General features: G+C 48.0%; 1 protein-coding gene across 1 annotated transcript; it reads left to right on the top strand.

The window, feature by feature from the left end:
* Positions 1-11,789: 11,789 nt before the first annotated feature.
* On the top strand, positions 11,790-34,951 carry LOC144124040 (uncharacterized). Its single transcript, XM_077656717.1, has 4 exons — positions 11,790-11,801; positions 12,531-12,641; positions 24,112-24,188; positions 34,577-34,951. The coding sequence occupies exons 1-4, from the start codon at positions 11,790-11,792 to the stop codon at positions 34,701-34,703; spliced, it is 327 nt and encodes a 108-aa protein (XP_077512843.1). The 3' UTR covers positions 34,704-34,951.
* The last annotated feature ends 37,138 nt before the right edge of the window (positions 34,952-72,089 follow it).

Here is a 72,089-nt window from a genome sequence, read left to right on the forward strand (position 1 = left end):
AGCTTCTTCCTTCTCTTCCTTTCGTTGGAGCAGATGGTCGGCCTTCGCTCTTGATAAAAGAGTTGAGACGACGGAACCCTTCTGGCTCGCTGGATGTTAAGAGTGGAAATTCAAGTAGCGGCAAGTATGTGTCTGCTAAAACACACTAAGCTTCATGCCTTCTTGACTTGTTACCTGCACATCAAGGAACGGTAGGGTTGTCCTTTTCTAGTTTTACCATGAACTGGATCGCTGCATCATTTGAGTGGCGATTTGCAAGGAAGTTATCCAATAAGAATGTTTTAAAATGACGAAGCATTTGCTGGCATAGCGCATAAATACTTTAAATTTTTCCTGAACAGACTGCAGAGCCTTCTGTTCAATAACTCTATCGTTAAGTTGGCAGAAGTTACCGCAATGGTTTGGTCGAAGGCAACTTCCCCAAGAATTTCACCCCAGAAAGCTGAGCACCAGGCAGGCGGAAATGTAGCCATTAGAAAACCGCCAGCTACTCGGAGGAGCTGGGTATCTAACCCAGCTCCTACCGATTCCGAGGCTGATGCCGTACCACGGGACCACCACTTCGGTAAAAACGGCAACAGGTGGGCTATACAGTGCGAGAGGGATTTAAGTTGTCTGACGGCTGAACGAGTCACCGACTCGTCTACGCAACAGATTAGTCGACTCTTTTCTCAAGCATTTCACCCCAGAAAAGCCGAGCACCAGGCCGGGGGAATTTTGTACCCATTCAAAAACCGGTGGGTACCCGACAGCGCTGGTGTTTCAAGGCTGTATGCCAGGCCGATGCTTGACCAGAGGGCCACCAATCCTGTTCACAGTAGGTCCAGAAGTGGTCACCATCTTGCCGTTCCCTGAAGTGCTGATAATAAGACGAGAGGACCTGGAGGTTTGTGTGCACTAGAAGCCAACACATGCTGGCCGCTACCTAAACCTCCGGATAGGGAGGAAAGAAACGAAGAAGTTACCTTATTTGTCCGTCTGCAGAAGAATGGCTGCATTTAAATCTTTATCGAGCGCGGATCCCGCCAGAACAGTTGCTATGAATTATTCATGTGCGATTGAAAGTTGCGCTGAGGCTTACAATTAAGTCACGTTAGCATTAAACCAACGTGTTGAAGTCGAAAAAACAGCAGACTCTGGTGCTGCACCTGAGCCTTTCGGCTACATGGATGCTGCGTGCCGTGCCAAATACGGCCCGGTTTAGGCATGTGGAGAGCTATTCTAGGCATTTAAGTCAAATATCCTTAAAAACGCTGCTAGCCCTTCGAATCACTATATTTGCGTGACTTCTTACAAATATGTCGTCTGTCGTATTAACCGCAGAAAACTACTCGGCAGTAACGTAGAGAAATTGCAGTCTGCCTGGTTTCCTTCCAAGTACGACACTTGGTTGGGAGTGGGATAGGACTCCCCTCTAGCAGCATAATCTGCGCTCCTGCATATCTTGCCGATCACTCAACGAGTCCCCTCCAAAATGATACGAAGCGCTCCTGGCCATTCAAACTCGCGCTCGGACTATCAGAAATTAAGAAGCCTATTAGTGTTCTTGCGTGACTACACCAATTACAACAACCCTGTCTAGCCACCACAAACGACCATTGTGCAGTCCACGTTCGTCGAGCTGCACCTGTAGATTTTTTCTTCCTTTTTATGTGCTTCTGGGAAGAAAACTTTTTCACTCGCAGCAGGTCATGTTACAGAAATTCCACAACGGCGCACAACTCTGGATGAGCAAGTACGCCACGTATAAGTGTTTCTTTTAACTCGTTTACTGATTTAAACTGTTAATTGCAGCGAGAACGTTGCGAACACGATACAAGAAATAGTGAGAGATGTAGTCTTGACCTCAGCGCCAGATGCGTTGGCGCCGTACCTCAGATGGCATGCTCTTCTGACTGTCAGAGCAGCCGTATAGAACCGTAGGCATGAAAAATTCATGTCGCTTTTTGAGCAAGGTGTCCTGAAACTGCACATTGCTTTATACCATCAAGGCTGCAGTGTAGTGCGTAAAGATATGCTCTTTGACTTCTTTGCTTTCAGATGTACCTTATTCGGTTTTCGTGTGGGCGCATATGGACATAAAAAGCAGATTGTAAGTTGTATTTCCTCCCATTGGACCATCTATAAAACACTATCTGGATATATATGCTCGTAAGCAGCGCAAAGTCAGCGTTATTGACTATTTATAGGCAATTAGCAAATTATTTAACTACCTTCACCACCCTTACTTTGTCGCTCTTCCAGATCTCAAGATATTTATTTTGATATTTTGACTGCTGAGAATTATTGCGGCCAGTTACATGCATAAACAAAAACTCCTTACGCGCCCTTTGCTTTGTCCTGCGCCCTGCGCTCTTCTTTTAAGTGCAGCTTACGTGCTAGTGTCTTATTGCGAGAATCATTCATGATTGTTGTTGGCAGCCGTTGTATCGGGAATGAGGCCTCTGAAAGGACTTTTAAAGTGTTCTAGTTGAGTGTGTGGATGACAAAGCAGGGTGTTTCGGCGAAGTATTGGCAAGCACTGAACAGGGCAACATGCTGTACGAAGACTCCGCTAGTGTACAGCCGTGAGTTATCTTGCACAGGTCAGGATTTATTAAAATTGCTTGGTTTGCTAAATAAGAACGACAAATTAGAATACTTTTTATGTTATTCATTAGCGCTAAATTTTTCACTAGAATGTTTGCAAAGCATGTTAAGAAACTCCTCTTTTCGTTTTTTTCTTCCAATTAACTTTTGCGTGTTTCTTTCTCGACTGTCAGTAAATCCTGCCATATTTAAAATTTCCACATGCATGTGCATACCCGCGCTGCAATGCATATTTCTGAATCGCACTTAAAATGTGCCTCGGTCAATGACACTCGGCTATTCAAAGCGGCAATAAATCACCAGTTGAGGCGGTGGCTCCAGGTTGATCCCGGTTACCGTTTTGTTAGAATTATGATGGCGCAGCAGGAGCGCTATAACGCTATTCCCGTACAACGGTAAAGGACACTAATTTTTTTGCAATTGAACGCGTTCGCGCCTAGGCAACAGCATAATGATTCGAACAAAACTGCGATTCCGCGTTCCTCGCAGAACCATCGTTGTGGCGGGTGGCCTGTTTGCTCATTGCGGCTTAGCGGGCCTGAGTACTGGGCATTCTTTAAGCGTGGCGAAATGGAGAGGGTTATAAGAAATGGAAAGATGTAGCTGTAGTGCGGCGTAGCCCTCCGCCTCCCCTCATTCTGCGTTTGCAGAGAGACCACTAGAAGAGCGCTGGTCGTTGCCTCTTGCTGCTGTGCCAGCATCCGCGGCAGAAATCACGGCCGCCAATATTGTAGCACGTACGATACGAGATAAATAAGTCTATAGTTGCACGCACATGCTTTACCGTAGCTACGGAAGTGCGTCAGCCGCCACGGGAGAATTTACATCTGCCAGTAATAAGCACGTACACTACAAGGAAACGAAAAATCTCTAGTAGCACGCGAATGCCTTCCCGCAGCTGCGGAACTGCGCCATCTGCCTTGGAAGAATTCGAGTCTACCAGTGATGCAGCATGTACAGTTAGAGGGGCCTAAAAGTCTATAGTTGCACGCCACGCGTGGCCATAACTGCGGAACTGCGTCAGCTGCCTCATGCAGTATTTGCGTCCGCGATTATAATGGACGAACAATACGAGGGACCCAAAAGTCTATAGTTGCGTGCGAATGCTTTGTCGTAGTTACGGAACTGCGTCAGATGCCTCTGTGGGATTCACATCCACCTTTATGATGCACGTACAATACGTGGGACCCAAAAGCCTATAGTTGCGCGCGCATGCTTTGCCGTAGTTGCGGAACTGCGTCAGCTGCCTCTGCTGTATTCACGCCTAACTTAACGATGCACGTGCAATAATAGGGACCCAAAATCCTGTAGTAACGCGCGCATGCTTTGTCGTAGTTGCGGAACTGCGTCAGCTGCCTCTGCTGTATTCACGTCCACCTTTACGATGCACGTGGAATACTAGGGACCCAAAAGCCTGTAGTTGCGCGCGCATGCTTTGTCGTAGTTGCGGAACTTCGTCAGCAGCCTCTGCGGGGTTCACAGTCACCATAATGATGCATGTACAATACGAGGGACCAAAAAGTCTATAGTTGCGTGCGCATGCTTTGTCGTAGTTACGGAACTGCGTCAGCTGCCTCTGCTGTATTCACGTAAACCTTTATGATGCACGTACAATACGGGGGACACAAGCGTCTCTAGTTTAGTGCTCTTGCGTTGCCGTAGTTGCGTCAGCTGCCGCTGCAGGATTCACGTACACCGTTATGATGCACATACAATACGGGGGGCCCAAGCGTCTCTAGTTGCGCGCGCATGCGTTGCCGTAGTTGCGGAACTGCGTCAGCTGCCGCTGCAGGATTCACATACAACATTAAGACGGACGTACAATACGAGGGACCCAGAAGCCTATAGTTGCGCGAGCATGCTTTGTCGTAGTTGCGGAACTGCGCCAGCTGCCGCTGCTCTATTCACGTCCACTATTATGATGCACGTAATTACGAGTGACCCAAGCGTCTCTAGTTGCGTGCGCATGCGTTGCCGTAGTTGCGGAACTGCGTCAGCTGCCGCTGCAGGATTCACGTCCACAAGTAATTTAGGAGGTAGAGTAGGAGGAAACCGAATCAAGGCTCAAGCACGCCACACACTCGTCGAGAAAGCGGAGTTCTAGCGTAGAGATTTGGCGTCGCAAAAAAGCGCGGAAGGAATGGTCTAGACTGGACGGTGACACTTCGCCTGCAATAGTCTTCCATGCTATACCTTAGGAAGGAACGTCCCTACCAGCTTTAGGGTTCTAGCGAATGCCTTTCAATGGGGCAAGGAACTAGCGAGAAAATTAGCTTGCCTCCGAGTAAAACATGCGGAAAAACTTTAAGTTTTTTGATTTCATTGAGTCATGTAGGTACGTAGTCATAGAATATACTATAACACTTGCCTAGTTGCAAATACGTGTAACTGGTCCTAAATATCTTTGGAAGAAATATCCATTCACGTTTTTTTCTTGCCTTCGAAGAAGAGAATTTCACCTTCAATTAACACTATAGGTATTCGTGTTCAGTTATCTAAAAAATCCAGTTTGGTTCTCACCAAACGTTTGTATTCAAAATTGCATCATAGGCGAAAATTTGATATCCGCATACCTCTGTATTATGGGTGCCGGCAGATGAACTCGAGCCATTATTTTTGAAAGTGCGGGGCGAATTCTTTGTCGGGAAAAGCGCAATTTCTGTACTGAGTGGTAAGCCATCATTTTCGATTTTTCGCCAGACCGTTCAACATCCCGATATACGGATTCAAGATACTGCGCGAGCTTTTCAAGGCCTTCGACTTTCGCAGTAAGTATGCACTCTTTTCAGTTTTTCAAGTTTCCATGTAACAGGTGATACCTTGGATAGTTATTTATATGTTGTGCTCATTAAAGGCACAATCTCCCAAAAAATAAAGGCCCTTCGGTGTTCCTTTATGATGGAGACAGTTCACTGAGTCTAGCTTGCGGCCCAACTCTCAGATCATACGGGACGACAGCCATAGAGTGTGCGGAGAAAACATCTATTTCGTTCTTCGAATGGTTGGCGCTAAAGTGGTGTCCACACAATCGTGTGTACGTACATTTTTCTTATATAAAGTCGGCCACACTAAAGGTACAGGGTTGCCCATCATTAGGGTGAACGCGTGAGCGCGCGGCACGCCAGAGCTTCCGGGGTGGCCGGGCATCGAACCGAAGTGGCGCAGATGCACAGGGACGTGGGGGCGGTACTCCGCGCGGTCTGGTGGAGCGCTCGGAGCGCCGAGGCCTGCGGCCTTGAGCTCGCGTGTTCACCCTTAGAGTGGAGTACTTTGTGCGTGCCGAATGTTCTTGCTTAGATGCTACGATCACAAACAAAACAACGTCGCTTTCTCGAGAAGCAAGGGGAAAATTCTGGCTTATGAAAATGCCTCTCGTCAACCTGCTCAGTGCGTGCTCATCGGCTGGCACTACGAATTTAGGGCCTTTTACGATGTGGCGGTTTTGCAACGCTGCGCTGAGAAAAAGTAACTCAATTCCGATATAGAGTACTCGAACAGCAGATGTTTTAATGCGCAGTAGTTTATCCTGGGCTGCCTATCTACAGGTGCATACTATACAGTTGTTTTGTTTTTAGAAACGTCTAATACGGCCTGCCCTGCCCAATGCATTTTTTCAATGTCGCGATGATTGTGTATGGTCATACTTGCGGTATGCTTACCTTTTTAGCGATCGCGCATTTTAGTGGTTCTGCGTGTATCCACACTCAGCAACACGCATCTCTATCTAAATAATATTGCGCGTCTTCTCTTTTTCCCTGAAATTAAAAGTACGTCACTAATCACCAATCACCGGTGCTTATCTTTGTAAAGCATGCGCATGACCCGCATGACTGGTACCGCAAGCAGCCAACGCACTGTTGAGGTCAGTGCTTCGCCCCGGTGGAAGAAAGGTTGTTAAGTAAGGGGTCCTGAAGTATGTCCTAAAGAGAAATCACAGCGAAGAAGAAAACAGAAGAAGCAAACCTTTCGTTTGAGCAGAAAGGATAATCCTTCAAAAGACAGAATAATGTGGATATAGATGCAATAAGGAGCTTGTTATTTTTTCGGTGTTTTTTGAAAGAAGAATACACGGGTTCGCTTAATGGACACACGGTCCCACAGGAGAGTGTACTGGGTTCGGATAACCTAGTAAAAAAATTGGTTTTCGCCGAGACTTGAACAATGCGGTCTACAAAGCAGGTGCGGACTGCGTAGCGTAAAGATACGATACTCGTCGTTTGTTAGCAGAGAATGAAGAAAACCTCCGGCCGTTTTGTGGCTGTCATTTGTCGTTGTATGGAATGTCTGGAAGGAGACAGGAAAAACGACACCGGCTCTTTGCACTTGTGCCAAATGTTGGGGCGCAGTGTGCATACTCTGTAATTACTCATGCAAGGAGAAGGCTCTGTAGGCTGGTAGCAAACATTAAGCTGGGAGAGCTATCGGAAATTGTAATTACCAATGTACTGGATAAACAGCTTTGGTACATGTAGTACGCGAAAGGAGAAACAAAAAACTGCGCTTTTGGATTGCAGGTGCGGTAATTTTCACCCCACATGCTCCAAAAAGCTGCGCTCAGCATGGTCCAAACACGCGCCACGGCTCAGTGTCACATTCAGTGCAGCTGAAGCTCATTACTGCCGTCACCATCGACAACAGTGAGACTTGAAATTCATGACCGAAGACTGGGAACACAAGCACTCACGATGGTTTCCTTTGAACTCTCTCTTTGAAAAGCAATTAATCTGTAAATATTCAAGTGATCAGTCCATTTATGCTGAAACGCGTATATTTAGAAATATTGAATGTATCGAACACACAGATTATCCCCTTGAAATTCCTGTGAAAAGTATAGAAAGAGTCAGGTTGTATATAGAACTCTGATAGTGCTATCAATATAAACGAGTGTCCCTGTATTTCAGATCTGAGGGAGCATATAAATATGTAAGAAATATGACAAGGTAATATTTTAAAGTTACGAAAAGAGTTCAGCTCTGACTGAGGCCCACGGAGCGAGTCAAGGAAAGGGAAATCATAGGTGAAACGTTAAAGGACAAGAAGAGGTCAGAGTGGGTCAGGGAACAAACGCAGGTTAGTGGCATCCTAGCCGAAATCAAAGGGAAGAAATGGGCTTGGGCAGGCATGTAATGCGAAGGCAAGATGACCGAAGGTCCTTAAGGATAACGGAGTGCATTCCAAGACAAGGCAAGCGCAGCGGGGGTGGCAGAAAGTTTGGTCGGTGTATGAGATCAAGAAGTTTGCGGGGATACGGTGGCCGCAACTGGCAAAGGACAGGGTTAATAGGAGAGACATGGGAGAGGCCTTTGCCCGGCAGATGGCGCAGTGAGGCTGATGATGATGATTCATCGGCTGGAAAGGAGCGTTTACAAACGCTCGTACACTGGAATGACGAAACAGTTTAGTTTACTGAACCACTGCTTGCTGTTCCAAACTAATCACTGGTGCAGGTCAGTGGTGGGCCAACAAAGCCACGACAACAATTCTTCGCTACCGCAAGCTGGAGGAGTGCGTCAAGAACATCGAGAGCAACTACTCGGTGAGATGAGCAGTGATCGGAGATCTGGAGCTAAACCCGCACTTCTACGCAGTGATTAAGCGGTGCCACACGATACGCTCAGTTTCGTTATTTCATCAAGAGTTAGTCTGGTAAAAACCTTGCAGGAATTTTGGAAGGTGAGAGCAGCTGTTTTGATTACCTTAAAAAGAATTAATCACTTATGTTTAATAAGTTGTGAGCAGAAGGGTTTGTGCAAGCGGAAATGGCGGCCGCCACCACGCGTGACACTATGAAAACCTTAGACGTCATCCAAACGTGCCCACCGGACTGTGTGCAAACTGCCCACCATGACAGGCAGCAGCTGGATTAATGAATGGCCGCGAGAGGCTCCTGGTGAAGAGCAACTTGGGTGTCACAAGCTCTGCCGTTGGCTGTGTTTGAAAGGGCCGCTTGCCGGGGCAGTGGCGCCTCGCTTAATCGCTGCACCATTCAGCCAGGCATGGTGTGAGTACTGCTAAATGTCTAAGATTTTAAAGTAGAGATTGATCATTTCCGCATATATGGGCTAGAGCTGCAACATAATCAGCAGCAAAAGAAAATGACAACGCATTGAAACGAACTACCGAGGATCGCATAAGAGTCTTTATTTGTGCGTTTGTTATTTGAGAAATACTGCAGGCCGTGAGGCTCATGTACGAGCGGATTAGAAAAACAAAAGAAAATAAATTGCAACATCAAATGCAAGCACAACAGACCACGAACAGCTTGAAATCACTGTTAATACGAGATGTACTATAGTAAACATGGTCATTTATTATGGTAAACGTTACGCACACGCGGAACGAACACGCGAACTACACCACCGCAGAATAGTGCTCCACTGTTAATTAACAACTCTTCAAAATCGGTAGAGCGGCAAAACATTTTTGATATAAGTCGAGTTGATATGAGGTAGCCAATGAGGTGATCTGCTTTGTTCTTCGTATCTTGTAGCGAATGTCCAATAGTGGCTATTTTTGTTCGTATATCCGATTCGGATAAATTGTCAAGGTGCACTGAATTGACTTTGCTTCAATATTAGGAGTGGGGTATATTAAAAAATGTCGAATAGCGAATCGGATATTCTTTTCTCGATTATTTGAGGGATTAAAATAATTATTTTGTAAATTATTTGAAATGAATCGAATGCGTTCTCAAATTATCTAGTAGTCTTCGAAAAATGGCAGGTGGTTCGAATAAGGCCCACTGTATATTTCTTCGACGAATGTTCCAAAAAGGGCCGACACGGACTCCGCGCACCATCCTTCCGCGATAAGTAGGACGGAGATTAAAAGTTAAGCGCCACGAACCGGTCCATTTGCGTGATGGTGTTCATAATGCTTGTACATGGCCGCTTAGAATGGAATACGCAAGAGGATTCGGGAAAATTCAGGGAAAAACATATCTTGCGGTCTGGTTCTAGTGCCACCGTTTACTCACCGGTCTTCTAGTGGATGCAACGGGTTCTGCTTCAAGCACCGCTGATAAACTTTTTATTGAGAATGCCACAAAAAATCAAGCTCTATGTAAATGGTTTCCGAATGAAATTAACTGGGACTTCATTGGCTCGTAGACAATTGACATTTTGTTGACTGGAATTTAAATGAGACTTAATTGACTTGTAAGCAATTTTATGCCTGTTGAGTCACATTGCTTGAGGACGTGTTACATCTTAGCGAATCAGCTAAATTAAGTTTGAGTTTGGGTGACATCTTAAAACTCAACAAGCACACAAGAAATGATCAATTGGAACTCAATGTGCATTTTTTTCAGAAGTGGAAGCCAGATTGCATAAAGCTAGGGCCCTTGTTTGTCAGTTTAAATATTTTTATAAATTTGAATTGTAGAAATCAAGCTTATTTTATTCCAATAAAATTCCAGCAGAAATTTGCTAATTTAGTAATATCCTAGATTCTGTTTTTCGTGTTTTTTTCGGGTTATTTTCTTATTCTACTTTTTAACATATTTGCTACATACCCAACATTTCTGGATAAAAGCGTTTTTCAGAGAAAAAATGATGAACGCAATTTGATATAATAGAAGATTGCAATATAACAATCAATACATAACAAAATCACCCGACGACAGTCTTGCATTTTTTTTCTATTAACGTTTTTGCTGTCGTCAAGAACGTTCCCCATTGGTTTTCTATGGCAGTCCTAACATTTTGATGCGATCGATGGAAACACTTCAAAAGAAAGATATTGCTAGATATAGAGTGGAGCATGACCTTCAATACTTTCATAAGAGTGTCTTACAATTTTGTAATTTTCAAAATATATTTCCGAAAATGCTGGACATGCAATGCTCACTGTGATGAGAAAGAATGAATGGAGGTTTAAACGCATCCATATTTCGCTAAGAACAACGCTAGAGAAGTACAAGAGATGCACTGGTGTCCGTGCTGCGCCTTCAGGGCTGTTCCTTTGTTCCTTGACAAAAAATATTGATTAAGGCTTATTTTCGGTCAAAGATCGGGTTCAACTCGGTCTTAAGGGAGTTTTCCCGGAGTGCAGGGATAAGATAGATATGGGATTTAATCAAACGCGAAGGACGCTGCATATAACATGCCTCATTAGGAATAAAACAATTAATAGATATGAAGTATAGCTCCGGATATTTTATCTGTGGTCGTCTTGATTACGGCAAAAAAACAAAAAAACACGAGGGGATCAGGAACAAAAACCACGGCGCCTACGCTGCTTCGTGTTTGCTGTCTCTTGTATGTTGTGTGCTTCACAATAAAAACGCTTATTTTATTGCTGTCGCTGTTTCATACAGGGCCAATCGATTTAGACTTGACGCGTCCGCCTCGCTGGTTTTAAATGTGAAGTGCACGATTTTATGACGTAGATCGAGAACTCCGTCGAGGGCTACGAGACCATCGCCGAAATCGCTGCTGCCAACCTGCTGCTAGATGTAAGTGACAGCCGCGATTACAAGGCTTTGAAATCGAAGCTTGATGAGAGGGGGGGGGGGGGGCAGTAGCAAGAGGATTGCCTGGAAGTGCTCTTAAAACATACAGGAAATGAACGCAGAAACTTTTACGCGAACACCAAGAAATAATGACGACTCTCAACATAAGTGATTCATAAACACATGCTAGTTATGCGGTTGCGAGACGACGCAGTACGCCACGTGACTTCTTACTGCATCCAGCTACTCTCAACACTGTCAACGCCGCATCCTCCCCCGCTACGCATAAGCTGCACCCTTGCCCAGAGTTGCGCACACTCCTATTGGCATCACCAATAATTATCCTCCTTCCAGCTGTAATTGAAATTAACATACCTACGAGGGTATGCAAGTGGTGAACTTTCATCCCATGTGTGTTCGATTACATATGAGGGGAATACTGCGCATACCATTTCCTGACTACAAAACCGCGAAGACATCAAGTAATATACGCAGTGAGATTCTGGGAACTGAGGACCTAACGACGCGGCTAAACACTACAAAGTGGCGACGGTAAGCATGCGGTGGCCCTAAAGAAGGACTCGTATGTGTACAGATGACTTTTACACCCAAATGTGGCCGCTTGTCGCATTCAAGTTTGCCGCAAGTGGAGAGACACAGAACAAGTGCTTGGATGCACGTGAAAATTCCTTTCGAAAAATCGCCAAATGTTACCACCGCCCATACTGAGTCGCCGATGCCGAGGACGATGGCTGGGGACGTGGGCGCTTGAGTTAGGGATAAAGTGCAAAACAGCTCTCAAAAAGATCTTCCTTTTGGAGCCCGATAGTCACCACTCGATAGGAGCTCGTAATCAGCGCGGCATCGGCGCGTCCCTGCCTTAAAATACAGGACAATTACCTTTTAGAAAACACCTAAGCGTAGTAGGGTGTATATAAATAATTTAGCCGAGCGAAACTAGATGGTGAAAGCTGCAGAGTTTATGGTGTTATCCCTGGGTACATTGACAAACTGTCCCACTTTATCTGGGAGATATTCGCAATCATGAGCAGTTGAAAGCAATACTGCCTTCGCATTAAGAGATTCGTAAAATGGTGTACCGAGCTGTGACCTCGAGCTCTGACTCATTGTCCGCAAAATTTCAGCAATTTCTGACTTAGAAAATTACGTTGTGGATGCGGGAAAGCAAGGCTAGCGCTTTCAGGTGAGCAGACAGACACAGGCATTCAATTTCTAGGACTGGCCATTGTAATATTCTTCACAAGCCTTCACTGCGACTCCTGATCTAATTTTCTGGGATGCGCCAGAGAGATGTACTTCTTTCTACTTATTATGTACAGCCGTAATTTGTAAATTCTCCAAATCAACTTATGTTTTATAAATAACGTTGTCTTTGTTTTATAAATCTGGGAGTTAGCTTTTGCTTTAAAAAGCCGACCGGCCTTTCCAATTCCTTTCTTTGATGAGAGATTTTCATTACGACCCGCAGGTTTTCGTGGCAAGGGTCAATTCTAACAAAGGGAGACAACACAAGGACATCCGACTGCCGTTCCTGAAATCGAAGCCCTCCACCACTCAATTCTTTGTGGCTCTTGCGTCGGTGAGTGAAGGCTGCATTGTGGAACCCTCCAGAGACAGAGTTTCCCTTCACCTCCATTGTTCGCACGCATATGCTTCAGGACGATTATGTAAAAGATATATATATATATAATATAAAATCACCAAAAATTGAAGAAACAACAGGATTTAATTCACGACGTTTCGGCTGAAGGACCAACACTCGAAAAAGGCTGGTCATCCAGCCGAAACGCCGTGAAATAAATCCTGTTATGTTTCTTCAATTTTTGGTGATTTTATATTATATTGACCAAATCAGCTGCCAGAAATCACTTTTGGTATATATATATATATATATATATATATATATATATATATATATATATATATATATATATATATATATATATATATATATATATATATATATATATATATATATATATATATATATATACAGTATTGTGCGTTTTTATCGTGAAGACTTTCAAAAGTTTCCCCGCCTCAATCGCTGGCTCATTTGCGATGAAACTGCACACAGAGCTTGCGTATTATGGTAACTTTTGTATCGTAGGAAGTTTGACAACGGTACTTACTTAGTTGAGCCGTGCATGATGCGAAAACATAATCGTCTACGTAGAGATCGGCAACCAAAACCCGCACACGACGCTTTTTCGCTGAAGGGCGGCAGTGGCGCCATCTGTTTGCGGTAGCGCAAAGCGTCACGACAAGGCCGTCGAGGAGAGCGTTGCAAGGAGCGCGGGCCGTTTGAATATGCCGTTCCTGTCGTTTCGTCTGCTTCTACTGAAGCGCTTACAACATTTTCGACTAATTAAGCGGAAAAATATCAGAACAAACGATTTAACGAGGCTTTACCTTTTAAAGAATATTGTTTGCAATGCTCGCCTCGGCGGCCTTGTCGTCACGGTTTCGACTGCCCAAAACAGATGGCGCCACTGCCGCCCTTCAGCGAAAAAGCGTCGTCTGTGGGTTTTGGTTGCCGATTTCTACGTAGACGATTACGTTTTCGCATCATGCACGGCTCAACTAAGTAAGCACCGTTGTGAAACTTGATACGATACAAAAGTTACCATAATACGCATGCTCTGTGTGCAGTTTCACGGCAAATGAGCCAGCGGTTGAGGCGGGGAAATTTTTTAAAGTGTTCACGATAAAAACGCACAACTGTGCGTTTTATATATATTGTAAGGCTAAAGAAGAAGATGCGTCTGATGATTTGAAAAGACGAAGACAAGGTGACAGTGTTCTCGAGAGTTTTTGCCAGCGCTACGCTTGTGTGTCTTTTGCCGATCTGATCCCAGACTGCTGCCGTTGCCGTTCCCGTCGCCCCAGTACCTCGTAACAAACCCCCCGTTACATTTGGTGGAGGTGCTGGGTGTAAACATCGGCCCTGGAGCTCCGTAGTTGTGCTCTCCCGGCGCGCACGATGCCTGAGGACGTCCAACACCAGGCCGTACAAGTGGGCCAGGCTGTCATCTGTGCCGGCTCTCTTCGTCAACGGGACCCGACCATTTTCAGCGGGACTGACGAGAACGATGTGGAAGATTGGCTCACATCGTACGAGCGGGTGAGCGTATACAACAAATGGGACGATGTGACGAAGCTAAACAACGTCATCTTTTATCTCGCCGGTGTGGCTAACCTCTGGTATCGCAACCATGAGGCAGATATTCAAACCTGGTCCATTTTTAAGACTAAATTTGCAGACGTATTTGGTCGACCGGCTGTCAGGCAACTCCGAGCCGAACAGCGATTGCGTGAACGATCTCAGCAGGCTAGTGAAAGCTTCACTAGCTACATCGAAGATGTCGTCGACTTGTGCAAGCGGGTCAACGCTCGTATGTCGGAAGCCGACAAGATCCAACACATCTTGAAAGGCATCGATGACGACGCTTTTCAGATGCTTCTAGCGCGCGACTTGCGTACCGTTGCTGAAGTCGTCACGCTGTGTCAAAGCTTTGAGCAGTTGCGCAAGCAGCGGATTCTGACACGCCAGCGGCCACAGCAGGTTGAGTCGCTCGCTGGGCTCACGCCTGCTCCTGACCCCTCGCTGCTACAGCAGATTAAAGACTTCATGCGGGAAGAAGTGGCACGTCAACTTTCCTTTCTGCCGAGCGCTCACGACCGACCATCATATCTGACTCCAGCGCTCCGACATACAATTCAAGAGCAAGTTGCTGAGGCTCTTCCACCGGCTCATCCGTCACCACCTGTCACGGTTCCGCTGACATACGCTGACGTTGTCGCCAGACCACAACCTGTGGCGGCTCCGCTCACATATGCCGAAGCCGTCGCGAGACCGCCTCCTGTCGCGGCTCCAGTGACATATGCCGATGTCGTAGCAAGACCGCAGCCGTCAATCTATAGTGCGCCTCCGGCGCATTTGCGAGGGCCAGTGGCTTACCGACGACCTACTCCAAGGGTCAGCGATTCCTGGCGCACAACGGACAATCGGCCGATTTGCTTCTTTTGTGGTCTCCCAGGTCATGTAGCTCGGCATTGCCGCCGTCGTCTCCCGGACGCGGAAATTCCTCCCCAAGCTCCTGGGTACTGGCCCCCACCGAGTCAGTACTCTGTACCAGCTGCGCCGTTGCAAAGTCGTACTTCCTCGCCGGACCGTTCTACCCTCTCCAGCCGCCGGCCCTCTTCTCCACGACGCCGGTCTATTTCGCCTATGCGACGTCGCCCCACCGCTAACCAGGAGGAAAACTAGGCGCCGCAGTTCCTGAGGCGAGAACTGCGTCCACAACGAACTTCGAAAGGCCTCATCCGTCAGCCGCTAACCTCATTGAAATTTCCGTCGACGGCGTTTCTGTCATGGCGCTTGTCGACACTGGTGCTGCCGTTTCCGTCATGGACGCAAAGCTGTGTAGTTCTTTAAGAAAAGTAAGGACGCCAATTGCTGGACTCTCACTGCGCACCGCCAGCGCTCAGAACATCCAGCCGTCAGCAGCGTGTACCGCTTGCGTTGTAATCCAGGGGACCATTTATGCCGTCGAATTCGTCGTACTGCCCTGCTGTTCTCATGCTGTTATCCTGGGCTGGGATTTCCTATCGTGCCATGCTGCTATCATCGATTGTGCTCGAGCTGAAGTCGAGTTCTCTCACCTGCCCGAAGCTGTCTTGGACACTGCCCCTCCTGGTGCCTGTGTTAAGGCCCTAGTTGCCGAAGACATTGACCTGCCTCCCTGCTCTTCAGTCCTCGTCGTACCCCTCTCTTGCGGCCCTCTTCGCGACGACACTGTCCTCTTCACTCCGTCCCCTATCTTTCTGCACCGCAAGTGTCTGCCTCTGTCATACGCTGTACTGACTATATCCGCTGGCCTCTCCGTACTGTTCGTGTCTAACCCATTCTCGTTCCCCAACGCCTTGCGCCTAGGTGAATGTCTCGGCACGGTACAACCATTCGCGTCTCTGCTCATCCGCGAAGAGACGGACGACGCGCCGCACCTCTCCATAGCCGCACTCAGCCCACCTACTGCTGCGCCCGATCCCTCCTCAACCGAAGCATTCCTTCGCTCCATCGACGACAACCTTCCAGCGCCGCAAAGGGCACAGGTTCTCACTTTACTTAATCAGTTTCGCTCATCATTTGACTCACATCAACGTTCCTTGGGCCAAACTTCCACTGTCACCCATGCCATCGACACAGGTGACCACGCACCGCTGCGGCAACGTCCCTATCGTGTGTCTGTCGCCGAGCGCCAAGTTATTGAAGACCAAGTCGACAAGATGCTCCAGAGCGGCGTCATTCAGCCCTCAAGCAGCCCATGGGCGTCGCCTGTGGTGCTCGTCAAAAAGAAGGATGGCTCCATACGCTTCTGTGTAGATTACCGCCGCCTTAATAAGATTACGCGCAAAGATGTCTATCCCCTCCCGCGCATAGACGACGCTCTGGACTCTCTGCAAGGGGCCGAACTCTTTTCATCTCTTGATTTGCGTTCCGGGTACTGGCAAGTTCTTATGAAAGAAGCCGATCGCCCCAAAACCGCCTTTGTGACACCGGATGGCTTGTATGAATTTACGGTGATGCCCTTCGGGCTTTGTAACGCCCCCGCGACTTTTGAGAGGATGATGGACACCATTTTGCGCGGACTTAAGTGGAAGACATGCCTTTGCTACCTCGACGACATTGTGGTCTTTTCCCCGGACTTTGACACCCACCTCTCCCGTTTGAAGCACGTCTTGACCTGCCTCTCTGACGCCGGCCTGCAGCTGAACTTAAAAAAAATGCCGTTTTGCCGCTCGTCAATTAACCATCTTAGGTCATGTTGTCTCTAAGCAGGGCGTCAGTCCCGACCCAGCGAAACTTCGTGCTGTGGTTGACTTTCCCAAACCTACCTCCATCAAAGACCTGCGCAGCTTCCTGGGTTTGTGCTCATATTTCCGCCGGTTTATTCGCAACTTTGCGTCCATTGGTGCGCCTTTGACTCAACTGCTGTCTGGAAGTGCGGATTTATCACTGTGGTCTCCAGCGTGCGACGACGCATACACCACCTTGCGCCGTCTCCTCACGGCGCCGCCCATTCTGCGCCATTTCGACTCGGCCGCTCCTACCGAAGTTCACACGGACGCCAGCGGTGTTGGCCTCGGCGCTGTCCTCGCCCAACGAAAACCTGGCTTTGACGAATACGTCGTTGCTTATGCTAGCCGCACACTCACACCAGCAGAACGCATCTACTCCGTAACTGAAAAAGAGTGTTTGGCGATTGTATGGGCCCTCGCGAAGTTTCGACCGTACATTTATGGGCGCCCTTTTGACGTTGTGACCGACCACCATGCGCTCTGTTGGCTTTGCAACCTGAAAGACCCCTCCGGCCGCCTCGCTAGGTGGGCCCTTCGCTTGCAAGAATATGATATCCGCGTCGTGTATCGCACCGGCCGCAAGCATCAAGACGCCGATGCACTGTCACGCTGCCCCCTTCCAGCCGAGATCGCCAGCCTTTCCACCTCCGACGCTTCTCTGCCCTTGCTTCGCCTCAGCGACATGCCTTCAGCGCAACGCATGGATCCCTGGATCGCTTCCCTTCTCGACTTTCTCGCCAACCCGACGGCTGCTTCACCGTCACGTGCGCTCCGCCGCCAAGCTGCCCATTTTGCGATCCGTGACACCCTACTTTATCGCCGTAACTACAACTCCGAAGGTCGCAAGTGGCTGCTCGTTATTCCACGTCACTTACGCTCGGAGATATGCGCATACTTCCATGCTGCCCCCCACAGCGGTCACGCGGGCGTTTTCAAGACCTACACCCGCATACGGCTGCGCTACTACTGGCGCGGAATGTACACCTTTATCATGAAGTACGTGCGCGCATGCATTCCCTGACAACGTCGCAAGACACCTCCCCATCGTTCTGCTGCTGAGCTGCAGCCCTTACCATGCCCTCCACGCCCGTTCGACCGCGTTGGCATTGATTTATACGGTCCGCTTCCATACACTGCAGACGGCAACCGTTGGGCTATAGTAGCGGTGGATCACCTTACACGATATGCCGAAACTGCTGCCCTTCCGGCTGCCACAGCGACGGACGTCGCCTCCTTCATTTTGCACCGATTCATCCTTCGCCACGGTGCACCTCGTGAACTGCTCAGTGACCGAGGCCGCGTGTTCTTATCTGAGGTGGTGAAGGCGCTTCTCAAAGAGTGCAACACGATTCACCGAACTACCACCGCCGATCATCCGCAGACCAATGGCCTCACTGAGCGATTTAACCGCACACTCGGAGACATGCTCTCCAAGTACGTCGCTTCTGACCACACGAATTGGGATCTCGTCCTTCCGTACGTTACTTATGCGTACAATACCGCTACGCAGTCTACCACCGGATTCTCTCCTTTCTTCCTACTTTACGGCCGCCAACCCTCTGCTACTATCGACACTATCCTCCCTTACCGCCCTGATGAATCCGAATATCGGCCTGTTTCCGACGCCGCGCAACACGCCGAAGCCTGCCGCCAAATTGCCCGGTCACTCACCACTGACACCCAGCATCGCCAGCGCTCCCGCCTCGACCAAGACCAAACCCCACCGAACTACACTTCTGGTGCACTTGTGTGGCTCTGGATCCCTTCAGGAACTCCCGGTCTCTCCTCAAAATTTCTTGCGAAGTACCATGGTCCCTACCGTGTGCTGGAGCGCACCTCTCCGGTTAATTATATCGTGGAACCCCTCACGCCGTCTCCTGATCTCCGCCGCCGAGGACGGGAGACCGTTCATGTCCAGCGCCTCAAGCCCTACTACGACCCCGCCGTCTTGCCATCATCCTAAGTCGCCAGGATGGCTCCTCTTGTCCCCGGGGTGATTGTAAGGCTAAAGAAGAAGATGCGTCTGATGATTTGAAAAGACGAAGACGAGGTGACAGTGTTCTCGAGAGTTTTTGCCAGCGCTACGCTTGTGTGTCTTTTGCCGATCTGATCCCAGACTGCTGCCGTTGCCGTTCCCGTCGCCCCAGTACCTCGTAACAAACCCCCCGTTACAATATATATATATATATATATATATATATATATATATATATATATATATATATATATATATATATATATATATATATATATATATATAAATATATAAACTGTGCGTTTTTATATATATATATATATATATATATATATATATATATATATATATATATATATATAGCTTCATAAAAGTGGCGCTCCTTAGAGTAATTGGCGCTCAGTGGAAGACAACGGATATAGAACTATTTGAGCAGCTGCGCGTCGCGTTTTGACCCCAAACAAGGCCGGCTGTGGTGGCGCTTCCACAGAACATTGCCCTCCTCCAGGTCGATGCACTGTCGGCGAAAATAAAATCTTTCAGTGCTTATGGTAGAAGCAATCATTGAATTAGAAGCATGCAGGTGCCTTGTTTGGATTTCGCATGTCTCTCTAGCAGCCGGATTTTTCACTTTTTTTTTCACGCTCACAAATATCTTTTATTTATATGAGAGAAAAGGGCACCTGGGCGAAACGCTGCTTCCAGAGTAGTGACTAGGCCTGGAGCCCTTTATATGCCAACAGAAAGCATAGAGTACTCATCAAAATATTAAAGCATAGTGTGAAATTAGATAAGCCATGTAACTTCAATGCCCAATAGAGAGGAAACATGTATTTTTATCAATTAAATCAGAGTCGAAATGGCACAAAATGACAAGCAAAGCAGGACATCATTATCAGATATCATGAACGCAATGCAGCTAAGCAGTTCTAAACATTAAAGACCTGAGTACCAAATGAGACTCATGTTCCCTATGATATAATACGGATAGCAAGGTGAATTTTTCTGTTAAAACTGCGATGCATAGAGGATGGTAGAGGAGTATACAACACAATATTTAAGAGAAAAAAAAACTGTCTTTATCCTCCATGCGTTTGAGAGAATTCCTTATTAAGACATTCCTTTTACGGCCGGTATTTTCCCACCGCAATTCATTTGAATTTAGTGCGTTACGAATCAGGAATTTAATCGCACCCCTTCCATAATTAGTAGGAACGTGAGGTACTGTCAATTTCTTTTTTTTGGCGTTCATATCTGGATGGGCCCTTTTGTTTTAAGGGCGAAAGTTAGAGCAGCAATTTACTTATGGGGTAGGTAATGAATTTCATTAAAAGAAAGACGTATGCGTAATAGTCAAACAGTTTCTGTTTCACAATTAACGTTATTTGAATAAATAACGGTGGTTTATGCGCTATGTAATCTGCAAGGAAAATAATACAGATGGCCTTTATCTGTGTGAGGATAATGTGGTTAATACGTGCACGGGCTGCGGTTCCCCAGACGAAGTGGCAGCAGTTAAACCGAGAGTGAAATAATGCGTGGTATATAATTTTTTTAAAATTCCTACAGGCAGTATATCGCGATATCGAGAGATGACACGTAGTTTTCTATTAGTTACGAGTAAGATGTTGAATATGGTCAGACCACTTACGATGTTCGTCAAAGATGACACCAAGACTTCTGTGTTTGGAAACGACTTCATTGCTAATAGTGCCCAGAGTTAGCGACCAAGGTGTCGATACAGCGCGGTTTACTAGAGGGAAATTATTGGTTTAGATTCGGCGATGTTAACTTTCCAGGGCTTCACATTTAACCAGTGTAGCTCTTTTTCTAGAACGGCATCTCCTTTAACAAGTAATTCATTTGCAGATATGCCGGGAGTGAGTGAAAATTTTACTGGATCTTTTAATGGTTTCGCGGTTATGAAGTCTCCGTCGTCTTCTCTGGCGCCGGCGACTTGAGGCTTCTCGTCAGCAAGGGTTGGCCCTTATTCCAAGGCTCCACGGAGTCGTGCTGCATCATTAGCGTGCTGCACTAAGGCCGTTTGGGTCGTGAGCTCGCCGCTGGTGAGCCGACTCTCCCATTGCTCCGCACTCGGGTGTTCGTGTTGGTGGAATGCTTTGTTGCGTTCGCAATCCCACGTGATATGGTAAAGTGTAGGTGTGGCATCGCACCAAGGGCAGGTGGCTCTGTATTGTGTTGGGAACATCTTATTAAGTATGTGTAGGTTAGGAAAGGAGTTGGTCTGTAATCTGCGCCAGCCGGTCGCTTCCTCCTTTGTTAGGGCTTTGTGTGGTCACGGATATCTAATTCTAGCTCCCCTATGCAAATTCAAGTTCGCTGCGTATCCCCCCTCGCAAGTCTGTAGCATTTAACTGTCCGGAGCATTTGATTTGGAAGAAACAAATTAGCGTCACCGGCTTAAATTATAAGTTTCGCCCTATCTTTTATCTGCGCCAGGTGGTTAATATGTAAAATAAAGAAAAAAGACCCCATATCTTAACGTGAGGTACACCACACTTAATATAGTAAAAGGAGGAACACAGCGGTTATTGCTAACACACTCTTATGTTTATCAAAATATATCATAAGTTGCAATGCATATCCTTTGATTCCATACTTATGTAATTAGTTGTGTACAATGTTATGATTAGTGCAGCAAAATGCTTTGCGGAAATCAATAAATAGTACTCAGGTTAGTAGTTTTTCATCTATGTTTTGTAAAATGAGTTCTTTTTTCATCAGTAGCGTCGATTCAGTGCCTAGGACTAGTCGGAAACAAAATTGAGAATCATCTATGAGGGAGTGTTCACCTACTCTACTCTTTGTCTAGCAGGGGCAGGTGATTACAGTACAAAACCTGCCGAAATCCTTCGTAGCTGAATCCATGGTCGAAGGAGCGAATCCCGAAATCCAGGAATGAGAAATTAATCCGGAATCCTCTATTAAATGGCGTATATTATAAACCACATGCAGCTTCAGGACCATAAACCCAACTTTCCACCGAATTACACTGCTGGAAAACGCTTTTATATGCATTATACAATGTGTATTGCTGCTGCTGGCCTGTTACGAATTTTATTTATGATGGCGAATGCGTTGCCTTAGCTAAAAAAATTGTAAAGATCATCGGGATCGCTGAGTACATACTTATGGCCTTGCTTTTCCGTGGCAAGCTTTTGTTGCCTTTTCATGCTCGCATCTAACAACCACCAGCCCCTGAATGTCCCTCAAGCAATAATTTCTCTTCACATGAAAAACCCCATTTTTAAAAAGTTAGTGGAGGGGTTCCCGAAACACCTGCAACACTTGCGCAAGACACACTCTGGCATCACGAGAGAAACGATAACATGTACACAAAATATTCTTTCTCGACCTGATGCTCGATCAAAATAAACATATTCAGGAGGAGTTCCTTAGATTTTATATTTTTTTTTGTCGAGAATCCTTATTCCCGAAGAGCACGACGGGATTCAGTATGCTAGGGCAAGTGAGCACCTGTTCATTTTTCTCTGTTGAAATGTGTTCCTTTAATCGCTCAGTGATTCAGCGCCGAGATTTCGCTATGCAGGACTGATTTCATTTGAAGAGACTTTTATAAACTACCCATTCAGTGCATTTCACGAAAGTCTCACATGCTTTTTTTTACAGCTTGGTTCTTTGTCATTCTTGTCAATGCAAGTGCAGAGGCCGGATGACTGTTCAGGGGCTGAAAAAACTAGCTGCTCGCGAACTTCAGATTGTGGGCAATTTTTGGTACACAGGTGGGGTCTGTTTGTACGTTTTTATTTTTGTACACATGTAAGGTGAGGCGTGCGGTGGTGCCATCAATATACAATATGACCTAGGAATAGAAATTTGCGACCTGGCATGATGCTACTGTCGTGTTTTGGAGCTGACCATACGAAAAACAACAAAAAAATTTCGATTGTCACAACAGATTTTCTCCAGTGTTTTTGGCGATAAATTTCTACTAAAAATAAATTTCTTTAGCAACAACAAACATTTTTCTAGTTAATACTGAAAACGATACAGTAAACTACTAGGGAACTACGGACTTCAGACAAGTACTGCAGAATAAATCACATCACTGCAGAAAAATAGTACAAAACGGTCGTCACAACAAAACATTTTGTCCTAAATGTGACATGATTTTCTTGCTTCTTCGAACTGGTTTTCAGCGTCTGCTGAGCTTGTCAACCTCTACCCGTGCAGTGAAAAAAGTGGCAAAGATTTAGGCAGCGGCTAAAGCCCACGAGAACACATGAAACATGCTTCAAAGGAATTATTTGCAAAACATTTCCTCACTTGTGGTCGATTCTACAAACGGGGCGGTGCTTTAGTTAACGAATAAGGGAACATGTATTAATAATGAACAAGACGACTTTAAAGGAATACTCCGGAACATTTTCGAACATTTTCAGTTTTAAAATGCATCATATTCATTGGTCCTCCCTTTCTCGGTTCCGATTACTAGTCTTCGAAATAATGAAGAAATGAAGTAGATGAATGCACAAACCAGGATACCTGCTACAATATGTTACAAGACCTCTATTGGGAGCGCTGATTAGCCAAACTGGCGGCTTTTAATACAGATTAGATAATTACTTGTCTGAGCGATCAAAAACAAGTTCGAAAGTATTTTCCATGAGCGAGAGCGGAGCAGTTATTGACGGGCGGCCAGCTTGTGACACCACACACGAGAAGTTGCCAAAAGAAATCACTGCGATTCAGGCCACCAAAAAGTAGCTTAATCAAATCCCACCCGAGCTGTTAAATGCAGCACAGATGGTCGGAAGAGTCTGAAGGAGATACCGCGAATGTTTGTGTAAAATAAGTGGAGGCCAAAAAAAAAAACCCCTCAGAGATGCCCTTTGCGCCAAAGATGACTACAAAGCTACTTGCCCGACAGCGGGTCCTCCCAGCCTTATCCTGGTTTGTGGAGACAATCGTGATAACTGGTCACAACATACGCGAGCTGTGTTCGCTTGATGTCAGCCCCGAGATCTACAGATTAGCCTTACGTCTTCGTCGAACGAGCGATGTGGGGCCGGTCATTGATTTCGACGACGCCCGAAATGTGCGAATAGTAACCAGGCCGAAGTTTTATGCGGACACAGCTGATAATAATGCAACAGTTCGCATATGTTTCAGGAGGAATTTCATAAAGCATATCAGGATTAACTTTCTTCCTCATTATTTCGTTTTTCAGGAGCTCTGCGCGCGTACCAACGCAAGCACTGCTCAAACGCTTAACACCGACTACGGCGTGAAGACGGCGGAACAAAGGTTAGCGGACGATTTTCTCGCCTTTTCACGGGGCGGAAGCGAGCAGTGTTTCGGAATAGGACATGTGCACTCATCTTCCGTGAATGATTGCATTGCCAGCCTTAATGTTATGCCATGAAGCCCCAGGAAATCTTCAGGGGCGATCGATTTGATTTATTGTGAGGAAATGCGAACGCATATTGTGTTCGTAATCGCCCATCTTTTCCAATGCTCGTTATATCCCTGTTAAGCTTATATGCTTTTTATATTTATATTCTTATTCCATTTATATTCGCGATTGTTTCTTTCATTCATTTCTGCTGAGTCATTCCTAGTCACATGTCTCCCTGCTCTCCCTGCTCTCCCGGGGGAGGAGACGGTTGGCAGGCGGCAGGTGGAGAGGGTAAAATCCTTCTATACTCCACCTGCCACCTATTGTCTTCATGGCTCTCATGCTAGCGCATTAAGTAACTTTTCATTATCGTTTACGCATTCACAGTAAAGCCAGTAGTCGTGAACTCGGAGGATATATTTGACACAACTACGTAGCCCTTCTGTCGCTACGGGGTATTCCAGTCCTAGCAGCGCAGGCGAGAAATACGAAAGCGTAGTGCGTTCAAAGGTGGCAACGCGCTTTTCTGTGTTGTGTACACCGCGTTTGCGGAAACACGCTGCTATTCTAGAGCAGGCATGGCTGCCTGCGGCTGTCTTCGTGGTGCAGAAGTTGGGCACAATGCTGCACCTGTTTTTGAGTGCGAAAGAATGCTTCATAGATTCTTTAGTCTACGGTAGGAAGAACTTAAAAAAAACTGGCAGTGGCTTAGCTCGGCTATGCCAGGATATACGAAGCGAAAGCTAAGGCACAGCTTGGTTAGCCTTGGCTAATTTTGATAGCAAGTCCAGGTTAGTCTGGTTGTCTGGCTAGTTGTTGTCACGTTGTTCGTCACGCGGTTGGTCACGTGGTGCGGTGAGACCACGGTGGGAATGCGAGCATGGCGAAACTGCGAGTTCGTGGCCAATGTAGCTTTCACTGCAAAAGTGCAGCCGCATGCTTTACCCTGTGTTTAAGTCCAGGCGACGAGTTGGCTATGTAGTTTTGAGTGCTTCTCTTGGTCTAGTTTTGGGCATGTGCGAATGTGTGCATCCGCGAAATTACCTTCACTTGCCAAAATTAACGGGGATACCATGACCACGGGAAAAGCTGGCTCGCGGCGAGGCGGCTACGCCGCAGTCGTTATCACTCGTCAGCTGCGTTTATGACCTGCTTGACGGGAACCTGCGCCACCGCTGTCTTTTTATGGATCATAACGGAGAGCTTTGTCGCTACTGGCAGGATGGCGCATTGCTGTGCGCTACTGCCTCTCTCATTAACCTTCTAATTAGATTGGCGGCTGTACAGATTTGTGTAGAACCCCTCGGCTACTTTATTGCGCTTATTTATTATTTATGTAAAGGTGTCTATTCGAACCGCAGGTCGGTAGGCGTTAGTCGGAGGGCGGCACGACGGACACACTCACAGGCGTCACTCAAGAATCACAGCTGCACTTCGTCTACCCCTTCTCTGCGCTGCTTGAATTCCTGCCAGTCGGTTCCATTACAGTTACTTCCTCGCCAAAAAAGGAGCCATCCTGGCGGCTTACGGGGAGGAAAGCATGGGCGGATCATAATAAGGTTTGAGGCGCTCGACGTGCACAGTTTCGCGCCCCCGGCGACGGTGGTCCGCAGAGGCGGCGATTAACTCAACGATGTAATTCACGGTAGAAGTTTGTTGCACCACGCGGTAAGGTCCGTGATAGCGAGAAAGCAGTTTTGTGACGAGGCCGGGAGTGGAGGAAGGCACCCAGAGCCAAACAAGGGCGCCAGATGGGTATGACGCGGGAGGGTCCGAGGAATCCCGACGGTGCTCCTGATGCCATTGGAGCTGTGTAGTGAAAGAGCGGGCAAGTTGCCGGCACTCTTCGGCATACAGGTGAGCTTCGGAAAGTGATGTGGTCTCGGAAGGCTCAGGGCGATAAGGAAGGATGGTGTCCATGGTAGACGTAGGCTCCTGGCCATATAAGAGAAAAAAACTTCCTTCGTTGTCTGCGTAGCCGTATTATACGCGTACGTGACGATAGGGAGCACTTGGTCCCAATTGGAGTGGGCTGTGTCAACGTACATGGCGAGCATGTCACCGAGTGTGCGATTGAACCGCTCAGTCATGCCGTTTGTCTGGGGGTGGTAGGCGCTGGTGCAGCGATGAACGATTTGGCATTGCTTTAGCAGGGCCTCGACGGCGTCCGAGAGAAAAACACGGCCGCGGTCGCTTAGCAGTTCTTTAGGGGCGCCGTGACGAAGAACAAGACTGTGTAGAATGAAGCGAGCGACATCGTTTGCGGTAGCAGATTTGAGAGCCGACGTTTCGACGTAACGTGTTAGGTGGTCAACGGCCACAATGACCCAGCGATTGTTAGCTTGTGTAGTTCGAAGCGGGCCATAAAGATAAATGCCGACGCGGTCAAAGGGACGGCCAGCGCAAGGTAACGGCTGCAAAGGAGCGGCGGTGGGTTGAGGAGGTTTCTTGCGACTTTGGCAGGCGGTGCACGACCGAATGTACTGACGTATGTAGCGGTACATACCTCGCCAGTAATATCGCAGACGAAGGCGAGCATATGTGTTCAGTACACCGGCGTGGCCGCATTGTGGAGGGGCGTGGAAAGAGGCGCAGATGGCAGCACGGAGGTGTCGAGGGATCACCTACCGCCACTTCCGCCTGTCGGAGAGGTAGCTACGGCGGTATAGGAGGCCATCACGAACGGCGAAGTGGTGGGCTTGGCGGCGAAGGGTCCGGGACGAAGAATGCGGCGAGGAATTGTTCAGGAAGGTGAGCAGCGAGGTGATCCAAGGATCCTTCAGTTGTTCGGAGAGCATATCATGGACGTCGAACGGCGAGAAATCGTAAGCACAGACGAGGGCAGAGGCTGAATCGCAAAAGAGCGGTGAACGAGAAAGGGGCGTCGACGTCCGAGTGCTTCCGGCCAGAGCGATAAATGACGTTAATATCAAACTCCTGTAGACGTAAAGCCCAGCGGGCGAGTCGGCCGGAAAGATCTTTGAGGGAGGATAGCCAGCAGAGGGCACATGATGGTCTGTGACGACATAGAAGGGGCGGCCGTAAATGTAAGGGCAGAACTTGGCAATCGCCCAAATGATGGCAAGACATTCTTTTTCTGCGACAGAATAGTTCGATTCCGCCTCGGTGAGGGCGCGGCTGGCGTAAGCGACAACATATTCCGGATACCCAGGCTTTCGCTGGGAAAGAGCTGCGCCCAAGCCCACACCGCTCGCATCAGTGTGAATTTCTGTCGGACAGGCGGGATCAAAATGGCCAAGGATGGGGGGAGAGACCTGCAGGCGACGTAAAGTGCTGTACGCTGTATCGCAGGCCGGTGACCAAGACGAGAGGCTCGGGCTGCCGGCAAGAAGCTGCGTTAAAGGGGCAATGATACAGGCGAAATTGCGGATGAAGCGGCGAAAATAGGAGCATAATCCTATAAAACTGCGAAGTTCTTTTAAAGTGGTCGGTTTGGGGAAGTCAGCGACGGTGCGAAGTTTGGCAGGGTCAGGAAGAACGCCGTCCTTGGAGATGACATGGCCTAATATTGTCAGCTGCGCAGCACCGAAATAACATTACTTCAAGTTGAGCTGTAGCCCGGCATCAGTAAGGCACGTAAGTACGCGCTGGAGGCGTTGCAGATGGGAAGGAAAATCTTTGGAAAAAACGACCATGTCATCCATGTAACATAGACAAGTTTCCCGTTTGAGGCCGCTGAGAATATTATCCATCATTCTCTCGAATGTAGCTAGAGCATTGCAGAGGCCGAATGGCATCACATTGAATTTATACAAGCCATCTGGGGTGACGAAAGCGGTTTTCGGCCGGTCAGCGGCAGCCATCAGCACTTGCCAGTAGCCGGAGGGTAAGTCGAGAGATTAAAAATATTCCGCTCCCTGCAAGCGATCCAGTGCGTCGTCGATTCGGGGTAGAGGATAAACATCCTTGCGAGTGATCTTGTTTAGACGGCGGTAGTCCACACAGAACATGAATGACCCATGTTTTTTCGTCACTAAGGCAACAGGAGAGGCTCAAGTGCTGTGAGAGGGCTGTATAATGCCGCGCTGGAGCATGTCGTCAACATTGTCAAGGATGACGCGGCGCTCACTCGGCGAGACGCGGTACGGTCGCTGGCGCAAGGGGGTGTGCGTACCAGCGTCAATTGCGTGAGAGATGGCCAACGCGCGCCCCAAGGAGGGCTGGGAAAGGTCGAAAGAGTTCCGAAAGCGGTAGAGAAGTTCCAAGATCTGGTCACGGTAAGCGGACGGAAGGTCGGGAGCGATGGCACGATGAAAGACGTCAGAGGGAAGCGGATTGGGCGCAGTCGCACAACGGCCTAAGGCAGTAACTGGGGACAGGCACGGGTATCGGAGAACTCGGACGCAAGAGCAGGATCCAGTTCTTCAACAAAGGCTAGGCATTCGCCGGGAAAAACAGACGACGGGCAAGAAAATGGGTTGGTGACATAGATGGCGCAGTGGCCGTCGGAAATCGTGAGAACGGCGAATGGAATCAGAAGGCGCTGATGGCGGGTGGCGGCTGCGGTGGGTGTGAAAAGAACAGGGCTGCTGAGGGAAGAGTCAAGGAGGAGCGGGACGAGGGCAGAACAGAAGGGAGGTATGTCGGCGTAGGCGGCTACTAGAAGCTTAGCGGAGCGCTCAGGTACGTCACACTATGACACATTACACACGGGAGAGAGCTCAAGTTCAACACGGGCACAATTAATCACTGCGCGGTGGGTGGAGAGGAAATCGCAGCCGAGGATGACATCGTGAGAGCAGGCGCCGAGCACAACGAACTCGATTGTGTAGGCGGCGTCGTTAATAGAAACGCGGACCGTGCAGGCTGCGATGGGGTGGATGCGCTGAGATGTGGCCGTACGCAGTGAGAAGTCAGAAAGCGGCGTTGTCACCTTACGGAGCTTGCGACGAAGGGCATCACTCATTACTGACACGGGAGCACCCGTGTCGACGAGCGCGAGAACGGGGACTCCTTCAACAGACACCTCAATGACGTTAGCAGGAGGGAGCGGAGAACTTATCGAGTTCGCAAAACACGCAGTTCTTGCCTCCGGAACTGCGGCATTCAGTTTTCTTCTGGGAGGGGTCCGGGCAGCTGAGCATCGGAGAGATGGAATGTCGTCGAGGTGAAGGCGAGCGGCGAGTAGGATACTGGGAGCGAAGCGTAGATGAGCCAGAAGAGAGATTATGCAAGGGCGGCTCGGAATCGTAGCGGAACGTGCGCACGGCATCCCCAGAACGCGGAGATCGCTGACGGCAAAGACGCGCGACGTGGCCCGGGAGGCCGCAAGAGTAGCATTTGGTCGATTGTCGTCGGTACGCCATGGGTTCGTAGGGTGTCGGCGGGGTCGACGATACGGGGCTGGCGGCGGTGGCATGGACGGTGGCGGAGCATAAAAGGCCGGGCTGCTACGGTAGGCGGCAGAGGTGGGCGAGCGCCGTAAACTGGCGACTGCTTCAGCATAGGTGAACGGGGCTGCCACAGGGGGAGGTGAGGGAGCACACTTGGTGGAGGTGCTGGGTAGCAGAACTGCAGCAACCTGCTCTTGAATAGCACGGCGGATAGTGGGCGCGAGGGATGGCGCCAAGTCGGGCGGAGGGCAGACGGGGTCGGGAATGTGATGCAGCAGAGAAAGCTGGCGAGCGGCTTCTTCGCGGACGAAGTCTTTGACCTGCTGCATGAACAGGGACTGCTCAGAAGACGAGCCACCAAGGGCCAAGCCAGCGAGACCCTCTGCAGGCGCACCGAACTGCCGCGTAGTTGCACGTTGCTTTCTGAGTTCGTCGTAACTTTGGCACAGCAGGATGACGGTAGCGACGGAGCTGGGGTTCTTCGCCTGGGGCATCTGAAAGGCGTCATCGGCGATACCTTTAAAGATGTGGTTGACTTTATCAGCTTCGGTCATGGACGGGTTGACACGCTTGCACAAGTAAACGATATCTTTGATGTAACTGTAGTTAATGTCTCGGCAGGGAGCTAAGCTCGAGCTCGAAGGCGTTGCTCGGCGCGTAGTTTCCGGACAGCGGGGCGACCAAAAACGTCGGCGAAGCTCGTTTTAAAGGAGGACCAGGTGGGAAGATCGGCCTCATGGTTGTGAAACCAGAGGTTGGCAACGTCCGTTAGGTAGAAGAGGGCGTTTCTAAGTTTAACGGAATCGTCCCACCGATTGTAAGTGCTGACTCACTCGTAGGAGGCCAGCCAATCGTCGACGTCCCGGTCGTCGGTGCCACTAAATGGAGAAGGGTCACGCTGGCGCTGCACCCCGGAACAGAGGACGGTGGTAGGGATGGGCTGCGATGCTTTGCGCGGACCTTCTGGCATGGCTGCGGGAACGAGAAGCGTTCCGCTTCGAAGTTCCAGGATGAGGACCGGGACGGGAACCGAGGCACCTCCACCAAGTGTAAAGGTGTTTATTCGAACCGCAGGTCGGTAGGTGTTGGTCGGAGGGCGGCACGACGGACACATTCACAGGCATCACTCGAGAATCACAGCTGCCCTTCGTCTACCTCTTCTCTGCACCGCTTGAACTCCTGCCAGTCAGTCCCATTGCAGTTAGTTCATTATTTACATTGCACTTATTTATTAGCTTGATAGCTCTGCTGTTCTATCCTGTCTGTAGAGTTAGACGCCCTCATGTTTTGCCGTTTCTTAATCAGATCTTTCGTCACCTGAGATAGCTTGCCGATATCCTGTCGAACCATCCTACCGCCTACTGCTACTGCGCACTCCGTAATAATAGCTGTCATATTATTGTTCTTTGTATGAACATCATGATCGTCTTCCTCAGTTAAAGCCGAATATCTGTTCTGCAGTAATATCCTGAATTCCCGTACTTTCCCATATACCGATAAGTTGTTAATAGACTTCCTCTTCATCAGCTCCTTCCATTTCCTCTTCAAGTCTAAGCTAATTCGACACCTCATCATTCTGTGGTCGCTACAGCGCACCTTTCTGAGGACGGCCACATCCTGACGATGCCAGGCTGAGCGCATAGTATGAAGTCGATTTCATTTTTAGTCTCATCATTGGGGCGCTTCTAGGTCCACTTCCTGTTCTCTCGTTTGCTGAAGAAGATTGTTCATGATCCGTAAATTATTTCTATCTTCGAATCCTACTAATAACTCTCCCCTGCTATTCCAAGAACCTATCCCATAGTCGCCTACTACGTGGTTGCCAGCCTGCTTCTTGCCCACCTTCACATTAAAGTCGCCCATCAGTCCAGTGTACTGTGATTTTACTTTATTCACTGCCCATTCCACGTCTTCATAGAAGATTTCAATGGTCTGGTCATCATGGCTGGATGTAGGGGCGTAGGCCTGCACTACCTTCAGCGTGTACGTACCTCCTATTGAGCCGAATTACATTAGCTGCTACCCTCTCGGTAATACTATACAACTCCTCTAAGTTGCCAGCTATATTCTGATTAATGAGGAATCCCACACCTAGTTCTCGTCTATACGCTAATCCGCGATAGTACAGTATGTGCCCATCCTTTAGTACTGTATACGCCTCACCTGTCCTAACTTCACTAAGCCCTATGACATTCCATTTAATTCCCGCTAGTTCCTCGAACAGCACTGCTAGGCTAGCCTCACTAGATAATGTTCTTGCGTTAAACGTTGCCATGTTCAGATTCTTATGGCGGCCTGTCCGGAGCCAGAAATTCTTAGCACCCTCCTCTGCGTCACAGGTCTGGCCGCCGCCGTGGCCATTTGCTCCGCAGCCGCTGGGAACTGAGGGCCGAGGTTTAATTGATTTGTTCATAAAAGGTTGCGGCCAAGTACTACACCAGTGTGGCCAAATCCTGTTCTGGAAAGCCTTAGGAGCAATGGAAAGGAAAAAGCAGCTGGTGAGGATCAGGTAACAGCAGATCTGTTGAAGGACAGATGGGAGATCGTGCTAAAAAACTAGCCACTCTGTATACGCAATGCGTTAGCACCTCTACCGTAGAAGCTTGGAAGATTCGAAACATTATCTTAATTCATAAGAAAGGAGACGCCAAGGACTTGAAAATTTACTGACCGATCAGCTTACTATCCACACCTAGTTCTCTTCTATTCGCTGATCCGCGATTGCACAGTATGTCTCCGTCCTTTAGTACTGTATACGCCTCGCCTGTCCTCCTAACTTCACTAACCCCTGTGACATCCCATTTAATTCCCGCTAGTTCCTCGAACAGCACTCCTAGACCAGCCTCACTAGAGAATATTCTAGCGTTAAACGTTGCCAGGTTCAGGGCAATCTTAGACTTTAATAAACCAAATGATCAGGCCAGCTTTCGTAAAGGATATTCCACAATAGACCATATTCACACTATCCATCAGTTGATATAGAAATGCGCAGAATTTAGCCAACCTCTATATATAACCTTCATTGATACGAGAAAATATTCGACTCTGTGAAAACTTCAGCAGTCATACAGGCATTGCGTAATTAGTGTGCAGAAGAGCCTTATGTCAAAATACTGGTAGATATATATAGCAACTGCACAGCTACCATTGCCTTCCATAAAGTCCGCAATAAAATTCTAATAAGGAAGGGCGTCAGGCAAGGAGACAAGATCTCACCAATTCTTTTCACCACCTGTTTACAGGAGCTATTCTGAGGCCTGAATTGGGAACAGTTGGGAATAAGAGTAAATGGAGAATACCTAAATAATCTGCGATTCGCTGACGACATTGACTTGCTGAGTCACTCAGCAGGTGAAGTGAAAATTATGATCAATGAGTTAGATAGGCAGAGCAGAACTCTGGGTCTAAAATTTAACATGCAGAAAACCAAAATAATGTTCAACAGTCTAGCAAGGGAACAGCACTTCACAATTGGCAGCGAGGGGCTGAAAGTGGTAAAGGAATACGTCTACTTAGGGCAGGTAGTGACAGCTGATCCGGATCATGAGAGGGAAATAACTAGAAAGGTAAAGAACGGGGTGGAGGGCATATGGCAGGTTCTCTCAGATCATGAATCGCAGGTTACCAATATCCCTCAAGAGAAATATGTACAACAGCTGTATCTTACCGGTACTCATCTGCGGAGCAGAAACGTGGAGGCTAACAAAAGGGTTCAGCTTAAGTTAAGGACAGCGGAGCGCGGCACGGAAAGAAAAATGATAGGTGTAACGTTAAAAGATCGGAAGCGGGCAGAACGGGTAAGGGAACAAACGCAGGCTAATGACATCCTAGTCGAAATCAATAGGTAAAAATGGGCTTGGGCAGGGCATGTAATGCCAAGGCAAGATAACTGCTGGTTCTTAAAGGTAGCGAAGTGGATTCCAAGAGAAAGTAAGCGTCGCAGGGGGCTGCAGAAGGTTCGTTGAGCGGATGAGATTAAGAAGTTTGAAGGCAAAGAGTGGATGCAGCTGACAAAGGACAGGGTGAATTGGAGAGACATGGATGAGGCCTTTGCCCTGCAGTGGGTGTAGTCAGGCTGATGATGATGATGATGATGATGATGGAGTGAGAGCTTGACAGGCTGTAAGGACAGCCTGATTACTTTTTCTAATGATAGTATCTATGTGTATAGGGAGCACGTACCGACGTGGCCTCCATTTTGTTCTGTCTGAATCATTGCGAATGGCTACAGGTATATATAATCGGCTTATCGCCCCTTGCTCTGGCTTGCAATGCTGGAGCTGCGCGTTGAACCACAAAATGGTGCCCGTGATGCCACGTGAATACTTCCTATAAACCGGATTCATTCCGAAATATGGCGGATATCAGGAGGGCCCATGTGGAAAGCATGTAGCCTGGCAGACGCCCTACTTTTGCGAGTGTCAGCAATAAAAGTTAAAACAAGAGAGGCAGAAGCAACTGCCCCGCGAGCTGCTGGCGTCCCTAAAGGCTGTGCACAGAAGAGAGGAGCGATTGGAGGGGTATTATCCCGCGGCCCTCCTAATAGACGGTGGGGGAGGAGAGTTGAAGTTTTATACCATGCACTACGTGCTTCACAAAGGCATGAACTGGAGGCAGCTGGCCAATCTTGGAAAGTCCGCAACTCCTCAGTGCGGTAGATATAATCGAACTTTGAAGACAAATGTATGGACCCGCTTTTGCGGCCGTGACGGGATGCCATCTCCTGCGCGTTCGACCGCCATATTGTTGAGCGCGATGGCTGCCTGGACTTTCGCGCTGCGACTGTGACGTCACATCAGCAGCTTCATGCGTGAATGTGTGTTTTGCATGCGCTACTTGCTAAAGTGCATTACAATGTAAGGGGCGAGGAATATTGCTGTTTGACACTAAACGCAGCAAAGGTGCCTGCTCATTGTATGCTTTGCTCCCGCGGCGACGCGCAGGCTCAACATCCTCGCCAGTCACATGCAGAAGTTCACGGACCACTTCAAGTGCGGTCCGAAGAGTAGAATGCGGGTCAAGCGGGGCTACAGTAACTGCCTCTTCTGGAAGCCGACGAGCTACTCCTGAGAGGCCACCTCTCGGGTGCTGTGTGCACTCGACGCCGACGGCTTTCTTGCTAACTACAGCTGCCTTGTCGGTGCATGCCACCTACGGGCGGCCCTTCTCATGTGCCCTGAGTGTAGCCAGCGGCTTATGTGACTGCATGTTTGAGTGTTTCTTCCCACATATTTTCTGAACTTAATCCATTGTTTTAAAGCATCTTTTCTCAATCTTCGTGTATAGCGTTTACCTCAACATTTGTGAATATGACGACGATTGTACTTACCACTATATCCTCAGGACACTAGGACACTTGGTTGTGTGTTTAATTTGAGTCTAGAGTTTTTCCTTTACGTGCCGACTTTTTTTTCTGATGTTATTTTTTTCGCTTTTGACGGGGACGGTGCCTGGACCATGGCTCTGTGTAGGATTTATCAGAATTCGCTTTATACTTTTCGACTTGCTCAGCAGCGTGGTTGGCTTAGCGCTTTTATGTTTCTTGGCAAGTTTGTATTTTGAACCCGGCACAATAATAGTTGGAACTTCTGACCATTTTTTCTTCTTGTGCTCGTGTAAGGGTTGCGGGCTTTACGCGTAGCCGATCTATATGGATTTGCTGTTGCGTCTGTGAAAACAAGATTGTAAGCATAAGGACGCCTGTACCTTCTATCACTGGAGTGTGACAGCACCGCATTCCACGCGACAGACGCAGGTGAAGTGAGTAAAATCAGGCGACGAGCAGTCGCAGCACAACGGAAACGGTTCATGGCATGGCTCACACATGTGAAATTGACATTCACCGTAACTTAATACAGTCCATGAAAGCAAAGCGCCGGAGGACCATATTGAGAATCAGATCTCTATTCAAGGATACCCGTTTGCCTTATACTTCACTTTTTTCATTACTGCAGAAAAAGCCTAGTGAGATAATTATACGACTGTGTTCCTTTTTTTATGTTTAAGGCTTTGCGCAGGCGATTCGGTCCTTCATTTTCTGCAGTTTGCTGCTGACCCTCGTATGTTTGTAGCCTAATAATTTTTTGCTTTCAATGTGGCCACCAAGCGAAACTCATTGCGGAGGAAGGGCAAGTCTTTCCTGTAGCTCAATGTAACGTCCACAGTTGTGTGGGAATTTAATAGATTCATACACTTGCGAAATTGTGATATTCTCTGCACAGGTTCACGCAGTAACTTCACTGCTTCGTTAAGCAGTAGTGAAAGATTTATAACTACCGGTGGTGGTGTCCGCCCGTTAGGATACAGAGCACACAGAAGCTGTATTTATTAAGGACACGGCGCACTTCTAGAAAAGACACTGCGGGCAAAAGAAGAAAGAATAAATTCTGGAAGCTTTATTCTACACCACAGTAATTTTTTGATGGTCCGTTGGGTTCTTCGGAAGGGCTGATGCTCTTATAGGCATGGATGATTCGGCGATCATTAAGCAAGATTGCCAGATGCAGAAGGTCAAAGGAAAATTATATTGTCACCGAGAGTCGACAGAATAGGCAGAAGGGCACACGTGCCCCCCCCCCCCCCCCCTTAATACGGCATTGACCTGATGACGCAGGGAGAGGCAAAGAGGTGCAGAATCACGGGTGCCGGAACAGTCTGTGGCGCCAGACTTGGCCGAAGTCCTAGCGGGCATAGTAGGGCTTCATCCTGGCGACATGTACGATTTCAGATGCCGCCTGCCGCCTGGAGGAGCGAACATACTCTTGCGGGAGCACTTCGTAGTTTGCGTCACTAAGTTTCCGCAGTACCTACCAGGGGCCGAAGTGGCGGCACAGAAGTTTCTCGGAGTGACCCCACCCCGCAGGCGGATTGGGGTCCAAACCCAAAATTCATCATCAGGGTAGTAAAGCATCGACCGGTGATGACGTTTGTAGCGTTGAGCATCGCTTTCTTGCTGGTGTAAGGTACCGGCACCACACAGCGGCCTCGTTTGATCGCACGGGGCAGAGTCGAAGAAAGAAGGCATGGGAAGCGAGACAAGCGACTCGTGCGGACGAGAAGCTTCCCAGAGTTCCAGACCTGGGGCCTCTCCAAGCTTCCAGGGATTCGAGACGTGGGTCTCGCCAAGCTGCCTGGGATACCAGACCTGGGCCTAGCTAGAGTTGCGCGGGACACCAGAACTGGGCCGGCCGGCCGCCGACCCCAGCCGCTTCCGGCCTCCCAGAGCTTCCAAGGCCATCGCCCAATCGGGGCTCCCGACGACCCGCCATGGGGCGCTTCCACCTACCTCTGCGGGTTTCGTGACATGGATGCGACGGCTAGCCCGCACCGCGCTGTTGACTCTCGTTTTAGGCATCCTCGGTTGTTCGGCGAGCAAGCCCGCCGACCACTCTCGACACCACCTCTTCTGCTGCGCCATGGTCCGCACACTTAAGTGAACACTTTTCCTATTCCCCTCAGACATTTCTCCCTCGGCTTTTCCTGCGTGTTCATAATATTTATATATCCCCTTTATGAATTATAGCGTCTGTATGTTTTCTTTTCATGCGGCATCGTCATTACGAACCATCCCGCCGAGGCTGACACCCGGTGGAGAAACCAGTCATGCAGTCTTCCTTTACAGCTGGGTACGGGTTCGCTGTCTACTCGCTGGCGGGCGGCTTCGGTGTGCCGAACAAACTGTTAGCACCAGCGACGGAGAAACGTGTCACATCTGGCAGTTGCACTGCGTCGAGCATAGTCGTGGCTTCGCGACCGTGCTCCAAACGGAATGGCGTGGAGCGCGTTGTCTCAGTGTTAGTGTTATAAGAGCAGTGTTATAGGCGAACGTGACGTAAGGCAAGATCTAGTCTCAGTTTTTATGGTCAGCGTCGACCTACATAGGAAGCATGTTTGCAATGTTCTTATTGAGCCGCCCAGTGAGTCCATTTGTTTGAGTTTGGTAGGAAGTAGTTGGCAGCAGCGGCAGCTAGCCGGCACTTCGACTTATCGAGCGCATTTCTGCACTGCAGGTTGGATAGCGAATAGTGGTCATACCCAGCTAGCATCCACGTGACCCACTTGGCTGCGGCAGCTTTCCACTGGCGCTGACTCTACCGGAAGCTATCGGAAGCATCTTCGTCGACTTCCCGGGGACTAGCTTCATAAAAGGACTGCGCGTGACGGACGGACCACTTGGCAGCAGCGGCAGCTAGCCGGCACTTCGACTTATCGAGCGCATTTCTGCACTGCAGGTTGGATAGCGAATAGTGGTCATACCCAGCTAGCATCCACGTGACCCACTTGGCTGCGGCAGCTTTCCACTGGCGCTGACTCTACCGGAAGCTATCGGAAGCATCTTCGTCGACTTCCCGGGGACTAGCTTCATAAAAGGACTGCGCGTGACGGACGGACCACTTGGCAGCAGCGGCAGCTAGCCGGCACTTCGACTTATCGAGCGCATTTCTGCACTGCAGGTTGGTGCGAAGCTATCCTGTGGCTGGTAGCTTTGTTTTTTTGTTTTTGCTGTTGCTGTTGCCAACCTTGTGTTTCTTCTGCAGTGCTATTGAGCTTATTGAGCCTTTTGTTTGTACGGCTTGTGCATCTAACTCATAGCAAGTGGTAATGCCTAACCCATCGCAGTCTTCAGACCGGGACAACCGTTCCGACCTGCGCGAGCTTCGTGCAGAGATTAAAACGCTGAGAGACAGCGTACAATTCATGAGCGACGAGTTTGAGAGCATGAAGAAGCAACTGGCTGAGGCGCGGACAGAAACGGTTGCTCTAAGGAAGGAAAATGAAAGTTTACAATCTAAATGCCAGGAAAGTGACGCCGCACTCAAACGACTTGAAAGCAGAATGGTTCAGTGTGAGCAGTACTCTCGTAGGACCAACGTAGAAATCCGAGGCATCCAAGAGAAACAGGATGAGAATGTTTTTGACATGGTGACTTCGATAGGTGAAATTATAGGCGAGCCTATAAGTCCTGCCGACATCGAGGTGTGTCACCGTGTACCAACTAGAGAAGAGGGCAAAAGCAATGTACTGGTGCAGTTCAAAGGCAAACAAAAAAGAGATGCATTTCTTGAAAGGGCACGTCGAACTGTAATCAAGGATAGCCAGCTCGGAATCCAAAGTGAAACACAAAATGAAATGCGGATCTTCGTAAATGAACACCTCTGTCCTGCACTGAAACGCCTGTTGCACCTAGCTAGCACAAAAAAGACTGAACGCGGATGGCGTTTTGTGTGGGTGCGGAACGGCAAGGTCTATGCGCGAAAAGAAGAGGGGAGCGATGCCATACGGATTGCTTCTGATAGGGACCTATGTAAGATTGACTGAGCGTTTTTTTTTTCTTTTTCCCTAAGGCTTTACTCACCTGTTCATGTATAAAGAATACGCCTTACCCTGCGACATTTCACTTCACTGCGGTCAAACGAAGAATAGCATCTCTGCTATTCATATTAATGCACGGTCTCTGGCTTGTAAAGAAGATCAGGTCACTGTGTTCCTAAATAACTTCCATTTCAAATTTGACGTCATCATGTTCTCGGAAACCTGGTATCAAAATAGCAGCCCTGTACTGATCTTAGATGACTACACCCATTACAACCTCAACAGAACAGGCATGCGTGGAGGGGGTGTTGCACTATATGTTAAACGATGCATATCAACAGAGGTGTTAAGGGAATTTACACGTGCCACAGCTGATTACGAAAGCTTGTGTGTGATATGTGGCCTTGAAATGTTTCTTGTCATCTACCGCCCTCCATCTGGCAATCGCAACGAGTTCATAAATTTTCTAGAAGAAATACTTGAATATGCCTCGGTTCACCATTATCGGTTGCTACTTGGCGGTGACATGAATATTGACATGCTGACTGATAGTCAACATTCTTGTGAATTAGGAAACAAGTTTCTTGCTTCCGGGTTCCACAACGTCATAACGACGCCAACTCGTGTAACGTCGACAAGTCAGACACTTCTCGACCTTTTCGTTATTAATACAGACACACCTGTTCTAGCGGCTGGTACAATCAGTACTGACATCAGTGACCATTGTCCTATATATATAAGTTATTCTACCAATTTAGCCCGACAAAAACAGTGCTCAAACAGGCTAAAGTACAGATGCTTGTCAAGTGAGAACCTTGAAACATTTCGCAGACGAATAATCCATGCGGACTGGTCATCCAGTTTTTACAAGGTCTCCAGCAGTGACGCCTACGCTGACTTTTTGTCAATATTCCGTCAGCTGTATGAGTTGTCGTTTCCATATCAGAATGTTAAACTTAAGAAAAGAATAAGGAAACCTTGGCTAGGACCAGAACACATAAAAATGATAACTGAAAAAAACCTTCTTTTTCAAGCCTTCCTCAGGACAAAAGACCTAGCTAAACTTGAAATATTTAAGAAGTATCGCAACAGACTAAACGCGGAATTGCGAAGAGCAAAGAAATACTACTACAACCACCTTTTCAGTACTGCAAGAAAAGAGCGTCCGGACAAAGTTTGGAAAATATTCAACGAAGCCCTAAATAGAAAAATAGCACGAGAAAACACTTCTGAATTGACAATAGATGGTAAAAAATTATCCGGAATTCCTCTAGCCGAGTATTTCAATGAACACTTCGTCAACGTGGCAGAGCCAGCAGTCGTTAACTCGACTAGCGCTTTGCTTCACTACCAGTGTAAGGAGACGCTATTTCTTTACCCAACGGATGAAACAGAAATCTATCGCACATTTATAAATTTGAAAAACACCAATGCCAGCGATATTGACGGCTTTCAAATAAAGGCAGTGAAATACGTTATCGATATTATTGCGCCGCATCTAGTATACATATTCAATCTGGCTCTTACATCTGGATGTTTCCCGGATAGGATGAAAATCGCTAAAGTTTCAGTTCTTTTTAAGGGGGGCGATAAAAACGATGTTAACAACTATAGACCCGTCTCAGTGCTTCCTGTATTTTCTAAGGGTTTAGAGAAGATTATTCTTTTGCGCATGAACAGCTTTTTCGTTAAACATAACATGCTTTCAGATGCTCAACACGGCTTTCGGAAAGGCAGGTCAACGGAAACTGCACTATTAACTCAGAAGGAATTAATAATCTCTAATATTGATGAAAGCAGACTTACCCTCGGAATTTTCATTGACTACAGCAAAGCATTTGATCGCCTAAACCATGAAATATTACTAGACAAACTGTTCAGTTATGGTGTCCGAGGAGTTGGTTTCGCTTTACTTAAATCTTTTCTTTTGAATCGTCAGCAGCACGTCTCTATCGCTGAAAGTGACTCATCCCACAGATTACTAACTTCCGGCGTGCCACAAGGAAGTATTTTAGGGCCGTTTCTTTTCAACATCTATGTGAACGATATCGTGCAAAAGGAAAGCAATGCAATATACGTGCTCTACGCAGATGACACGAGCATCTTTTTCACTGGTAAAAATGTAGACGAACTATTAATAGAAGCCAAAAAAGAGCTTGCAATAATTTGGGATTGGTCAAGTAAGAACTGTTTAAAAATAAATGGCAATAAATCTAAGGCCATATTATTCATGGCCAGAGGGAAGCAAGCACAGATAGAAGAAAGGTTGGTTCTTGGAGGTGCACCCATAGAAATTGTTAAGAAACATAAAATTCTTGGCGTGACCTTTGCTGCTGACATGTCGTGGAATCATCACGTTCAATCATTATCAAGGACACTATCTACGTCAGTCGGCGCACTAGCACGGTGCCGTCATTTTCTTCCAGATAGAGCAAAACTTCAAATTTATCATGCACTGTTTTCCTCTCACATAAATTACTGTACACTGGTTTGGGCCACAACCACACAAACAAATATTCAAACACTGCTCCTTCTTCAAAAGAAAGCACTTCGTTGCATTGCAAATGTGTCCTATTTACATTCATCTGCACCATTGTTCACACGGTATAACATAATAAGCGTCGGGAAAATTTACGATTTCCGTCTACTGTACTCATACTTATTTTCCGATGAAAAGTTTAAGAGCCTCATTAAATTCCTTTCGCATTTGCAGAAACAGAAAAGTGATTGTCGCACCCGTGGATTTGAGACATGGCTGATACCACGCAGACGTACAAATTATATGCTACAGTCGCTCACGCACAAGTTGCCGTGCTTGCTTAACAAATTACTGTCTGCAAATTTTGACTTAAGCGCATGTAATAGAAAACAGACACGTGAAATTTTTTTCTCATCCCAGTTTTTGTGCAGCTAATCGTATTCAATGTATTTTCATTGCCTTCATGTTTTTCGTACTGTATACTTTCTTGTGCTGTGTTTTAATGTGTTTCGAATGTGTTCCGATGAGTCAATTTCTGTGAAAGTGTAACTGAACATGTGTTCAGAATTTTGTGTTGGCTATATGCTGCTGCCTTGTACGGGCATCAGGCACCCTCAAGCTGCCAATGGCAGCTTTTTTGCCTGATGACCCCCAACGAGTCGTTGGAAATAAAGTTTTGAATTGAATTGAATGGTGACATGCCACTGAGCCTCATAACTTGTTGAGTGATGGCTGATATAAATGCCGCGCCTGTATAAGTTAGAACGACCGCAGGGGCACCGTGGCGAAGGACAATGCTAAAGATGGAAAAGTTAGCAATTTCAGCAGTGGTGCCGCAAGGAAGGGCTTTCGTTTCACAATAACAGGTGAGGTAGTCGGTGGCAACTACAATGTACCTGTTGCCCGATGATGTCGGAAATAGGCTCAGCAAGTCAAAGCCGACATGGTGGAAAGGGATTCGAGGCACAACAATGAGCTTCATTTGTCCGGCCGGCTTGAGATGCGGTGTATTTTGGCGTTGGCACTCGCGGCAAGATTTAACATAGCGCTGGAGCCCTCTAGCAAGCCTGAACCAATAATCCTTCTGACATACCCGCGCCAAAGTACGAGGGATGCTGAGGTGGCCGGAAGACAACTTGTCGTGGCTTGCGTGCAGAACTTCGTCGCGAAGCACCGTTGGAACCACAAGCAGGCACAGAGTGTCCGTGGGGCCGTTGTTTCTCTTGTAGAAGATGCCACCCCGCAAGCAGAATGACGACTCAGATCGGCTCGGCTAGTCGGCAGAAGTCTCGCACAAAATGCTTATATTAGTTATCAGTGGGGCTCGGGAACGCAGCGTGCCGGCAGCTGTCTTGTCAGGGTCAGGGCTAACACCCTCAGCGCTCACGACGTGGCCAAGAAACTTCGGCGGTCGGAACGCTAAGTGGCATTTTCCTGTTTTGAGCGAAAGGCCGGCCAATTGTATGGCCTCCAGTGCAGCACACAAGCGCTTGGGATGCTCGCCATATGTGTCAGAATCGTTTAGACGAGATAGGACTGTCATTTGAGAGCAACTAGGACAGTGTTCATCTTTGAAATGAGACAATAGGGAAGCACAAGCCGAAGGGTAGCACGTTGGACTCGTGCAACCTGTCGGGAGTAACGAACGCTGTCTTCTCGTGGTCCCGTTCATCCACCTCAATTTGCCAGTACCCACTGCGGAGGCCAAGAGAGGTAAAGTAGCGGGCATGACGCAGCCTATCGAAGGAGTAGTTGATTCGCGGTAACGGGTAAACGTCTTTTGTGGTAATTTTGTTTAGTCTTCGATAGCCGACACAAAACCTGAGTGCCTCATCCTTCTTGGCGACCAGCACAACGGGCGAAGCCCATGGGCTTGTAGGCGGCTACATGACATCATCCCGGAGCATTTCGTCAACCCGTAGCCGTATCGTCTCACGTTCTTTCGCCGACATTCGATAGGGGTGCTGACGGATAGGCCATTCATTGTCATTAACTATGATGCGATGTTTCGTTATGGAAGTCTGCCTGACCTGTGGTCGCAAAGCAGTCATGAAAATAGTCAAGAATGGTTAGCAGGAGGCGCGGCTGATCAGTGTTAAAATCACGATTCAAGTCAGCTTTAACTTTCGACAAGGTTCCCCTGGAGGGGTATCCCAGGACATTCACAACCCGCAGTGAGCGGCGGTCTCGCTAAGTTCATCGAAATAGGCGATGGTTATATTTTTCGGCAAGTGGCGGTATTCGGCACTAAAGTTCGTGATTAGAAGCTGTGTTCGCTGGTTGTGCTGGGTAACGAGGCCCCGGGCGATGCAGACTTGTGGCTAAGCAGTAACGACAGGTTTGCTTCTGCGATGCCGTTGGACGCGCGGGGGTTGTCGCACTCCCCCGTAACAAACAAGCTGGCACGCGGTGGTGGATTGATGTGGTCGTCGGACACACGAAAACCGGCCTGCCTGTCTCAATGTCGTCGGCTGTGGTGCACGGGGCGGAGAATATCGTCCTGATTTCGCGGAGGTCAATGAAAGTACCATTTTCACGACGGAAATCGAGGCCAAGGATCAGGTACTTCGAGAACTGAGCCAGCCCAGCGAAGCAGCTAGTGAAGATCATACCGCGAATCTCCTAGTGGTGCAGACGCCGAGCGGCATAACCATATGGCCGCCAGCTGTCCGTATTTGTCTGCAGTTTTATGGCGTCAGCACATTTCTAAACAGAATTAACGGAGGAATCGGCGCCTGTATCTGTGAAGGCAGTCAGCGACGACAGGTATTTCAGCGGAAAATAGCTCACTTTCTGGAACATGTGATGTGGAAGGATCCGGAGTGGAGGGTCGCGGTGTTCATCGAAATGGGGCGTCGAGCAGAGGTTGCTCTGAGCGGCGGAAGGCGGTCGGTGCAGGGGATGGCTGGTCGGGTTGAAAGGTCAAGTCGGCGAGTGGAGGATGTTCAAACTGTGGAGCGACGGCGGCCCTACCCCCCAGAGGTCGCCGTCCTCAGTTTTCCCGGCAGGGACCAGAGGACTGCCGGAGGGAGTTGGGGAAGAGAACCGACGGGGCGGCGGTGATCTGGACTGGCGTTGTGGCGAGGGTGCAGGGTGGAGGCTGGCCATCAGGCACTGCTTGCTTTCGCGGGGTCGTTCAACATAACGTGGCCGGGGTGCACCTGGTGGAAACCCTCGCAGGCCCATCCGACGATACGGGCAGTGGCGCAGTACGCGGCCGGCTTCACGGCAGTGGAAGCACAGGGGCCGGTTCTTTGTTGTGCCCCACGCGCGTGCCTTTCTGACAGGTGGTCGTGGGTTAGAGAGGGCAGGTGAACTCGAGAAGCATTGATGCGGTGCAGGAGGAGCAGAACAGTGAAACGCCGTTGGGGCTGGCGCAGAACTTTGCAACGCTTCGCAGTACGTCATGACATACGGCGCAGGCGGCGGCTGGCCACAGGGCATTGGCTGCACCGCTCAACGAGGTACGTCACGAACGGCATCCAAGATGCTTCCGCCACACGCGTGTTGCTCGACAGAGCGAAGCTTCTGTAGCTCTTCGCGCACAATGCTCCAGACAAGCTCACGGAGGGCCTTACTCTCGGTGCCGGGCAATGTAGACGTTAATAGAGTTATATTCACTCGACGGCCGTAATGGGCAAACGTCCGCTGCAATGAGCGCTCCATGCTTGTCGCCTCCTTAGCAAAGTCAATCACAGTGCTAAGAGGGTCGCGCACAAGTCCTACGAAAAGCTGCTCTGACTCCGCGCATAAGGTGACGTAACTTTCTCGCACCAACCAGTAAGAAGCCCACACGATGAAAGTAATGGTTCATTTATTGGCTGCAGTGCTAGAGCACATGAAGCGTTGACCAAGAAAGAGCCGAACGGCGTGTGACATCGGCACGAGGGGGGAGCTTAATTCGGCTGCATTTCGGCGTCATCATCTTCGGCGGCTCGTGCCGCTCGTGCTGCGCAAGGCCGCTGCTGCTGATTCACCTTCTTTAGAAACAGCAGGATCTGGTCGGTTATAGAGCCGCGTCACGTCTTCTATGAATATGGCGACGCTTTCATTTGGCTGCTGCGTTCGGGACTGGAGGGCAAGTTCTGTTCGCTCCTTCAGTTCTTTCCTGCCGAAGGTGTCGAGCACCTGTTTCCGGAAATCTCGTCAGGTAGCGATAACGGATTCTTTGTTTTTAAACCACGTCTTGGCAGCATCTTCGAGGGCCAAGTAGACATCACGTATCTTGCGGTCCTCGTCCCAATGGTTAAACGCAGTGACCCGGTCGTAGCCGGCCTACCATTCCTCCACGTCTTCAAACATGTCGCAATGATACGACGCTGCAGTGCGAGGCGCATGTTGAAGCAGCGGTGGGGAATTGACGGCATTTTGGATGGTCTGGCTTGCCGCAGGGGACATCATTGCTCGGGGTGGTGTCTCCAGGAGGTGGTAACTGAGGATCTGAGGCTCGCAAGCGGCGGCTTGCCTAGTGGACAGCTGTCGTGTTCACGGCGTATAGCTGGGCGTCGGAGGCTCCCGGGAGCTCTTCGTACATGAGGAAAACACCCAGCACCTCCACCATAATGTCACCGTGAGCCGGCAGAAATGGCAGGACGGCGCACCAGGACTAGCAGAGCAGGCGCACTCAGCCAACCCATGCTCCAGCCGGGGAAGACGACGAAGACCAGCGGGTGGTATCGCAGCGCATGGCGGCACCAGTAAATGGACCATATTGTGGCTATATTTACATGATTATACCTGGGCAAACTGAGTTACAGATGCAAAGCCACTCCGGAAACCTGAGAAAGCTGTAACCTAATGGGGGATTCTCACGCAGAAAACTCTACATGATCTTATTTATCGACCAAAAGTTAAAGCCTACGTACTCGTAGAAGTACGTGCCAAGCATGGAGTCCTCATCCAGACTGCGGTCCAGTGCTTTTTCTTTCATGTTTATACGTTTCGCAAACAAAGAAGTCAGGGCGGTCATGTGCCAAGGTCCGCCGTAGATTTTGATTAACCAATGAAGTTTTAATATAAGGTAGCTACAGCCTCTGTAAGTAGGGCAGAAACTCAAACTCAGGGCTTGAAAGAAACATCAAGAAAACATTCCACTCATCCACTCCAAGAGGGACTCTTGTCAGCGTTGTCGGCGTCGGTGTTGTGAGTGAAAAATCATGAGCATGAATTGGCCCGTGGTGCCCAGAGAGCAACCTTGGAGGCAGGTCGGCCACCTAGGTCACGTGACCTTGCGGCGTCATTAAAACCTGCCCATCTGATAGTGAGCAAACTGCCCACCGTGGCAAGTGGCAGGTAAAATGATGATTGGTCACCCGAGAAGAGAAACCTGTGTCGCACAAGGGCCACCGCCGCTGGGAACACCTGTCATCGCGGGGCAGTGGCGACTCGATTAACCGCTGTACCACTACACCAGGAGGGGTATCAGGAATTCCAGGTATCTGTGGATGCAAATTAGAGAATTAACTTCTGCATATACCGGAATTAACCCATTACGCGGAGCTTAACTGTCCCCTCAAATTGTACTAAGCCTTTTTTCCTTACCGGTTACATTGGCCCTGAAAAATATGCACCCGGAACTGGCGAGCCGCAAGTGTTGCTCTCCGAAGCAAAGAACTGCTTTCTAAAACACAAAACAGACAAAGAACTACTCTCTGAGCTTTGCACGACGAGCGTCAGTGCACTGATTAATCTTTGGTGGGCGAACGATGTGGCTCCAAGATTAAAGTGTTAAGTGCGACCTCAATACCAGCTTGCCGATGTCCCAGAGGAAAGTATATAATTCTTGCATCGTGCCAATGCTCACCTGTGGCGCACAATCTTGGAAGCTATCGAAAGGGCTTGAAATTGAACTGATGACCGCACAGACAACTGCGGAAAGGAAAACAATAGTTGCAATAGTTGCAACGTTGACACAAGAAGAGAAAAGAACGGGTCAGGGAACAGACGTTCGTAATTATATACTGGTTGTAATCAAGAAGAAATGAGCACGGGCAGGGCATGTAATGTGAATGCAAGGTAGCCGATGATGTTTAGAACAAAGAAGCGAATTTTGAGAAAACGCAAGCTTATCAAGGTGCGGAAGACTTAGAGGATAGAATGTCTGCGTTCATGAGATGGCTGCATGTGGCGCACGAGAGCACTAATTGGGAGGGGCTTTTTCCAGCACCGGACATAGTTAACCTGTGCGAGTCAGGTAAAATGAATGGTGAACTAATAGTAAATAATAAAGCAATCTCAATTTTCGCGAATCTGAAAAAAAAAGCCGTTCATATGATGCTCATGTCATTCAGATTAGATTTGTGAAGCTTGTGATGGTTATTTACTCCCTGTTTTGAGTGATATCGATATAACTTGTGCTTTCTGGACGGCGGTTTCCCACCCTGCATCCAAGCAGCTAAAATTACTGCTCTATTCAGATAGCGTGACTAGAAATGTTTATCACTTTACAGGCCACTCTCTAGAAGGATAGGTTCCGGTCATACCCATCCCCACCGCTGGCGTTGCACCGGAACAGTCTAGTAGCCGAAACTATGCCGGCCCGTATACAGTGACCCCCTCCGCTACCTGTTACAGGCCGGTGCAGTTTAGGCTACTAGGCTTACTGCGGCGGCTGCGTTTCGATGGAGGCGAAACGCTAAGGCGCCTGTGTGCTGTGCGATGTCAGTGCACGTTAAAGATCCCCAGGTGGTCGAAATTATTCCTGAGCCCTCCACATCGATCTACACATGGGGTTTGAGAGACGCCGTAGTGGAGTGCTGCGAATTGAGGTTGTTTGGTGGGTTTTAACGTTCACAGTACAATGGCGTTTTTACATTACACTTACAAGGAAAATCCAACCACCGCGGTCGGGATCCAACACGCGACCTTGGCGTCAGCAACCGGATGCAAAAGCCTTCGCCACTGCGGCGGATGATGGTACCCAGGGGCGGCCGGCGAACAGTCGTTAGGTTTTTAACGCGATAGCGATAAAGGCGCCGTTACGCAGAAAATCTGGCGTCGGCGTTGCGAGCGATTAATAGGGTGGCCCATGCAGCCACTCCCGGAGCAGCAACCTAGGTGGGCACCATTGGTCACGTGGCCTTGTGTAGTCATCACAACCTACCCAACGGATTGTGAACAAACAAAGCGCCGTTGTAGGTGGCAGTTATATTAATGGCTAATCGCGAGAGGTTGCTGTGCAATAGCTGCTTGGGTCTCACAAGGTCCACCGGTGCCAGCACCTGCTATCGCAGGACAGTGGCGCATCCTTTATTCGCTGTAACATTGCCCAAATAATGCTATGAGGACTACCACGGACATATTAATGTAAAGTTTATAATTACCAATGGCATATATAGCTCATTAACGCTATTGTGCCATATTCCTTAGGAAGGAGCTTACTGTCTCTTGGAATTTTTTATCCATATTCAGTTCGAAGAAAGCATGTGCAGTGACATCATATATTCATAGCTCGGCTGCTGTTCGGCCAGTGCGGCCAAATCACGACAAAACCGCAGCTTTCGCCTAATCGTTTAAACATCCGCCTCGCTTGCGGGAGGTTCGAGGTTCGATCCCCAGTACTGCCGGTTACCCACGCATGACAGAATGCGCACAAGCTTACCCCTGGCCTGGGGCTCGGCAACTCTCGGGTGAGATGCTTGAAAAACTTCTCTATTAACCCCCTCCGCCCCTCCCCCCCCCCCCCCCTTCGTGCCTGTGGATGAAAAATATATGTGCCATGGTGCTCTTAGTCCAAAGGTGCCCTTGCGATGTTGAAAATTTGTCATCATCAGCAAATCATCCGTGCTCATAACATGTAAACTACACGGCCGATGATCCCAAATTAAAACGACTGTGTCGGGACCCTCGGTAGGGCGTTCAACACCGGGGTGCCAGGAATTGCATTTAATAGGGCGGCATTGATGCTGTCAAATAACATCCAGTAACTTTGTTACACAGGATGAGGGGAAAAGAAGAACTCTGACACATTGAGGAAACGATATTGCACAATATGAGCTTTAGTTAACGATCGCGGCGTCAGAGAAAGCGCTGGCGAACAGCACTTGTGGTTGTCTTCGTCTTTTTCCCTAGTTTTTTGAGTGCAGGGAAGCATGAAACTGAATGAAAGATTTGTCCAAAGTTAGGTCTTTTGTATCGTTTCTTTCAGAGGAATCTTCGGCGAGCACTTTGAGGCATAGCAAGTGAAAGCGGGTAACAGCGCGGCCTGAGACACTTTTTGTAGTGTTGCGTCATTCACTGTCCATGCGCCGCTTCGGGGCGTTAAATCCCACGTGCCTTCCTAGTTGCAGCATTTCTGTTTTTGTTTCTTTGGTGTTGTTTTTTTTTATTATTCCAGAAAAACACCTGCACGCACCATACTGCACCAGCGGGCGTCAGGTGGCATGGCTAGAGGTGGTTACTCTAACTAGAGCCTCTTTTGTCTGCTCATATCTACCATCTGAGTGGCTTTACTGGCTCTTATTGGTTGGTGAGTAGCTGCAACTGTTGCAACGTAACCTGCGGGAAAAGTCAAAGCACCAGCTGCAGCAAAAATAAAATGCATCGATAATACTTGCTGCATTTCCATTTGGCTCAAAAGTTTAATTTCAAATTCGAGCACTTTCAGCATTTCAGATTCATGTATGGTTCATACGCAGCCGCAGATAACAACGCTAATTTACATTTCCTTTTGATAAACAATTAAGGCAATAAAGTTCGGAAGAAGACCTAAAATAACTGCAAATTGGAGCAAGGAACAGCGCGCGTCTCTTAGAAGTGTGTGGATAAAGAGACCGGTGTTATTGAGAGTTACGAAGCATCTGCACACTTCCGCTGCTGAAGAATTCATAAATTTAACGATACTGAAAGACTCACGATACCTATAGAACGCTCTGAATATAGGTGATATGCATTGAGAGTAGGTATCGCATTGAAGGTATTTTAGTTTACAAAGGGATAAACGTGTTTGTGTGCTTATCATTTCTGCGGAATGCAGCACACCGCATGTTAATATTTACTGCTTATGCTTTAATAGTTGGCTCATTAAGGCATAAAATGAAATGAAAACATCTTACAGAAACAAGAATTTTATAGACTGCATTTCATTATATGCATTTTCGCTCATTAGAGCACAGGACAAGAACGCTGCTCAATGTCAAGAGAGATAACGTAACAACAGCAACTACTACAACAAAAAGTACTGTTGTAAGCGCTTCGCGAAAGCAGGGAAGGCGTGAAATTTTTTCACGCATGTTAAGGTCACTCACGCGTCCCAGGTGTGCTCAAGGGGTTGCGCTTCAAGGGAACGCACTGCTACCCTGTCTGTCGCCGTTCACGCAATAGTACATTAGGAGAAGAAACTTTTGAAACGTGAAAATTAAAAGAGGAGTTACGGAAGCATGAAAGCACATTTTCCTCTTTTTGCGTTGTTTTGTTAGCGACCCCTGCCGCATTTCTCCGCTGAGCAGTATAAAAGCTTGCTGACGGAGTCGAGAGGGCACCAGAAGACGTTTGTCTCCGCCTCATCCTCACTACGTGCAACTGCACTTCCGTCGGGCGCACTTGTGAAGACAGAAAACAGCCGGAATGTTTCCGAAGGTGAGACAGTACTACATCACAGATTCCTTCTGAGAAGAAAGTTACTTTGAAGGGTGGTTGTTCGGGCTAGTGGGCTATTCACATGAGGTTTCGTAGCTCAAAAAGCATGGACTGGACCGAGCACAAGCGCTTGTGTTCAGTGTTGTCCCTGCATTTCTCACTATTGAATTCATGAGAACCGTACATATAATGAAAACATTCCTTACTACGAAACCCAGCTTCTACAAAACTGGCAGCCATTTTTCTAAGGAATCATGGCTTCTGTTGATATTATGCGAAACTGGGACAGTCTGTACCGATCCATAGGTAATCGGACCCGTTGAAAAGAAGACAGGCGCTGCTGAATGACAGGAAGCATTACGAGTGGTTAGTTAGACGAGCTCTAACGAAGAACGAACGTTGTATTGCATTCCTTGCCGTTCTAAAATTTCTTCAAACGCTTTTAAGGGCTACTAAAAGACTCCAGTATTCTCATTCGTATCTCTCTAGTGCTTAACGGGTGTTTTTGAATCAGGATTGTTGACCATTGTTCCGCTGGGAATTAGGCCGGATATTTAAGGAAACACTTTTGAAAATTAAAAAAAAAGCGAGTTCGATGTAGAAGGAAAATCTCTTCAGGAGTAGACTATCAGCCGAGGCGGACGTCAGGTGTGGAAAAATAATTTAATTGTGTACCTAATTAATTACATTCGAATGAGACCGTAATAATTAGTGGAGATGATGTCTAGTAACAATAGGGATTTCGTAGCCAAGGACAAGATGATGTCTTAGTAGTATCTGAAACGAAGAAAAAGCCTTTCCCTGAAGCTCTGCAGCTATAGGTAATCCGGCGCTTTTATTCCGCGAAAAACTGAATGTGAGCATTAAGCAGATGACATGCTCGGTGCTAATGCTGCATCCGCTGATGCCGTGTTGCAATGACCATAGCGCGAAATAAAAGCTGCCGGCACACTTTTTCAATGGCATGCATTTTTTTTTGCAGCGTAGTTTAAAGAAAAACATACAAAAACGCCCGCGCAGTTAGCTACTCTTTTCCGCGCATCAAGCGGGGAACCATAAGAAGGTGGATGATGTAGTACAAACGCCGTCCGCAGATTCAATTGGGCGCTGTGGGCGCTGAATACGTTCTCAAGGAAACTTGCATTTGCAGCGAGCTGCATGCGCGCTTTATGCGCTTAGCTTTGCTGTAATCCGTGAATAAATTCCCCAAATTCTTTTCGCTGCAGAGCTTTATGGAATTAGTTTTCTCACGTTTCAAAAAGTGATATGGCCTTGCCGTCTATATGGCATCAACCCCTGATCACCAGACTGCTTTAAATTCGAATGTGATAATGAATTTCAGTTACTTAAGTACATAATTAGGACGATTTTTATAGTGACTGACGTTTACCGCGGATGGCATTTTGTTCCTGAAAAGATTTTCTTTCTGCTTTGAACTGACCATTTGTCGAAAGTTTTGACTGCTCACTTAACACGCGCTTTATTGGCACCAATGGCCTGGTTATTTTGCACGAGAAAAGAGAGAAGCGCCATAATCGCCTATTCCTGAACAAGGACGAAAGAAGACGTCGGGAATACTGTCTACGGTCAGACCGGTCCGCCTATTCTTGACAGAAATCTCAACAGACGAGAGAAAAACATGAAAACGAATTACACGCTAGTAGTAATTGTGACCACCTTTAAGCTAAGTCTGAAATAATCAGACAGGAGATAGCTAACACATAATGTCGGAGAAAAAAAAAATAAAGCACGTTAGTAAAATTTGATGAATCCAGGACGATATGCCGAAAATTCAGTTATGGATGAACGCATACCTGTGATAAAATTTGAAAGCTTTGGCGGCGATTACGACGTCAGTGGTTGATATCGAGACGCTTCATCTGCATAAAGGGGTGCGCATTGCGCAGACGAAAATTTTAACCAGGTAATAACATTGTTCGGTTCGTGCATAAAATCTACTACTCTGCTGCAAGTGTATGTTGAATGGCAAATTCAATCTATATCTTACAATTAGGGAAATTATTCAATTTCACAGGGTTCCGCCACCACTAAGGTTTCTTGGTACTACAGTCCCGAGCAAAGAGACTCTTAATGCTTAATTGGCGCAATCTTCTGCAGACGCAACTCCTGCTGGTCTTCCTGGCGGCGAAAGCTTATGGGCTGCATCACCACACCACAGCAGCCGGGTACCCTGGTCCTGGCTTCGGCGGCTATGCTGCTCCGGTAGCGGCCAATGCTTACCGGGGATACGCGGACAGTGCCTCTGTGGGTATCATTAACAACATCACATTAGCAGCTTAACTATGCCCGCTGCAAGACAAAGCACTCTCGCATATCTCTACAATTAACGCTCTCCTGTGCCAGCTTCGGCTTCTTCTCATAGCTTTAATCCCTAATATCATCCGCCCACCTGTCTCTTTCCGCTTTCTGCGGCACTTGTTTTCGCTTGGAACGCTATCCGTTACAGTTAAAGACCGTCGGTTATCTTGCCTTCGTATTACATGCGATGTCCATGATATTTTTCTTGACTTTGCCAACGAACTCACTAACTTTGTTGACTGTCCCAGTCTGCTCTCTTCCTGTCTTTTAAAGTCACACTTGATATCTGCGTACCGAGGGCTAACTAGCCTCGCTGTCCTCCAATAATGTTCATCTATTTTCATTAACGTCTATGTATCTTAGCATCAATAATATATAGCTGTAACTGCCATTGGTAAGAATTATTATTTGCACGCCCTTATGAGAAAAATTGTTTGAATAAGAGGTATCACCCAAATGAACAAATGAATCCCAATGACTACACGTCATTACTTCACACTTAATGCCAGAAAGTCTAGTGCGACGTGCGGAAAAGAAGAGCAGACGAAACCGGTCCTTTGTTCTTTAAAGCTCTATTCCATCCAATCCCCGGGGCACTAAATGGCACTTCTTACCTTCTATTTTCAGCCACCTCAGCCGTACAGCTTCGGCTATGACAACGTGGACGAGTACGGCAACCGCCAGTTCCGCAGTGAGCAGGGAGACTCAAGCAACGCCAAGACCGGATCGTACGGCTACAGGGACGCGTACGGCCTCTACCGCCGGGTGAACTACGTTGCTGACGCCAATGGCTTCCGGGCCACGGTGAACACAAACGAGCCAGGGACAGCACCTGGTGCCAGCGCCGACGCAGTCTTCAACGCCGCGCCGGTCGTCCCACCGGTTCCCGGAGGTGCTGGAGTCTCAAGGACCGGGTTTGCTCCCAATGCTTATGGCGCTAGGGGTTTGGGCAGCGGCTACAACAATGCATTCAACGGGAACACTGGATACGGATATAGGCCGTACGGCGGCGCTGCAGCTGGCTACGGCCGCGTTCCTTACGCAGGGTACGGCTACGCTCCAGGAGGCGGTGCTCTTGGTGGCTACGGGTACGGAGGGTACTCTCCATATGGCTATCGTGGTGCAGGATATCCAGCGGGCCGGTATGGCCCAGTAGCATATGGGGGACCCAACGGGTGGGCTGCTGGTCATCATAGTTACCGGCGGCGCTAATGTGCTTCCGTTGAAAACTGCATGCCTGCTGAGCAAATATAGGGAGGAGAACTGTGCCCGAACCATGGAAACACTTAAGGCCTTGTTCATGAATGCGAGCTGCAAAAAATAAAAAGAAATGAATCTACTTGTGACTTCCTTTGAGCCTTTTTCTCATTTTATATTTGAAGCCATAATAACCCAACTGGTTACGCGGAACGTTGAAAAAAAACATTGCCCATGTGCAAGCCAAACTTCGCATTTTGTTTTCTTAACTGCCACTTTCAAAGGATGGAAACCACTGAACATTCTGAGCCAGTTTCGAAGGCTTCAACTAGTTTGGTTTGGTTTATAGGGTTTAACGTCCGAAAGCGACTCAGGCTATAAGGGACGCCGTAGTGAAGGGCTCCGCAAAATTGCGACCACCTGGGGTTCTTTAACGTGCACTGACATCGCACAGTGCACGGGCCTTTAGAATTTCGCCTCCATTGAAATTCGACCGCCGCGGCCGGGACCGAACCCGCGTCTTTCGGGCTAGCAGCCGAGCGCCGTAACCACTCAGCCACCGCGGCGGCTGCTCAACTAGTTTGAGCAAATACAATAGTGTTGTGAAGATTCGTTTATGAATAATATCCTGTTATGTAATCGAACTACAAAGAGCCTTGAGGGCAAGAACCAGTTATAGACTCCTATCGAGCAAAGGTGATGCAAGATTCTTCAGGACTTAATGGATTGAAAGAACAAAATGCAGTGCTTTATGTGTGGAAATAGCACCCCCGTCTAGATTACAAGCTGACAGCAACCTTGAAGAGATGGAACTATAGAGGAAGCTTTTCGAGATCTTACGTCGGCACTTCTTCTATGCTAAAAGTCGCTCGTGCACGCTTTTGGTCATGAGCTGTGCGATTACAATGTCCTGCGTTGTCACAGCACGGCCACAGCGAAGTGGCCTTTGTTTGGCTGTAAAACGTTCTGGGCTTCTCAGCCTCTGCTCAAAGCGCTGCCGTATCATCTAATCCAGCCCGAGGTTGGCTTTGTTTCGACATACGTACGCAAGCCACCTGACTTAGTCGAGAGGGCAATCCTCATATAAATGAGCTCCGAAGGCTTTGAAATGCTTTTGATGCAAAGAACCCGTACTTGAGCTTTCCTATCTTCCTGGTCGTAAGGTGTGCTCCTTCGAGCTCTAAACTGAGGAATGGTTAGCGCAGAGGTTATCAGTTTCTTTACACATATGATCGAACATTACTTTCGTCCCATTCGAAGCCATACGAATGGGGTGCTTGATTTTAAGTTACCCAATCGAGCATAAGCACGAAATCAGTCGTTCATCTGGCCTCAAAATGCTAAGAAATGCCTTTCGATGTTTCGTCGACTGCTACTTTTATCTGCAATGTGAGATGGCTGTAGTTCTTTTTTTCGTCCCATTTAATTCCTGCGGAGGACACGATTCACATTTTTGTGAATAAAGTATTTACGGCGACTTTCCACTCTGGGCATTCCAATTTATCATAATTCGACCTTGCTAAAGGCGCCTATAGACAGGCGGCCTCACAGCAAGGTACTTGAACATGAGACCTGTTCACCTGACTTCACGCAAAGAGTCTGTTGCAGGCTACATTTTTTCAGTAAGTGCAGCGGTCTGCGTGCTCTTCTCTGGTTCTCCTACTATTGGCCTTGCGTTCAGGTCTGTATGACAGAAGCTATTACACAAGGAGTTCCCAGTTACATTTGAAACTGTAGCAAATCGTACATTCGTAACATCTGCACAGCTAGAGCTGGCTGGCGCTGCACATGTTACTGGCTTGTCTCCCTATTACAGACGCAATACCAAATGTCTGATTAGTGAGGCCTTGACCAGCATTGTAATACTGAGAGCGAGCGTCCACTTTTGGGAAACAGTACTGTCTACGCGCCGGTTAAAGCTAAATAATTTTCCGAAATGGATAGCAACCAAGCGCTGTCATCAGCATTCCGTGTGCTAGAGACATCTCTATTTCCATATGGGACGCTGTTAATATTAAAAGTCGGATAAAAGAACATAGCAGTCGTATAAAACAGGAATCGAAAACGGCCATCGCGTGTAATTGCTGAGCCCTCCGAATCAACGAGCCACGATATTAAGCGGTGAAATTTCTACTCCCTTCTCCGTGCTGTGCCACGAAATAAGCCTAGCTGGTGCCGTACGCCTCGCGTCATTGCTAACACATAAATCGAACCAAGTTCTGAGGCATAAAAAAGTATTATTCCATCTACCTATGCCCACTGCACGTGCTCTCTTCCCGGACGTTCCTATTTAACAGTCGACGCTTCAGCTTTTTGTTTAATATGTGCATGAACAAGGAACCCGTACGGGGCCAAAACTTTGTCTTCCTGCTTTTACTGTGCGATTCAAGGCTGTCCATTCTAAATTTCTTCATCGTTTCGAGCAGGAAAGGGGGCAAAACTAGTCCACTAACTGCCATGTACAACGTTAAGTTCCGAATGCCTTTTTGTTCTGGCGTCGGCTGGAACTTTCTTGGCCGCTGAATCAGGCCCAGCGGAAGTGGACAAGCAACGCTCGGTGCAGGTAGGGCTCAGTATGTCAGTAAACTGAAATAAATGAATGTGGCAGTTCTTTCATGTGGTGTGCGAGTGCGGTGGTCCTGTCAGCATGGTGCCCGTAACGCAAGTGCCTTTATTTCCGAATAACGCTCGCAAAGAACGCACGCCAATGAGCGAAGTCTGCAGAATCAGCGGCGGGTAACCAGACACCCAACCGGGCCCGTTGCGTAGTCTTCCGCATTGCGTCCGGGTCACTTGGTGTATTTCGCGTCGGCGGTGCTGGCATAGCCACAACGTGCTACCACTGCCTATCCACACCAGTGCTTGACGGAGTTCCCGGGACCACGAGACCTGCCATTTTATTGCTGATGCCGTCGCGCGGAAGAATGTGCTGAACCACAGACGATATTAACTGTTCTAAATGGCGATGAATGCACTGAATAGCGCCCGCCGGTGCTTTGACTAAGTAAGAACGGGCCTGCTTTGCCGGACTTAGCATCTTCCTCTTACATCAGATCCTCTTCTATTAGATATTCCAATAGAACCACAGGTTCTCTCCTGCAGATAGTAGGCGGAGTAGCGTGGCAGCTTGAGACCGGTTGATGTCTCATGATGCCATTCCACGCATTTTGGTGTTGTGTGTGTGTCTGTCTGCTTTCTGAAGCGTTTTTGTGGCAGGCAGCTCACCTGCCCACCGGGTGATGGGAAACCTGCCCACCGTTAAAGGTGGCGCAGCCGATTGAATCATGACATTCTGCTCGGGAAGAGCAACCTGGTTCGCAACCCAACCCAAGCTACCGAAGTCCCACCGATGGCAACATCTGCCATAGCACTTGCCCACCGGATGGCTTACTCGCCAAGGTGCAGCCGTTTGTAACCAGGAGAGAACTTGAGGTGCTGCGCCACTGCTCACCTTCCCACCAAGTGGCTTTCTTGCCAAGGTGTATCCGGTGGTATCCAAGTCAGAACCTGGGGCGCTAATTAGGCGGAACCACCCATTGGCGCACCGAGCTAAGCGTGATGAACAGCAGCTGTTAGGAGACTGTGATTCGAATGATGCTTGCGCCTGGCTGACGGTTCTTTTTTGCTGCTTTCTAACAGAGCTGTCCCTTTCATGAATGTTTCATGAGACTGCCACTTTGACAAAAATCTGTCCTTGATTTTTAGGACCGTCGTCTATGAAGACGTCCACCCATGAGCAGCTGCGATGAGTTGTATTCGCTTGCTCGAGGGGTGTTGTGATGGGCCTGCATGTTATATGCGGGTCTTGCAAAGACTAGGGCAAGTCCACTACGGAAACGGTGCTTGCTTATTAGACATGTCCTTCAACCACAGATTCGGTTCAGACGTGCCCGGGACATTCAAGGGGTAACCTCCGGGGCCCTTGAGCTCACCTTATGCGTTCTGAAGCTTTGTCAGGATGGTGGAAAATGAGTTTGACAGCACACTAAATTAAGCCCCTGTGTCCAACTTCAAGTTGACATCGTATCCGTTGACAGCCACTCGATCGGACTCGGCCCGAGTACGGCTGGAGTCGATTTTGTGAAGTTCGACAGAATATATTTGCCTCTTCTCGCATCTAATGCCGAAGTGTCCAGTTTTTTTTTACCCCACTGTCACTTCACACGTCTCGTAGGGCATTTTGCTGGAGGATGATGGGGCTGTTCGCTATAACTTCATTTTTTTTTTGTCGCTTGTGCGTGAATAACGCTTTACTGTGCTCCTTTTGCTGGCGTTTAGTGAGTCGGAACTGTGTTTTGTCTTGGAAAAGCGTTTTCGGACATTGGGTCCAGCGACCACGCTGGAAGGATTCTATTCCCTTCGGAAGACCGCTGAGCGGGCCTCCACTGCGTCTCCGTGAATTCGCCTGAATTCGTGAAGCGTTGTGTTTTCTCTCATGCGCTCACATTTGGAATGCACACAATGTGACCACCAGGAGACTACGCACACGACCGACGAAGAATATGCCTTGAACCAGTCGTCTTCTGCATCCCCTGAATCATGGTTGCAATTTTTGACGAGCGTACGTAGCGCTGGGTAAAGTAAATTGATTCTCCTTATTCTTGCACGTGCCGGTAAACGGACGCTTTCGTAGAGCTCCCTGATCGGACCGATGATGCCTTTTGTGAGTCTTGTTTCCACCACTCTAGCGGGTGCCAATGTTCAGCGATCAGCATTTGAGTTACCCGGACGTGCCTAGCTTCTCGGGAGCCCATAGCGTCCTGTCTTGAACTTCGCCCAGTGCTTGGTAGAAGTCCGATGCATAGAAATAGCCTTCGAAATTGAAGGCTTCCTTCTTGTTTCCAAGCGCTGGAGTGAACAATGTCTAACGTCGGTGGCGGTTAAATGCCTGCGCCGCTGAACTGTGGAGAAATATTGACGTATTCGTCCGACACCGCCTCTTCTTGTTGCTACGTAAATACATTGCGACATAATCGGATCTCTCTGTCGACCACAGCTTCCATTCGTGCTCTTATCCTGCTTTTCTCTTTTTTACCTCCCACCGCCGCCCTTCCATTCGTTTTCACATCTATATCTTTTGCCCGCTTCGATCGGTAACCTTGAGCGGACTTTATCAACGCGACGGCTCTGGGTGGGCTCCGTACAACGACACAAAACATAGAAACACAACTCATGCACAAGGCAGAATCTCCTAGAAGTCTTATTTATTTTAGCGCGGTCGTGGTGCACGAGTCCCCCCACGACTTGCTTTGCTGCCCAGTCTCGTCCCAGAAAGCCTCATATGCTCTTATCAGAGTGTAGCAAGCAGTAAACCTGCAAGTTATAATACTGCTGATGGTCATGGAATAGTTAGCTGCTACAAAGAGGCAAATTAGAAAGTCGCGCATCGTGACGCCCAATGGCACGACCAGCAAGCGGGACGCCATTGCTTTAACGTTCATAGGAAAATCAGTGCGGTGCTTGCCTGGGGTAGGAAATGAACAGCGTGCTAAATTGCTCCAATTCCTCGGGGACACCCCCGGCACAGCAGCACTTCGGTTCCCCTACTGTACATGCCGTAAAAACAACCTCCAGAAAGAGCGTAATGTCGAAGACATCTGTAACAACGAAAATTCCACAAGTACGGTATGAGTGCCTGTCGTGCCTCTAAATATTGTCAGATTTAAAGGGTCAAAAACATCACCACTGTACACAAAACACTGCACATTTTTCCATAAGGAACGAAGAACAATACATTCCCAAGCAACCAGTTGCAGGTAACCACAATCAACACGGCATCTTTGTCAACAAAGCCAAAGTTAAATGATGAGATGTAAGTGATTTTTAAACGGTTCCGCAGCGCCATAGGAGTTAAGTCATCGATATGCTTGCAGTAAGCTGTAGGTATAGTTGGTAGCAGGATGGTGTCTTGGGCGACCCTTGTTCAGATCGGAGTAATAAGGGCATTCCTGCTAAGAGCGACTCGTGTGATTAGGTTATCGACGAACTCCTAAATAATGTTCATGAGGTACTTACCAACCAGACGAATAATGCGTACATTGCAATGACCGTTAAGAAGCACAAAACATACTTCAATATCACTGAAGGACAGCTTTCTAGTTAACATCCCCGCCTTTCCTCTACTTCTTTTTCTCCCTCTCTCTGTCTGTTGAGGTTGTGATTTAAGTATGTTGATTATGAATCTGCTCCAGCCGTGATAAAATGTACGTAGCAGTCGTCTCCCCGGGATTGCACACCGAGCTAAGCGAATATGAAGGAAGTATAATGAAGCGAAATGAGTGTCGTTGCGAGAAACAAGGGCTGTTGAAGCTTCGCACGGGGAAAACGAGAGACGCGCAGTTAACAGTGGTATAGCCATCAATCCAGTGAAACCTCGAACTACTTGTCACCAATTGTCTTAGTTGTGAAGATCAGCTGGAAACGCATCTCTTACCCGTGGACGCGAACCAATGTCAGCGTGGAAACGAGTCCCCATCGAGCTTGCCGGCCATTGTCAGCAAGCGAGGTTTTTAGTTGCCAGAAGAAGTTTCCAGAATCCCTTGGGCAGCCTTCGAAAACTGCACAAAGCAAGACTACGAGTCTGCAAAAGTGGAAGCGTGATGGTTTTATGATTAGCGTTCATTAATGTAATTCCTCACTCTCCAAAGTTCGGCCCTTGGGCAAGGACTGGTCTACAGACGTGTTATCTGCTTTCTTATAGAGGTATGTAGGTAACCCACTGCAGATGAAGCATGAAAAAGAAAGCAGTATCCACATGCAAATATAGACGGGACTGGCGGTTGGCATTTGAAGTTAAATGGTAGCGCTGTAAGCAGCCGATGGGGAGGAAAACTGGCGCCGGTTCCGTTTTTTGAGGAGTTGTCCGAGGTAATCAGCCTACATCATGAGCTGAACCTCAGCATCGCGTTGATGAACACAGAAGTCTCAAGGCCTTCAGTGTACGGAAGTTCTTGGGAGGAAAAGGGACAGCTTTTTACTAATGTTTATATATTCATGGGTAGCTCTGTACGCTTCTCGGGACGTTGAAAGCGCTTAATGTGCGAGGCAGCGATCGCAAGCAAGCTCTTATGGTTATGTGATAATTCCAAAGTTGCCCACTTAATATGTCCCGGAAACACCCACCCGATATAGCTATGCATGCCAATGTACGCAATAAATCTTTACAAGATGTAGTGTTGAGTTGAGTTGAGGTGTTGAATGAATGCTACAGGTGGGGTTAGCCTTGCTTTCTCTGCCGGCAACTGCTCCACCACAGCGTCCCTTCGATATTAACAATGCCGCATCTACCCGGCTAAGCGCACAGTCTCTTATAATAGCACACATTCTCTCCCGCAGTCACCATCTATGCACACAATCAATCCACACAATTCACATCACATTCCACTCCAGAAGTCACCATCTATGCACATATTCAGTCACAGTAGAACATAGGCCATTGTAGTGCCACACTCTACACACATTCACTCACAGTATGAAGTAGTCCACTCCGGAAGACACCATCTACGCATACATTCAATCACTGTAGGCCATAGTCCGTTCCTGCTGTCACCATTTAAAAACAATATCTGTGTTCTGCAGAAATGTTAAAAGAAGGCGTGCAGCCTCCCTTCTTCATGTCTGGTTTCCACTCGGGTAGACAATGTCCTGCACTGTGCTGTGACGGGTTCCTGTCTTCATGAAGGAAGCGAACATCACATGCCTTTCTGCGTTGTACTCTGGGCAGTACATAATATAATGTTCGATATCCCCGCACACACCACGTAAAGACCAGAGCGGAGACGATGCTATGCCGGTCTTATGCATCCATGCAGGAGTGCGAGCAGAGGTCGTGCTAATTCGATGTAGAAGGGTCGCCTGAGATCTTCTCAGTCCCTTGGTCGCACATGGCTTGTGGGACGTACTCCACAGGGTACTGAAGTGATCGAGCACCGTTTTCCTGCAGAGACTTTTCCCATCTTGAGGTACTTTTTTTTGATGGAATCCTTGAGAGAGCTTTATGGGCGAGACTGTCTGCCACCTCATTACCGTTGACTCCTATGTGAGAGGGCACCCACTGGAAATGTAGAGTAAAGCCTCTGCTGTGCAGATTCTGCACCAAGCGCAGATAGCTTAGAGACAAGGCGTCAGTAGGGAATCCGCGCTCTAACCTCTGAAGGACAGATTTTGAATAAGTTAGGATGACAACAGGTTGAGCCGGACAAGACCCTAACTTCCATAAAGCCGCCTCAATAGCAACACTTTCAGCCGTTGTGGAGGATACGACAGCAGTACAGCGTACCGACCACTTACAGTCCAAAGAAGGAATGTAAAAAGCCGCTGCGCTAGCTTGTTTGACCTTGTCCACAGAACCATCCGTGAAAATTTGATGATGGCAGGCATACTCTGTTTCCAAGTATTCCAGTACAAGCGAACGCGTTGCTGCCAAAGGAGAGATGCGCTTTGCGCTCACATGCTGAATTGTGACCTTACAGTCGAGGGTCGGAAAAGACCAGGGGGGTTTCAACCGTTTCCTTTCCCTTCGGACATTAATGCCTAAAGAACTAAGAGTATTGAGTGCCAAGTAAGCCTTCGACTCATATCTTTTGCAGAGCCGCTGAAGAAGGGATCGCCCTGCTACCGTCTCTCTTAAGCGGTCAAGATGCATTAGTAGTCTCTGAGAAGCGATTAGGCTAAGAGGTTTCGATAGGGACTCATGAAGTACTGCCTTATTCGCAGCCGCCTGGGGAGCTTCAATGGCTCTTTTTAGGCCCTTTCTGTGGACAACTTCGAGACGCTCAAGTTGTGATGCCGAGGAAGAAATTAAAGGTAATTGATACATTATCCGGCTGACCACCAGCGCTTCATGAAGTTTGACCATTGAAGGAGGATGGTTTCCGTATTGCTCACGTGCAATTCTAGGGATCACATTGAGACGAGAAGATATAGATGAAAAAATCGCGTCTACAGCTTTTCGCCAGTGTAGACGGGAGTCAATAATGACGCCCAGGAAACGCGCGTGGTTGAATTGACGGATGCAATAGTGACCGAGGTCTATCTTCAACCGCGCTTGACGTCTTCCTACACCTGGAAACAGAATAAAACCGGATTTGTCCACTGACTATGACAACCCCACACCTTGAATGTAAGCTTGTGCCGAAAGTATAGCCTGTCGAGCTATCAGGGCTAATCGTTTGTGTTGGTAGCCAGTAATCCAAATACAGATGTCGTCAGCATAAAGTGACATACGCACTTGCCTGCAACTTTTTATCAACGAATCGGGTAGGCCAGCCATTACGGCGTTAAAGAGCGTGGGGGAAAGAACACTTCCTTGAGGCACACCTCGTGATAGAACCCTTTCGGTGCTTAACGTACTCCCTAACCGTACACGAACCACGCGATCCCTTATAAACTTCTAAATGAATCTTAACATATGGCCCTGTATGCCCATGCCTTGAAACTGTTTAGAATTTAGCTCTGAAGCACGCTGTCGTAAGCTTTCGCAACATCAAGAAAAATGGCTAAGGTGGAAAGGCCGAAAGCTCTCTGGTGTTCAATGTGACTGATCAAGTCTAAGACGCTATCTTGGGCACTAAGACCTCGGTGGAATCCTGTCATACGTTATGGCAGTGCCTTGCTGTCCTCAAGCCACCATGATAAGCGTTCATTTACCAGCTGCTCCATCAACTTAGCTACACAGGAGGTCAATGACACAGGGCGATACGAGGCAAGGTCCGTCATGTCTTTGCCAGGCTTCAGTACTGGAACTACATTTGCCACCTTTCATGACGGAGGAACATCGCCAGTCTCCCAAACTCGATTGATGAAGTTGAGGAGCTACTTTCTGAGTTGCAAGGGCAGATTATTCAGCATTTGATTGGTGATGCCGTCGGGACCTGGTGAACACCGGCGCCGCAGGCCACTGAGCGCAGTCTGAAGCTCACGAAGTGTGAACGGGGCGTCCATGATAGACCTGGAGGAAGCAGGTGTGGTATATATATCTATTCCAGAATCAGCGCGTACGAGTGCGTCTCCAAATTCCTCTGCCAAGCACGCAGTAGGTTTTTTTTTGCGTATTGAAAGAGCTTGAAAAGGCTTCGAAGGGCGAGATTCTCCAGCAAGGCTGCCAATAGCTCGCCATATTCTCGTTATCGGTGAGAACACAGTCAAACTAGCACAGAATGAGGCCCATTGTGACCTGTACAGCTCGTTCGTGTGCCGTCTAATAGCAGAATTCAGCCTATTGAAGGTCGTCTTCAGTTGCCTGTCGTCCTTCTTCCGCACGAGTCGGCGCTCCGCCCTTCTTCTCGCTGCGCAAAGGTTCCTGAGTTTTAAATCCGTGGCCGGAAAATGATCAGGTAACTTGACTGCCGTAGTTGCTGCTAGCTTACTAGAAATCATTTTGTCAACAACATCACCAGAAACACGTTCTGGGAGCTGTCTGTACTTGTCCCAGTTGACCACGTTGCTAATTTTAGGACCATGCATACGAAAGTTGGCAGCAAACACAAAAATCGGATTGTGATCACTTCCCATGCGGTCAGGCGCTGTTGACCAACTCACGCGGACGTCAGGTGAATGCAGTGTCAGGTCTATAGCTGTCGCTGAGGCTGGAGGCCGGAAAAAAGTGGGGCTTCCGTCATTCGCAACACACAGGTTCAAACTGTCAATAACCTCTACAAGTTTGCGTCCACGGGAATCCGTGTTCCTGCCACCCCAAACGGCATGATGGGCATTGAAATCACCGCAGATGATTCTAGGTGCTGGGCAGCGGTCGCAGAGCTGCTGTAGAAACAAATTTAATGCTACTTTCTTCCGCGGAGACACGTACACGGATGCAATAGAAAGGGCTCGAGAGCCGAGCTGTATTCTCACAGCCGCTACCTCAATATCCTTCATGCAAAGATCGGCAACGCTTAGAGAAACATGTGGAATTTCTCTTCTTATGTAAAGCGCAGTACTTCCTGCAGGAAATGACTTTATGCTTCAGTTTTTATGGGCGACATATCCAGTCAGACATCTCCCGCTTGGCAGGCCAGCTTCTGACAGGGCCAATACTGGAACACAAGACTCTTTCAAGAATAATTTTAGTTCAGCTAACCGACTTAAGATCCCAGTGCAGTTCCACTGCAATATAAACGGCACTTTTCGGTGCATAAGAGATCCACGAGGTTTAGCCCCATTCATTTTAGTTCGCAAGGAAGTTTGCGGCGAAGGTGGAAATTAGGGACTCAAAAGAAACCATCAGCTGAAGGAAGTTCTTCAGATTACCAGGGGCCATCGCTGGAACATGTGAACGTAGGGCCCCAAACAAAACATGAAGAAGGTCAGACGTACCTTGATTTTTGAGCTCCTTATTTTGCGCAACGCACTCACTTACAACATCGACAAAAGATGCTGACGGGGACACACTCTTGGCCGCAGTAGCTGGTTTTTTTTTTCACTTGTGCATATGAGGGTCCCCCTTGCCGTGGAGTCTGGCTGTGATCCAGCCGCTCAGGAACATGGACACTTTTTTCTGGAGGTCGAGCAGTCGACTCGCGCGCACTGGGCCTTGGCGTCTTGCTGGACTCAGGTCTCTTAGGGACATTGTTGGGCAACGCAACAACATCAGACTCCAATACTGGGAACTCGTCTAATACAGGGACAGGCGTCTCAGTCGGTGGGTTTTTTGGACCAGCAGTAAAGGACATCCGACGGTGCAGAGCACTCACACGGAAGGGGCAGCCTCCGAAACTCGCTGGATGATCGCCACCGCAATTGGCGCAAGCAAAATCTGCCCTGCAGGTTTTAAAGTCGTGATCGCCTCCGCACAGCTTACAGCGTCGATCCTTTGTTCAAACTTTGGCCACGTGCCCAAACCGCTGGCATCTAAAACACCGTGGAGGGGCTTCAGTGAAATCTGCAACTGCGTTTTTTGTGAATCCCAGATCAATTTTTTCGGGGCGCTCTGAGTTGGGAGCGAATGTCAACACGATAGAGTTGGTAGGTTTCGCAGCCAATTCATTTCCCGGAGACTCCACACGACGCACAAGTCGCTTCACGTGCAGCACACCTTGTGGTTTCAGATAATCAAGTAGGTCGCGTTCTGAATACCACTTTGGTACACCCTTAATAACACAGGTGCTCTTCATGTAGGAATGTGGCAACCGCACGTTAACTGTGATGTCAAAAATCTGAGAGCTCTGCAGGACCTTGTCAACCTGCTCTTACGTCGAGACATCCAGCTGAAGAGCCCCGTGCATGGTGAACCGACTTCGAATCGGAGCTGATCCCAGCTGTGATTGAATGGCCGCGAAAAGTAAGATGGGATTCTTCTCTCTTAAATCAACCCCCTTTCTCTGTGAGCCCAACCACTACCGGGATCCCGACCGTTCGTTGCTTGCGATGACGCACCAACTTGAAGCCCTCGTTGTCCACGTCAGCGATATCGGCCACTGACTCATCACCGTCCACGATCGTTGACTCAGCCCCACTAAGCGATGAGGTCTCGCTGGACGGGTGGTCGAGTCCATGCTCTGGTCGCTCCACAGCCTGGGAAGCCATGGCCGCCTCTTCCGAGCCAGCCTTCTTAGATTGGCGTGGTCCCTTTAGGCTTGCCGGCGCCGGAGCAGCCGTACTCTTCCCGTAGGGACAGTACCGCCTTGAAGATGCTGCCATCCTCGAATATTCAAATACTAAAACTAGGTAAATTAGGAAAAATTAGCTAAATAAACAGAGCTGAGGCGACAGGCGATGTCTGGTCAAGACTACTTAATTACCACATTTAAATACGCCCGCACTTCAATACGCCGGTGATACTAAAACGAACTCGAATTTTCGTGTCAGCGAAAATGAAGAAAGTAAAATTTGTGCAGAATCTTCACCCCACTTTTCTATATTCTTTTCGCGCTACACATGGTTTGTCTCTTTACGGTTTTTCTTGTCTGCAAGACTGCAACTTAGCAGCTGAGTAACACCGGATTTCCAGAGAGCCGTATTCTACGCTTTTCATACTCGTGTGCGGCCCCCGGCTGACTAGACCGTAAGAGGGAAACTGGAGTGAAAACGAGACTGTAGTTTCGAATTGGGCCGCGACGCACTCTCCGCTGGTAATGGATGTGATGTTAATAGTCTAATATTTTCTGTCGCGCTATGCACCGGTTTGCCTGCGAAAGTGAACGCAAGCGCGAGCGAGGGCCGTAAATAGAGCGGCATGTCAATTATCGTTAGCAGAACTGAGTGCCAAACAAAAAGTTAAGGCGATAGCCTTTAATGGCACATACTAGCGGTGACCGTCCATCCGTTACATCGCCAACTAGGTCTTGTCACCTTGTGATGTCACGTGATCGTAAGGTCACGTGACATTAATATCACGTGACCTTTACATCTCCGAAAGATCAATAGTATTGGTACGCGCGGGAAATTCAAATCAGGTCATTGAGTCGCAAACGACTTTCGCTTTTCCGCATTTAAGAGATATCTAAGTGCTTGTAACGATTTTTTTCCAATCACTCCCTTCAGACCACTCCTTCCAATCAGTCCCTTAGCTCTTCTCTGGGCGGTGCCCATTTGAGATCAGGTTGTGTCAGAGAGCAGCTGAGGTGTCAGAAGGTCACGTGACTTTGCTGCCCCACCTGCCACCTAGGTTGTTTCTCTGGGAATCTTAGTGTGCTAGCGCTAGAGTCCCCAATGGCCGACTTCACCGATTTTTATCCGGTCTCTCTGCGTCCTAGAGGAGCCGGGTAGCTGAGTTGCACCTGAATGCGTGGCAGGAGGGCCGCCTAAGTCACGGGATCTGGTGATGTCATAACAACCCTGCCAGCGGATTGTGAGCTAATTGCCCACCATGCCAGGTTGCAGTTTAATTAGCGATTAGCCGCGAGAGATTGCTTGGGAAAAGCAACATGAGGTTCACAAGTTTCATCCTTGCCACCACCTGCCATCACAGGGCACAGACCGCATCGCCTAACCGCTGCACCCCTTAGCCAGGAATGCTATGAGGACTCCCAGGGACCTATGAATATACGGTCGAGAATGAGCAATGAGAGAAAGAGAGCCGAAATGGTAGCGCACGAAATTCGCATCTGGCCTAAGCACGCTAAATCGTCCGTCACTTTTCCTGTTTCCACATATAGCCCCATGCAACGTGGCACAAGGAGGCACCTACACGGGATGTGTACAGCGCATAGCTCCTACCCCACTTTTCAACAGTCTTCTTAGCGCTATAGCGTTAAGGGCACTGTTCTCCACAAAATCCGGTGTCGGCGTTATCGGCGTTGTGAGCGAAAAATCACGGGCATTCTCTGACAGGAGGTCCCCAGATAGCAATCTAGGATACATAAGGGCCACCTAGGCCAGGCAATCTTGCGGCGTCCACCGTTTAGTAAGGGTGCCGCGTGCAATTTTAACACTTGTTGCTCGGGCAACGCAGCCTGGGCCGCACTAATCCAACCGCTGGGAGCACCTGCGATCGCAGAGCAGTAGCGCATCGCTTAACCGCTGCAGCACTGCGCCAGAAGGGATATGTGGAGTTCCAGAGATCTCTCAATGTTAAGTAGAGTGACCTGACAAATAAATTCCGTCACGCTACCGCGTAATATCCTTAGGCCGGAGCTTAACAATCCCCTCTAATTTGTTTTTGTAACAAAATGTCGGCTCATACGTGGCTGGGCGTAACGACTTTAAGATGACAACTATATCAATGTAGAAATGATTAAGCGCTGTTTTCTGCTGGAAATCGGACGGGTGCTGTTGGTAGCGTTGTTTCTGTTTTGCATCCTTTTGGAACGTACATGCCGCTTCGAGGCACGATTTTCGAGAAAAAAAAAAGTTGCCGTTAAAATCGGGTAAAATCGGTGCATCAACCTAACTTGAACTTCTTCATATAGCGGTCTCATGTACAGCAGTGGCAGCAGAAGGAGGAGGAAAAAACTTTAATGATTTGCCGATAGCTTATGCTCTTGAAGTAGCTCGGGAGGGTCCCAAGCGGTCCAGGAGTCCACTGTCCTCTTCTTCTCGCTTGGCCTCGTCGATCAGTCTCAGCTGGTCGGCAGTGTCAGCGCCTAGCAAAGCGTCCTCCCCGGATGAGCGGGACGGGGAAGGGATGGTGATTGCTGCACACGGTTGTGGCATGGCCCACAGGCATATTCAAGGTGCATTATATATTCGATCTGCAGGCAGTCAGCTCCTCGCATGTTTGTTGTAAGAAAGAACACTCTTAGAATTCGCTGAAGTATTTCAGCCCTTTGTTTTTCTTTTTAGAAACGTATTTGAAAGTAAGCATCGAAGGAGAAGAAATTATGATTACTAACTGAGCTTGAAGCCTCTATTTCATGAGACATATAGAAATTGTTTTTTATTGGCACTATTCGCAACAAGCAGATATTTTATTCTTTTACTTAAAAAATATTTATTGTCTGTGATTATTTACCAGCTTAGTGGCTTCATTGGTTTTTGTTGATTGGTGAGTGGCAGCAACTGCTGTAAAGCAGGTTACAAAAAGAGCCGAAGCACTGGGCACACAAAAAAGAAAGCGAACTGATGATACTAGGTGAAGTCGCATTTGGTTCAAAAGTTTTATATCAATTCGAGTGCTTTCAGCATTTCAGATTCATAAGCAGCCGTTTATACGTTAAACCATAACGAAGCTAATCTGCATTGCCTTTCGGTAAGCGTTAGGCTACCTAAAGCTTGAAACATGATCTCAAATCACTGCAAAATGGAGTCACGAACGGCGCGCCTTTCTGTCGTTATCGAGCCAGCGAACGTCGTTAACGAGTGCTACAGGAGCACGTGACATTTCCGCGACTTAAGAATTCATCCTTTTCAAGATATTGAAGAATCCATGATTGCCCTGGAATGCTGTGTATGTAAGTGAGCTGCATGGAGCGAATAAGGCTGCTATTTAATGTATTTTTTATAAAGAGATTCATGGGTTTGTGTGCTTATCATTACTGCGTAACCCACCGCACCGCAGCTTAATATTTATTGTTTATACTTTGATGGCTCGCGCATTAAGGCATAACAATGTAAAAAGCAAACAACATGCAGCCCTTAGAAGTTCATGTATTCGATTCCACTAATTGATTTTTCGTTCTGTCGGACACTGAACATCCACAGTACACTTTTTCAAGAGCTACAAGAAGCGGCTAACTTCTCTGTTTTTCAATTAAAAAGCTTCCCCCTCTCTCTAAAGCTACAAGAGCAACTACAGCAAAGAAACAGCACTCCTGAATTTTGCAAACCTAGCGCGTTTTGCGTTTCTGAGAATTCTTGGCGTAAACAGTGAAAGCGTGAAACATTTTCACGCATGTTTAGGTCACTCACGCGCCCCAAGTGTGTGCTCAAGGGGTTGCGCTTCAAGTGAACGCACTGTTATCCTGTCTGTCGCCGTACACGCAATAATGCAGCAAGAGAAGAAACTTTCGAAATAATTTAAAAGTAAGAGAGCAGTTAAGCGTCAGTGAAAGCAAATTTTCTTCTCTTCTGTGTTGTTTTTGTTAGCGACACATGTCACATTTCCTCGCTCAGCAGTATAAAAGCCTGCTGACGGAGTCGAGACCTCACCAGAAGACGTTTGTCTCCGCGACAGCATTACTCCCTGGAGCTGCACTTCCGCTGGGCGCCACTTTGGAAGACAGAAAAGAGCCGGAATGTTTTCGAAGGTGAGACGGTACTGCACCACAGAAACCTTCTAAGAAGTGACGCACATATAGCGAAGACATACTATAGTACGAAAAATTGGCTCGTAATGATGATAGGAAATTGGGATAGTTTGTACTGCTCCACAGGTAAATGACCCCGATGAAAAAAAGGACTGTAGATTCTAAATGCCAGGACAACATGATGACTGCTGTGTTAGTCCACAACGAAGAACTGACCTTCTATGGCACTCTTTGACACTCTAGAATTCGTGTTGAATGCTTTATAGTGCTACTGAGAGACTCTATCTCTCTCATTCGCATCTCTCCACTGCTTCGCGGGTGCTTTTGAATCAGGATTAGAAGCTGCTGCTTTACTGAGAATTCTTAGTTCCTGAAACTAAGAAAAAGCCGTTCCCTGAAGCTTTGCAGCTATATGAAACCTGGAGCCTTTTGGACACAAAACAGAAAGTGCGGTTGAAGCGGGTGATATGCTGGGTTCTAAAGCAACAGCCGCTGATGACATGTTACAATGACCATGGCGCCAAATATGAACTGCCTAGTCGATATTGTGATGCCACGCATTTAGTTTTGCTCTCTATCTCTAAAAAAAGCAAAAAAAAAACACTACTGTGCAGTTGGCGATGGCTATCCTTTTCCTTGCATCAATCAGCGCACGAACAGGTGGTTAATGGCTTGGAAAAAGCCGTAAGCTCTTCGAGTGTTGCGCCGTGGGCACTGTAATACAAGATTAGCGGTCGTTGCGTTTGAAGCGCCTTATCCGCTTCGTTTTTGCATTTGTGGGAACAGTATCCTCGAAGTTTCTTTGCACTGCAGAGGTTTACGGAATGAGTTTTTCCACGTATCAAGAAGTGGTATGGCATAGCCGTCGCTACGGCTTCAGGAACAGACTACTAGGCTGTGTAACCTAAAATTAGGTTATTGAATTTCAGTTAATTAACTTCAAAATTAGGA

This window comes from Amblyomma americanum, chromosome 3 (genome assembly GCF_052857255.1).
Source record: "Amblyomma americanum isolate KBUSLIRL-KWMA chromosome 3, ASM5285725v1, whole genome shotgun sequence".
Taxonomy (NCBI): Eukaryota; Metazoa; Arthropoda; class Arachnida; order Ixodida; family Ixodidae; genus Amblyomma; species Amblyomma americanum.

Excerpts from the sequence above, each read along its gene's own strand:
- LOC144124040 (XM_077656717.1), top strand. Across the intron at positions 12,642-24,111 it reads TCTTTGTGGCTCTTGCGTCG|GAGCTCTGCGCGCGTACCAA; the intron begins GTGAGTGAAGGC and ends TTCGTTTTTCAG. Across the intron at positions 24,189-34,576 it reads GTGAAGACGGCGGAACAAAG|GCTCAACATCCTCGCCAGTC; the intron begins GTTAGCGGACGA and ends GGCGACGCGCAG.